General features: G+C 42.0%; 4 protein-coding genes across 5 annotated transcripts; 1 reads left to right on the top strand and 3 right to left on the bottom strand.

Moving 5' to 3' along the window:
* The first annotated feature begins 30000 nt into the window (after positions 1 to 30000).
* LOC122014682 (protein ROH1-like) lies at positions 30001 to 31467 on the top strand. The gene has a single exon (XM_042571039.1). The coding sequence runs from the start codon at positions 30050 to 30052 to the stop codon at positions 31241 to 31243; it is 1194 nt and encodes a 397-aa protein (XP_042426973.1). The 5' UTR covers positions 30001 to 30049; the 3' UTR covers positions 31244 to 31467.
* Positions 31468 to 31538: 71 nt separating this feature from the next.
* Positions 31539 to 33495, bottom strand: LOC122014683 (bZIP transcription factor 12-like). Its single transcript, XM_042571040.1, has 4 exons — positions 32848 to 33495; positions 32690 to 32761; positions 32579 to 32608; positions 31539 to 31886 (listed from the first exon to the last, which is right to left on the bottom strand). Exons 1-4 carry the CDS (start codon positions 33334 to 33336, stop codon positions 31806 to 31808), a joined length of 672 nt encoding a protein of 223 aa, XP_042426974.1. The 5' UTR covers positions 33337 to 33495; the 3' UTR covers positions 31539 to 31805.
* Positions 33496 to 33727: 232 nt separating this feature from the next.
* LOC122014684 (COP9 signalosome complex subunit 8-like) lies at positions 33728 to 37890 on the bottom strand. The gene is made up of 5 exons (XM_042571041.1): positions 37669 to 37890; positions 37478 to 37557; positions 37203 to 37384; positions 34427 to 34534; positions 33728 to 34105 (listed from the first exon to the last, which is right to left on the bottom strand). The coding sequence occupies exons 1-5, from the start codon at positions 37750 to 37752 to the stop codon at positions 33963 to 33965; spliced, it is 597 nt and encodes a 198-aa protein (XP_042426975.1). The 5' UTR covers positions 37753 to 37890; the 3' UTR covers positions 33728 to 33962.
* Positions 37891 to 38591: 701 nt separating this feature from the next.
* On the bottom strand, positions 38592 to 41780 carry LOC122017824 (thioredoxin 1-like). 2 transcript variants are annotated; one of them, XM_042575529.1, is made up of 2 exons: positions 41356 to 41780; positions 38592 to 39174 (listed from the first exon to the last, which is right to left on the bottom strand). In XM_042575529.1, exons 1-2 carry the CDS (start codon positions 41597 to 41599, stop codon positions 38855 to 38857), a joined length of 564 nt encoding a protein of 187 aa, XP_042431463.1. In that variant the 5' UTR covers positions 41600 to 41780; the 3' UTR covers positions 38592 to 38854. The 2 variants fall into 2 exon arrangements, with proteins under 2 accessions (XP_042431463.1, XP_042431464.1); XM_042575530.1 differs by having other exon boundaries at positions 38592 to 39168; positions 41356 to 41651.
* Between the last annotated feature and the right edge of the window lie 30090 nt (positions 41781 to 71870).

Here is a 71870-nt window from a genome sequence, read left to right as displayed (position 1 = left end):
CTACTCAAGTTAATATAACCTAGCCTTAGATGCCAAAGATATTAATGGTTCATTTCCGAAGGTTGCTTTCTCTTAAAATTAGAAGATGTGTTACTAATTTCCATTTGTTGCATCGTGGGAGTTATTGGATTATAAATTGTCAACCAACATACCAGAATAGATAACTTGCCTATTTTTCTTGATAACAACTTTGTTATCAAAATAGACACAATATCTATTTTATAATAGTTTAGAAACTGAAATCAGGTTCTTTCTAAACTTAGTATGTAAAGACAATTCCTAATAATCCAAATTTTATTCCTATCAAAAAAAATAAACATCTCCCACTGCAACAGCTACCATTTTTACAGTAGTGCCCATGTAGACGGTGTTTTAATTTTCATTTAGTTGCCAGGTTTCCTGGAACCCTGCAATGAATTGCGGACATGATTAATGGCATCTGTATCTACACTTCAGGTTCTGGTAGATAACACCACTAAACATGTTTCAACTAATACACCTATATTGTTCTTAGTTCTAAGAAGACAGTCTACCTTAATGTCCAAGTCCTATTTCCAATCATTACAATTAGGATTACTAAGTCTTTCTTATAGTATGACTACTAGGGGATTGACAAACATTCTAAGAATCACAAAAATATTTGGTTAAGACCAACTCCTTAAAAATCCCATGAATTTTGTATGCCACGTTAGTGTGGACGTATACAAATTCAAAGAGGAAATTTTATCATTTAATTTTATTATCTCGTCAACCTTACTTTATGACGAATAAAATTAATAGTTGATCTATCTTTAATCAAATATTTGGTCAAGACTCTAAATTTAAAATAATATTGATTCCTCTAACAATACTATTTAAATTTACCAACACCTCAAAACACCGTGAATTTTGCATGCCACGTTAGTGTGGACGTATACAAAATCAACATTTGTAAGAGGAGGGTTTTACCCATTAACTATCTTGTCAACGTAACTTTATGACAAATAAAATTATCTCAAACACCGTTAATTTTGTATGCCACGTTAGTGTGGACGTATACAAAATCAATCATTTGTAAGAGGGGTTTTAACCCTTTAATTTTATTATCTTGTCAACCTAGTTTTATAACAAATTAATAGTTGGTTTCATTTGGTCACACAAATAATAGCAGTGACTCCGATGTGGAGGATACTATTAGATGTGTCTAAGTGTATACCATTACTTGGCACTAAGTCCATTAATAAGATTATGCCCCTTCCGTTGGGGAAGATCACACGCTCTTAATTAACTTCCTATAGTCATCTAAAAATGGAAGTCTGTTCTAGTGATATGCAAACAAGCTCATCCGTTATGGAGGAAGGCACTCAGAGCCAACGCGCAAGCTTGTTTGCATCACTTACAAACCAGTAATGGAGACCATGGGATTTACTTAAAAATCCCTCTCCCACTTAGTTATTTATAAATGAGGAATTTTTAACTATGCTAGCCTACTAAACTTGTAAACTAACATGCACACACAGCACAATATAAAAGCAATAAATAGAAAATCTAATTTTCAACTATTATGGCTTTTATCTCTAGTTGTCCTCCGTGTGTTGTCATCCCAAGCTGCTGCCATATTTGGCCACCGCCACCGGGTCTAGCCGTCGCCTCCATCTTGCTCCTAGTTCCGCTGCGCCTCTGGTCCTTAGAAAGTTCCACGCTTTGCAAGATTCGATCCGCGACATAAATAGAATTTTACATTTTGATCCTATATTCCATAAAAGAAATGTACATATATCTAGATCAAAAATAAAATCCTAATAAAACTAAATACAGCTCCTGCTGTATTTTAATACAATCATGCACACACATATAAATGCCCTTGACATGTCCAAGGGTCCAATCACACACATAATAATTAAAAGTCATAATAGTTGGATTCTGCATCCACAAAGTTAGCACATCCTACTATTAACCTGCCTAAATTATGTATGACATGTGCATAATTAACCTAATACCAAATACACAGAGGCAAAACACTAGCTCTGATACCAATTGTTGGTTGCTACTCGGAAAACCTAGAGGTTCCACTGTACAAAAATTTTGTACAAAGGTCTGAACCTTTTCCTAGCTACCATGTGTTCTTTTAAATTAAATTTTGGATCGCCTGCGGAACTTAACACGTTTGATCCAAAACTTAATCTATTTATTCTTTTAGGTTTTGACTTGGATCTCCTGCGGAACTTAACACGTTCGACCCAAACCACCTTAAGTTATTAATTCCATTAAATATTAATTTCCATAATTGGTTCCCAGTACTGACGTGGCGAGGCACACGGCCTTCTTGGATATGGGAGCAACCACCACCGACTAGACAAAACCTTTTATAGAAATCTAATATTTAATTTCCTAAAATAACTTTAGGTTAACCGAAGAGAACAATCAAATCACAAGGAAAAGAAAAAACAAAAGAACACAACATCGAAAATCATATTCGAAATTCTAGAACGTAAGCCTCTTGTATTTGGTATTATTTTCTAAAATAACTAGTATGATGCGGAAAGGAAAAATTACTAGTTATACCTTTTAGAAAGACCTCTTGATCTTCTATCGTATTCCTCTTCTAACCTCGGACGTTGTGTGGGCAACGATCTTCCGAGATGAGAAACCACCAACCACCTTCTTCTCCTCCTAGCTAAGTTCGGCCACAAAGAAAGAAGCTTCACCAAGGAAGAAAATCAAAACACTAACCAAGCTCCAAGAGATGCTCGCTTCCTCTCCTTCTTCTTCTTCTTCTCCAAGTAGTATCCGGCCACCACAAGAGCTCCAAGGAAAGAGAAGGGTTCGGCCACCACAAGAGGAAGAGAGGGAAAGGATGGCCGGCCACACCAAGGAACAAAAGAGGGAGAGAAAATAATAGAGGTTGTATCTCATGAAGGCACCCTCACCCCTTCTTTTATATTCCTTGGCCTAGGCAAATTAAGAAATTTAATTACAATAAAATTTCCTCAATTTCCTTGACATGATTTAATTGAGAAAAATAAAATAAAATTTCCCCAATTGAAATCTTATGGCCGGCCACATCAATGAAATTAAATTGGACAAGTTTTAATCAATAATTAAAACTTCCTAATTTGTTTCTGGAAATTTTAAAAAATAAAATTTCTCTTCAAAATCTCTTCATGGTTGATAAAAGGAAATTTCTATAATTTTTATTTTTCAACATGTGAATAATTTTTAAAGAGAAAATAAAATATCTCACCAATCTACAAATAAGGAAAGAGATCTAATCTCTTTCTTTAATCTTTTGTAGATCTTTTACAAGAGAGATATTTTAATTTTAATTCTCCTTAATAAATTATTTCTTCCACATAATAAAAAATAAAATTAAAAACCTTTTTTAATTTAATTTGGCCGGCCCCCACTAGCTTGGGTTCAAGCTAGGGCCGGCCACCCAATTTTATACCTAGGCCGGCCCTAGCTTGGTTCCCAAGCTAGCTTGGCCGGCCCCCAATTTGTGGGTATAAAAGGTGGGTATAGGTGGGTATAGAACTCTATAAATAAGAGGCTATGATAGGGACCGAGAGGAGGAATTGGTTTTGGTCTCCCGATAAAATTAAGCATCCCGTGTTCGTCCCGAACACACAACTTAATTTTATCAATAATAATTCATTCCACTAGAGAACTATTATTGAATTACCGCACCAATCCCAAATTACATTTTTGGGCTCCTTCTTATTATGAGCGTGTTAGTCTCCCTGTGTTTAAGATATCGAATGCCCACTAATTAAGTGAGTTACTGATAACTCATTTAATTAATATCTAGCTCCAAGAGTAGTACCACTCAACTTCATCGTCATGTCGGACTAAGTCCACCTGCAGGGTTTAACATGACAATCCTTATGAGCTCCTCTTGGGGACATTCTCAACCTAGATCACTAGGACACAGTTTCCTTCTATAATCAACAACACACACTATAAGTGATATCACTTCCCAACTTATCGGGCTTATTGATTCATCGAACTAAATCTCACCCATTGATAAATTAAAGAAATAAATATCAAATATATGTGCTTGTTATTATATTAGGATTAAGAGTACACACTTCCATAATAACTGATGTCTTTGTTTCTTTATAAAGTCAGTATAAAAGAAACGACCTCTAATGGTCCTACTCAATACACTCTAAGTGTACTAGTGTAATTATATAGTTAAGATAAACTAATACATAATTACACTACGACCTTCCAATGGTTTGTTCCTTTCCATTATGGTCGTGAGCTACTGTTTATAATTTATAAGGTACTGATAACATGATCCTCTGTGTGTGACACCACACACCATGTTATCTATAATATAAATTAATTGAACAACTACATTTATCATAAATGTAAACATTTGACCAATGTGATTCTTATTTCTAGATAAATGTTTATGCCAAAAGCTAGGCTTTTAGTATACACTCTAACACATACCTAGCATCTGGTCACTCCCTTGACCTGCCAGAACTCCCCACCAAGTGTCCGGTCAATCCCTTTGACCCACTTGGACTTTTCTCTTCGTGCCAAGTATCCAGTCAATCCTTTGACCTACTTGGACTTCCCAACACCAGATGTCTGATCATCCTTGATCCATCTGGATTTTCCCTTGCCTGGCTTCACTCACCAGGGCTTTCACCTAACTTCACTCACTAGGGTTTTCCATCTGCCTAGCTTCACTCACTAGGACTTTCACCTGGCTTCACTCACCAGGATTTCCTTCTGCCTAGCTTCACTCACTAGGACTTTCAACTGGCTTCACTCACCAGGGTTTTCCATTCTGCCTAGCTTCACTCACTAGGACTTTCACCTGGCTTCACTCACCAGGATTTCCTTCTGCCTAGCTTCACTCACCAGGACTTTCACCTGGCTTCACTCACCAGGGTTTTCCATTCTGCCTAGCTTCACTCACTAGGACTTTCACCTGGCTTCACTCACCAGGATTTCCTTCCAGTCAGGTATCCGGTCACTTTTGACCTACTTGACTCTTCTTCATTCACACTGATCAGTCCCTGATCAGAATCTCCCCATATGAACAACTGCACCTGCATTGTCCATGTGTCTACATGTATTGTCAAACATCAAAACTATGACCAAGACTCAAGCTTGGTCAAACCAGTCAACCTTGACCTAAGGGATATTGCACCAATAATCTCCTCCTTTTTGATGTTTGACAATACCTTTAAGTTTGGACCATTCTGAGTTAAGCTAATCACATAGCCTTAACTCCATTCATGCCAAAGTATGAATATTGGTTCCCTTCATTCTCCCCCTATGACCTCCCCCATAGCTAATGAAGGCCTAACTTAAACCACACATTCTCCCCCTATTGGCACACATCAACCCATCTTTGAGCACACATCAACCCGTGCCTCAATTTTGGGCACACTTCAACAAATGCCCCATTGTTGAAAACTCTCCCCCTGAAGAGTTGCTCATCGTTGTTCACAACTTCACTCGTTGTGACCAACACGATAATGAAGGACCCATTCCCTTCATTTTCAAACAATGCTCGCCCTGGAGCATTAACATGGTCTAATGACCCAAATGAAGGTCTCATACCCTTCATTTATCCTTAACCCTACATTCTTCCTCAATGTAGGCAAATGCCCATCCTTGAGCATTATCCACTTAACAGAAGGTTAACCACCTTCCAAGGTTCATGAAAAATAATTTTTATGCCTTTAAAGAGTCCCTCCCCCTAAAGACATGGTGGTAACTTCTGTCATTGCACCAACAATGACTTGGAATCCCTAATCCTTTAGGAAACCCAAATTTAGAAGCTTTGAGGTTCAAATATTCAAAATTTGAAACAAACCTCACCCTAGACTTCAATATAGTCTTCCTTAACCAATCAATCCTTGTTTTCAACACGAAAACACCCTTTTTATGTATACAAATGTATTTTGAGGGGTTTAGAATGGTTACGTAGACTAAAACATGTTCAAAATGCTGAAATCTGGCCTTCCCAGCCAAAATCAGCACCTTGGATCGATTGGAGTTGGGTTCCAATCGATTGAACCTTGCTGAATCGATCCACTGATCGATTCAGGCCTTGTGGATCGATCGGATGATCGATCCAGCAAGCTTCTGTTCGTGAGAAGCTTGCTCCCAATCGATCCACTGATCGATTGAGACCCTCAATCGATCGGTGGATCGATTGAGGTCTGATAGTTGCTGAAAAATGATTTCAGTCACCTTCAGAGGCCCCTAGAAAAATTCTACAAAAATTCAAAAATCATGAAATTTCGTGTAGACATTGTTTAGGGTATACTTTATCATGGAAAAATAGTTTTCTATGAAAATACATCATATTTTCAAAGATTGACATAAGCTTGAAAACTTGCTAAAACTTTAGCGTATGCTTCAAGTTTGTGTCTAACTATTCAATGGTGATTACTATCAAAAGATAGCCTTCACCAAGGTTTTCCAAAAGCATTTTAAAAACATCTTTCAAAACCAATATCCCACCATTTTCCTTGGGCTAAATGCACATGACTTGTACATTAGCTTTCCCAATGATGGGAAAACACATAACTATGTGTTTTGATGGCTCTAAAACTCAAAAGAATGCACTAAATCAGCATCTTGAGTTTTATTCATCTTCCTAACATCTCACTTGTATCTAATGTGCACTAAAACACATACAAGTCACCTTATAGTCCTTGTGAGATGTGAGATTTTGATTTTGCCCTATTCTAGGGATCATGCATATCTATCTAGGCATTTTAGAGATATTAGACATCCACCTAGGATGTCACTTGTTAATAAGTGTTGTTAAATGCCATTTGTCCTTAATTACAAGGAATTAAACTTAATGCATGATTATGTTATGGCATACATCAAAAGGAAATAATTTTTCAAAAGAAAATATCCTATAACTACATGATGTATGAATGTCATGACATGGTATTTTTGGATTTTTCATAATAAAACATGAATGCAAAAATAGACATGATGTCATGGCATATGATGGGCAAACAATCATGGCAAGGTTTAGCATAAATAAAATATACCTATATTTCCTATCTAAGTATCCTTAACCACTTAGCTATTTCCACTAGTTTTAACTTAAAACGTTAAACCTAGATTGCCCTAAATGCTTCAAAGAAGTACCAAAGCCTAAACTGACATTTCTATTTCTCTTGATTTGTTTATGCCACTTAAAAATTAAGCATATCCTCAAATGTTGGCATATTCCATTTTTCCTCAAGAGTAAACACGTAAATCAAGGCCCGGATTGCCTTAAATTTCTAAGAGAATACCAAAATCTCAACTTGGTATTTCTCTAGGTTTTCTCAATTTATGTCATTTAAGATAAAATCAATTTTTCCACCATTAGGCACATTTTACTCTTTCAAAGAGTAAATAATAATTCCATTTCATTTTCAAAGGTTAACAAAAACCTTGAAAATGCTCCTTGAGTGTCAATTTCTTCAAAGTTAGGTTAACTACCCTTCTTCTTAGAGTTGACACTCTCTAACCCATCTATGGGGTAGAGAAGATGCTCCTAGGAACCCAACACCTATTGGTGCTCCTTGGATGCTCTAGGTACTCACTAGGGATAACTTCCCTAGATACCTTCCTAGTGACCTTGTTGGGCTTCTTAGAAGCCTTGGTCACATTTTCTAGGTCAACTCTAGGGATAGCCTCCCTTGTGACCTTGTTAGTGACTTTCTTAGACTTCTTAGAAGTCTTAGTCACTTTGGTTGCAAAGATACCTCTAGGGATATCTTCCCTTGTATTTTTGGCTTGCCCACTAGACTTAGGGCTTGTTCCATAACTATATGGAACCCTATGATAACTAGGCACATCCTTTTTGGCTTTGGGTTTGTATCCCAAACCTCTATGGCCATTGGATGGCTTTTGTACCCTTAAACCTAGGTTATGCTCATTTTGCCCTAATAAGATATTTTTCATCCTTTTTAGGGTCTTTTCAATTTTATCAAGCCTTGACCTTAAGGCTTGATTTTCTACCATTAAATCCTTAGATTTTGGTTTTTCATTAAACCCATGAACATTTTTATTTCTAGGCTTATAACTAAAATCCTTAGTTTTCTTACCTAGATTTTCATCTACCTTCCTAACCCTAGGTGTGGTAGCTTTAGCATGAAAAGCTATATGTTTTTCCTTAACACTATCATGCTTCCTATTTTCATGGTAAATAGCATTAAAATGATAGAAATAAGAACTATCATTCTTTTTACCATAACGTAAAGGGGTAGGCTCAATAAACGTTACCTTCTTCTTTACCTTGGAGGCTCCCCCTTAACTAGTGCCTCCTTGAGCCTTGACCATCTTCTTCCCCTTGGGGCATTGACTTCGGTAATGCCCTTTTTGTTGACACAAGAAGCACACAATGTGCTCCTTGCTCTTCCTTGTCCCGTGGGTGGTCTCCTTGGGCTTCTCCTTGCCCTTTTGTGTCACTTGACCATTCTTCTTGGCCAAGTTGGGACACTTGCTCTTGTAGTGCCCACTTTCCCTACACTCAAAACATATTATATGATTTTTATTTTTAATTGAAACATTTATACCTTCTTGTGTAGGGATGGCATTTTCTCCTCTTCATCCGAAGATATTCCTCCATTCGATTTTGCTTGACTTGCGGAGGTGGAAGCTTCTTCATCCTCATCTTCTCTTGACCCGGATGTGGAGGATTCTTCTTGCTCTTGCTCCGGTGTCAATGAAGATTGCTCCCCCTCAATCCTAGAGGTGGAGGCTTCACCTTCTTCTTCATCCTCTTGTACATGAAACAAGGAATATGCTCCTTCCTTGCTCTTTTGATTACACTCCTTTGAGGATGAAGCTTCTTGGACTTCCTCTTCTTCGGAAGTTGAGCATCTCTAAACTTCGGAGTCCTCCTCTTAGTCTTGCTCCAAAGAGTCACCCTCTCTGGATTCTTCTTGCTCTTGTACAGTGGAGGGGATCTCTTCATGAAGCTTGGCCAATTTACTCCATAATTCCTTTGCATCTTCAAATTCTCCAATTTTGCAAAGGATGGTGCTTGGCAATAAATTGACCAAAAGCTTGGTCACTTTGTCATTTGCCTCGCACCTTTTGACTTGCTCTTGGCTCCACTTGCTCCTCTTGAGAACTTTGCCCTTTGAGTTTGTTGGAGTCTTGAAGCCTTCCATAAGAGCAAACCATTGCTCTATCTCCATCATAAGAAAATTTTCGATTCTTGATTTCCAAGAATCGAAGCTCGTGGAAGTGTATGGTGGAGCCACCCTCGTGTCGAATCCGAGCCCATCTCGAAATTCTATTGTAGAAGTTGAGCTTTTGAATTTCTTTGACTTTGACAATTTTGCTTCAACTTCTTCACCCTCTAGCTCTTCTTGTTAAGTTTGACCCTTCCGGCGATGATTCCGGTGAAGAGCGACCTCGCTCTGATACCACTTGTTGGGACCGAAAAGTAGCTAGAGGGAGGGTGAATAGCTCGTCGCGTGCTAGATGCTCGTCGTTGCTTGTTTCTTCAAGATGTGCAGCGGAAAATACAGAAACAAACCACACAACGCTAACAAGGTTGGTTTACTTGGTATCCACCTCACAAGAGGTGACTAGTCCAAGGATCCACACCTACACACACACCCTCCACTAATAAAACTCTCCTTTATGGTAACTACCAAGGGCGGAGAAGCCCTACAAGACTCAATACAAGAAGAAATGGAAAGGTAATGAAATACAAGCTTACAAGCTTACAATGAGAGCAAAAACCCTAACCCTAGTTTCTTCTCCTTGCTTTGATCCGCCTCTTGACTTGGAAGAACCTCCAAGAACCTTCAAGAACTGGCGATCTCGGGCTTGAGAAGAGCTGTGGAGGAGCTGGTGAAGATCTGAAATGAATCGGTGAAGTGATGTTGAAGGAGACGCCCGCCTGCAGCTCAAATACGACGCAACGGTCGGATCCCGATCGATTCGAAAACTCCCAATCAATCGGGGAAGCTTTGGATCGATTCACGGATCGATCCAGAGCGCCTCTGTGCTCTGGAAAAATGCCTAGATCGATCCACGGACCGATCCAGCGCTTATCGCGCGAAGTAGCAGCGTCCCAATCAATCGGCTGATCGATTGGGACCTCTGGATCGATCCACTGATCAATTCAGAGGCTCTCTGTTCGCTAGGAAAGGCCTGGATCGATCCACTGATCGATCCAGCTCTTGGTTTTTGCCCAAAACCAAGTCCCAAGCCTCTCAAACCAACACCCGGTCAACCTTGACCTGTTGGTACATCATACCTAGCATCTGGTCACTCCCTTGACCTGCCAGAACTCCCCACCAAGTGTCCGGTCAATCCCTTTGACCCACTTGGACTTTTCTCTTCGTGCCAAGTATCCAGTCAATCCTTTGACCTACTTGGACTTCCCAACACCAGATGTCTGATCATCCTTGATCCATCTGGATTTTCCCTTGCCTGGCTTCACTCACCAGGGCTTTCACCTAGCTTCACTCACTAGGGTTTTCCATCTGCCTAGCTTCACTCACTAGGACTTTCACCTGGCTTCACTCACCAGGATTTCCTTCTGCCTAGCTTCACTCACTAGGACTTTCACCTGGCTTCACTCACCAGGGTTTTCCATTCTTCCTAGCTTCACTCACTAGGACTTTCACCTGGCTTCACTCACCAGGATTTCCTTCTGCCTAGCTTCACTCACCAGGACTTTCACCTGGCTTCACTCACCAGGGTTTTCCATTCTGCCTAGCTTCACTCACTAGGACTTTCACCTGACTTCACTCACCAGGATTTCCTTCCAGTCAGGTATCCGGTCACTTTTGACCTACTTGACTCTTCTTCATTCACACTGATCAGTCCCTGATCAGAATCTACCCATATGAACAACTGCACCTGCATTGTCCATGTGTCTACATGTATTGTCAAACATCGAAACTATGACCAAGACTCAAGCTTGGTCAAACCAGTCAACCTTGACCTAAGGGATATTGCACCAACAGTCAACCCCAAGTTCGCGCCGAACGGAAGCATGCCGGGCCGAACGGAAGCATGCCGGGCCGAACGGAAGGATGCTGGGCCGAACGGAAGGATGTCGCGCCGAACAGAAGCATGTCGGGATGAACGGAAGGATGTCGGGCCGAACGGAAGGGTGCTGGGCCGAACGGAAGCATGTCGGGCTGAACGGAAGCATGCCGGGCCGAACGGAAGCATGCTGGGCCGAACAGAAGGGTGCTGGGCCGAACGGAAGCATGCCGGGCCGAACGGAAGCATGGCGGGCCGAACGGAAGGATGCTGGGCCAAACGGAAGGTAGCCGCGCCGAACGGAAGCATGCCGGGCCGAACGGAAGGATGCTGGGCCAAACGGAAGGTAGCCGCGCCGAACGGAAGCATGCCGGGCCGAACGGAAGCATGCCGGGCCGAACGGAAGGATGCCGGGCCGACCTGGCATTCGGCCAGGAGCTTCCCGGGCCGGACAGAAGGCAACCCGACCATGGGCGGGTTTCCGACGCTCATAGTGAAAAGGGTCACCGGGCCAAGCGGATAGCCCGATCGGCTGAAGCATAAAGCATCGTTGCTGTGGAACACTCTCAGCTGAGCACCCGGGCGGACCGATACTTACGCCCGGTCGGACCTATGCCTGCCGAGCGGATGAATGCTTGGCGTCAGGAAAAAGGAGACAAGGGCAAGGGGACATTAGGGAACATCATTTTCTGACAGCAGGCATGTTCGACGACCAGGCCATACATAGAATCGTACGACGGAAGGACCTGCTGTCCCATCAAAGAGGTGATCAGACTGTATAGTATGGTGTCAGGCATGTTCCTCTGACAAGCCAATGCTAAGATATGGTACCAGGACACGTGTACACCTCGGTAGGTGTGCCCGAGCCTCCCCACAGCTCTATATAAGAGCCTTCATACTTCGCCGGAGGTACGCATTCTTAGATATTCGAAGCCACCTCTTTGTTGCCCACTAGCCTGACTTGAGCGTCAGAGGGTCGTCGCCGGGAACCCCTTCCCGGCCCGACTTCTTTGCAGGTTCGCCGGAGCGCCGTACGACTGATCGGAGATCTACGTCAGTAACTAGGAGAGCGCCACGTGCCCAGCGTCCGTTGATTCATCGATTCGGATAGGATCAACTCTTTTGGGTGGTGTTCATCTTGGAGGATCGTCGCCCACACGATGTCCAAGGTGAGGCGAGGAATACGGCAGAAGATCTTGAGGTCATTAGCTTACAAAGAGAAGGTATAACTAGTATTTTTCTTCCGCATCATACTAGTTATTTTTCTTTGTATGAATTCTAAATACAAGAGGCAATTAGATCTAGTTTAATCGAATTTATTTTTCGATTTTGTGTTTTCTTATTTTTCAAATTTGTGATTCGATTGTTCTTTTTGGTTAACCTAGAGTTATTTAAGGAAATAAATATTAACTTTCCTTAAAAGACTTTGCCTAGGCGGTGGTGGTTGCTCCCATATCCAAGAAGGTCATGTGCCTCGCCATGCAGTCCTGGAAGCCAATTTTGGAAATTAATATCTATGGAATTAATAACTTAGGTAGATTTGAATTAATAGTGTTAACTTCCGCTTGCGATTCAAATCTAAACCATTAAGAACAGATTAAGTTAAATTTGGAATCAATGATGTTAAGTTCCGTCTGCGATTCCTTATTTAACTTCTAAAGAACACAATAGGTTATTTAAGAAAAGATTCGACACTTGTAAAAAAAATTTTGTACAGTGGAACCGATACGTTTTCCTAGGATTAACCAATAGTTGTGTCCACCTTCTGCCAAAAAATCAAGTTCCCAGTGGACAATAAGGTGGGCGAGATTAAAGGCGACCAACTGACCACTCGAAAGTGCTACATTGAGATGGTCAAGTCCGAGACAAAGGCCGCTCGAAAGACACAGCGATTAGAGGTAAACGTTATTATTGAAGAGCCTCCTGCGCTGGTCTACGATGAAAAAGAGGTGGTCCATATCCACCCCAGTAAACTGAAAGCAACAACTTTCGCTGCGGCAAATCTCACTGAATGGTAGCTGCTCATGAGTTGTTAGCTTGCCTTAGGAAAAAAACACGATGTGTTTGTTTGGTCGACTCATGAGCTCCCAGGCATCTCATTGAGTGTGGCGTAGCATGAACTGCATGTTCGACCAGATGCCAGACCGATGAAATAGAGGAAGAGGGACTTCAATTCAGAGTAGAACTAAATCATCCGAGTGGAAATAGAAAAATTACTAGAAGTCGGCCATATTCGCGAAGTCCAATTCCTGAGTTGGCTGACCAACATGGTGCTGCTCTCCAAGCTAGGCAACAAGTGACGGTTCTTCATCGACTTCCGTGACCTGAACAAAGTATGCCCGAAGGATTTCTATCCCTTGTCGTGCATCGATCAAATGATGGACTCCACGGCAGGCTGCGAGTTGATATACATGCTTGATGCGTACCAGGGCTACCATCAAGTTCCACTCGCCAAGGAGGATCAAGATAATGTCGGCTTCATCACAGCTGATGGGACCTACGCTACACCATTATGTCGTTCGGATTGAAGAACGTCGGTGCCACTTAACAAAGGCTAATGAACAAGGTGTTCTAGCGGTAGATCAGTCGTAATATGAAGGTATATGTAGATGACATATTAATAAAATCCCTCCGAGCAATTAACCTTTATGTAGACGTCGAAGAGACCTGTGGACCTTGCGAGCGTACGGGATCAAGCTTAACCCGGGTAAGTGTCTATTTGTGGCTAAGAGTGGATGCTTCCTCGGCTACAATGTGACTGAAAGGGGGATAGAAGCAAATCTAAGCAAGGTGAAGGCACTGCAGGATATGCCCTCGCCGCATAACTTGAAGGAGGCCCAGCAATTGACTGGACGGATCACTGCACTATCGAGATTTATATCGAAATCGTTTGATCAGAGCCACCTGTTCTTCAAGATTCTGTGCCGAGCACAAAGTTCTACTGGGACGCGAAATGCCATAAGACGCTAGAAGAGCTTAAGAAATACCTAACCTCCTTACCTGAACTGGCTAAGCCCATCGCCGGCAAGTCGCTCTGGATATACTTGATGTCCACAAAGTGAGTGGTCGACTCGGCATTAGTGCGACAAAACGACGCTAAACAACAACCAGTGTATTTTTTTAAGTCATATATTGAAAGATACAGAATCCCGCTACACTTGTCTCAAAAAATTGACGTACGGGCTAGTCCTCTCCATTTAAAGGCTTCGTCCATACTTTCTCTCACATCCCATAGTGGTGTTGACTAACAACGTGCTGGGAAAATCCTCCTTAACTTGGAAGCATCTGGATGGCTGATCAAATGGACTACCGAGCTAAGCGAGTTTGACATACAGTATCAAGCCTGAACGACGATCAAGGCTCAAGCCTTGGCAAATTTCATCACTGAGGTATGGAAGACCGAGTCGGACACGACTTAAAGGATATATGTGGATGACTCTTCCACCCGCAAGACAATGGAATATGTATCCTATTAATATCATCGCACAAGGATAGAATGGAACTGTCTGTGCGACTGGACTATAGGGCCACGAACAACAAGGCAGAATATGATGCCTTGATAGTTGGCCTGCAAACAGCCTGACATGTGGCATCCACAAAATTTCTCATCCACTCGGATTCTTAGTTAGCGGCTCGGCAACTATCGGGAGTGTTTGAAATAAATAACGACCGACATAAGTTGTATATTGAAGCTTTCGAGAAACTGAAAGCAGCTTTCCAAGAGGTGATCATACAGAAAGTACCCAGGACGAACAACCAATATGCTGACGAGCTGACCAAGTTAGCAAGTTTTTTATATCCGGTCATCGTAAATAATCCAGATGAGTAGGTTTTGTTGGTGGCACATATCAATAGGACCGTTGGAATGGGCCTACCAAGTGATTGGAGGATGCCACTAGTCGAGTTCCTCCGATCAGGTGTCACACCAAATAACGAGGAGGAAGCTCGGTTATTAAAAAGTAGGGTTAGTCGGTTTACCCTAATTGGAGATCACTTATACAAGAGGGTTTTCTCAAGGCCGCTGCTCAAGTGCATCGGATCAGATGATAGTCATCTGGGCGATCGATCATTGGCACGCAAGATCCTGTTGGCCGGGTATTTTGGCCAACATTGTAGGCCGACGCCGCTTAGATGGTGGCCATACGCATATCTTGTCAAAAGTATCAGAACATATCACCCCAACCTACTGAAAAGCTGAAGGCATACACCGTGTCCTATCCGTTCAACCAGTGGGGCATGGTCATCGTTGGACCATTTCCCATGATGACTGGGCAAAGAAGATTTTTATCGATGGTAGTCGATTATTTCTCAAAATGGATGGAGGTCGAACCGCTCGCCAAGATAACCGAGCACATGGTTATCAAATTTATATGATAAAATATTTTTTGTCGATTCAGCATCCCTCATAAGTTCGTCTCAGACAACGGTAGACAGTTTGCAGGGTGGAGACTCAGGGAGTAGTGTGCGAGCTATGACATTTTGCAGGTCTTCACGTTAGTGGCCTACCCATAGAGTAACGACCAGGTGGAGGTCACCAACAAAGAGATCCTCAGAGGGCTCCGGGCTCAGCTCGACCACACTAGAGGCAGCTAGGTTGATGAACTCGCAAGTGTCGAAGTAGAGGCAGCTCGACCACACTGTGGGCCTATTGCACCATGGCCAGAGAAACAACCAACATAACCTTGTTTCACTTGGTGTATGGAGGTGAGGCAGTGGTACGGGTCGAAGTAGAGGTAGAGTCCGACCAGTTGCAGCTCTTTGACAAGGAAAATAATGATCAGTGGCTTATGGAGCTTGACTTGATAGATGAAGTTAGAGATAAGGTCATTGTCCGGCTAACAGCCTACCGACATAAAATGAAGCAAAGCTACAATCGGATGGTGATCCGCAATCGTTCTAGGTCGGCGACCTAGTGTGGAAGAGAGTGAAGTCGGTCGACAATGTCACCAAATTAGATGCGCCATGGGGAGGCCCATGCAAGGTTATTCAGAAGCTCAGCTCGGGATCCTACTATTTGCAAGACAAGAACGGGTGAAATCTTGAGCAGCCTTGGAGCGCGAACCACCTCTAGCCCTATCGGATTAGATGGGAGGTGAGTGGTTAAAGTCATATAAAAATGTAGAAACTCCTATTCTATGAATACAAAGGAATGATGAATAAAAAAACCAAGGTGTCCCAGACTCTTGCGCCGATCAACCAAGTTAAAAGTCAAGCAGCGACTATAAACCTGAGTTTAGTGCAAATGTGGCAGTCGAGAGTCGACTATAAAACCTTGAGCCGAAAAATATAACAGCTAAGCTATGGCTCTAAGCCCTGGCGTTCGAGAATAACAGCTGAGCGACGACTTTAAACTCCTGCATAATGTAAATCAAAAATCGAGTGACGACTATAAACCCTTGAGCAGTGATGATTAAAGTCGAGCGACGACTATAAACTCTCATTACAAAAATTCTGAAAGTCGAGCGGCGATTATAAACTCTAGCCTCATAGAAATTAATAGTCGAGCGACGACTATAAACCCTAGGTCAACATGAAATCAATAGCCGAGCGACGGCTATAAAATCGGGAGGCGACGAAAAGCAAAAGTTGAGTGGTGGCTATAAACCCTTGTTCTGGATCTTAAAGTCGAGCGGTGGCTATAAACTCCTGCTATGGATTCCAAAGCCAAGCAACGTCTATAAATCCTAGCGTACGAGAATTACAACCGAGCAACGACTTTAAACCCGTGAACAATGGAATTTGACAGTCGAGCAGCGACTATAAACCCAGGGTTCAAGATTAAAGTATCGTAAGACGAGCGTTGGCTATAAACCCTGAAAATGGATAATTAGACAGTCGAGCAACAACTATAAATCCAAGCTTAAGCTAAGAGTAAACTGTCAACAACTGAACGACAGTTATAAACTCGAGCACGATGGCAATTCGACAGTCGAGCAGTGACTATAAACCCTTGGATTGTAAATTATAAACAGCTGAGTGGTGGCATTAAACTCGGGTATGGCTACGAATCAACAGTCAAACAGCGGCTTTAGAACTAAAAGTCTTCATAATCAACAACCGAACAACGGCTATAAACTTGAGAACGAGAGAAAATCAACAGTCGAACGACGACTATAAAACCTAGGACATCAAATAATCAATGGTCGAATGATGACTATAAACTCTGGCTCAAAAGTAGAACGGTGGCTATAAAATCTAGCGGTTGTGATTGAGAATTCAGAATAAAAAATACAAGTGTCAAAAACTCCCAGCCCGACCGGCGAATCATAACTAAGCGAAGAGGATTCTTCACATGAAAAAGCCAAGTTTAGGAGATATTCGACTCGATTGAGCTGAGCGCTCATTCTTATTTTTTCTCAATGGATGCCTCTCGGTCGTGGTCGACGGAAGATCCAAATTATTGCACAAGGTGACTAAAGTATATAGAAAAAGCATTAACAGGATGTAAAGTAGGCAAGTTCTAAAGCACTGAATGGGGGCACATGGATTAGTACTTAGAAATATCTACAAAAGTTGTTCCCCGCTACAAAATGATGATAAAGAAAAACTACGCTAGATCGGCAATAACATCCTCAGGTAGCGAGGCCACAAGCTCATCCTTCCGAATGGATGTAATGGAGACATCAGCAGACAGGTGGTCGCTATCCTTCAACTACTGGATGGTGTCGTCTATGCCGAGATCAAAGAGCCATAGGATCCAATCGGGGAAGATCTGGTTGAAGCCTTCCGAGCGGAAGTATTTCACATAGAAGTCCTCTAGCCAAGCGGGCTCGTCCTCTTCAAACATAGCCACTTGGGCTTGGACGCCTCCAACTTGGCCTTCAAAGACTTCAGTTCGGCGTCTTGATCGTCAATTTTCTATTACTCCGCCGATTTGCTCGATTGTTCTTGCACCAAAGTTGTCTCAGTCTCCTTGAGCTTCTTATCCAAGGCCTGAGCCTCCAGCTTTTACTTCTCCAGGTCCTCTATGGCGCGAAGTTTCCAAGTGTTCACCAATTTAACCTTGGACTCAAAGCCCCGGGCATGCTTGTTGAACCGCTCGAGTTGCTCGACCTGCTCCTGGGTCTTATTCTTCTCTACTGACAGCACCCGCTCGAAGCCCACTAACCATTTGGAAGACTTTTCAAAATCCTCCTTCAGTTGATCGACCTTAGCAGTGAGTGCTTCAACAGCAACTCGGGATGCACCCGCCGATTCGATCGAGGCCTGCAGTAGCTTATTTTCATGCTTGAGGAAGGCCAACCTCTGGTATAGCGTCAAACTCTTCACCCAGTACTACAAAAAAGGAGAATCAGAATGGTGAAATGAAAGTGAACAAGAACTTTTTAGGAAATTAACTTATCGTAGTGGATTTATGGCTGAAGTTGTCAGCAAGCTCCCAAACCTGAATGGTCATCGCCATGTCCTTGGCATCTGCCCAGGTCTTAGCCAAAGGACCTTGGATGCGGATCATGTGTTCGGACACTCGGTGTGTATCGTCATCCGGAGAGCACCAGGCATCAGTCGGTAGGTGGATTAGTGTCGATACATGCCTACGGCCGATCGGATCAGTGGGCTCTGAAGTCGCCTGGCCCTTGGATTGGGACTTCGAGAAGCGGATGGTGGAAAGTGAGGCTGCTAGATCCGCAAAGGTGGAGGAAGGAAATTGGTTGCTCTAGAATCTGGCCGACCAGTAACTCGAGCACTGATGGAGTCTGGTCAGATGAAGGTGGTGTTGGCAAAGCAACCGTCCTCTCGAGGACGACAGAAGATGAATTCTCACCCTACTTAAATGGGGGTCGGGAGATAGGCACTTCCTTAGGCGCCAGCGTTGAGGTTCCCAAGCGGGAGGTACCCTTCGAGCGGAATATCTTTCTTCGCTGGTGCTGGAGCAATGGTTCGCTAGAGCCGACCGATTCAGTTGAGGCCGATTCTGATGGGATAGCCACTGGAACCATCATGGGCCGCTCTGAAGGAAGTTCCCAGTGGTGGCGGCAGCGCTACTTCCGGCCACTCGGCTCGCATCATCAGTCCAGTCGGCCGAACTGCCGACCGGCAAGAGACCGCAGCCTTCCAGTTCAGCTACACCGCGAGCATTGATCTCGACATCAGAGAGCTTGCTCTTGCCTCTCAGCAAGGACTTCAACATTACTTCGGCTGCAAAAACCAAAGTGAAATCAATTATAGTCTAAGGTGATATAGGAAGAAAAAGTTTACCTAATGAGCCGGACAACCGTGAGCGAAGGAGACTTAGTCCAAAAATATTCAGAACGCCTTCGTGTAGCAGCTTGTGTATATGATACTTCTGACCAGCTAGGTGAGCGGCCGCCTCGAGGTAGGTCGGCTCCCAATGATACTTGCATAAGGAGGGAGGCTTTATCAGCTTCATTTGCCAGCTGGTCGAGAATGATGACCGCTCGGGAAGGTGAACAAAAAAGTAATAGTCCTTCCAATGCTTGTTAGAAAAAAGTATTTTATCAAAAAATACAGATCCCGATCGACCATGTAAAGAAAAGTACCCGTCTCAAAGAGCTTGGGATAGTAAAAGTAATGAAATATACGGGGGGTGAGCAAGATGTCGTACAGGCGGAAAAGGATTACTACCCCGTACAGAAGCCTAAAGGAGTTCGGCATTAATTGGGGCAAAGGGATGTGAAAGTATCTACAAACTGCGGAGAACAATGGGTGAATCGGGAAGCGCAAGCCAACCAAGAATTGGGTTTTGAAAAAAGTAATGAAGTCATCCGACGACATATAGGGGCGTGCATATGCAATAGGGATGGCTATTTGGTAGTCATCGGTGTTGGGACCGAAAAGTAGCTAGAGGGGGGGGTGAATAGCTCGTCGCGTGCTAGATGCTCGTCGTTGCTTGTTTCTTCGAAGATGTGCAGCGGAAAATACAGAAACAAATCACACAACGCTAACAAGGTTGGTTTACTTGTTATGCACCTCACAAGAGGTGACTAGTCCAAGGATCCACACCTACTCACGCACCCTCCACTAATAAAAACCTCCTTTTCGATAACTACCGAAGGCGGAGAAGCCCTACAAGACTCTCAGTACAAAAGAAAGGGAAGGGATACAAGAATACAAGCACAAGCTTACAATAAGCGTAGAAAACCCTAACCCTAACTTTTCTCCTTGCCTTAGATCCGCCTCTTAACTTGGAAAGCTTCTAAGATCCTTCAAGAACTGGCGATCTGAGCTTTGAGAGCGCTGTGGAGGAGCTGGCGAGAGAGCTAAGATGAATTGGTTAAGCAGTGCCGAAGGAGACGCTCGCCTTCAGCTCAAATACGACGCAACGGTCGGATCCCGATCGATTCGAAAACTCCCAATCGATCGGGGAGGCTTTGGATCGATTCACGGATCGATCCAGAGCGCCTCTGTGCTCTGGAAAAACGCTTGGATCGATCCACGGATCGATCCAGCGCTTATCGTGCGAAGCAGCAGCGTCCCAATCGATCGGCTGATCGATTGGGACCTCTAGATCGATCCACTGATCGATTCAGAGGCTCTCTGTTCGCTAGGAAAGGCCTGGATCGATCCACTAATCGATCCAGCTCCTGGATCGATCCACTAATCGATCCAGCTCCTGGATCGATCCAGCTCTTGGTTTTTGCCCAAAACCAAGTCTCAAACTTCTCAAACCAACATCCGGTCAACCTTGACCTGTTGGTACATCATACCTAGCATCTGGTCACTCCCTTGACCTGCCAGAACTCCCCACCAAGTGTCCGGTCAATCCCTTTGACCCACTTAGACTTTTTCTCTTTGTACCAAGTATCCGGTCACTCCCTTGATCTACTTGGACTTCCACCAGATGTCTGGTCAACCTTGACCCATCTGGATTTCCTCGTGCCAAGTATCCAGTCAATCATTTGACCTACTTGGACTTCCCAATACCAGATGTCCGATCATCCTTGATCCATCTGGATTTTCCCTTGCCTGGCTTCACTCACCAGGGCTTTCACCTAGCTTCACTCACTAGGGTTTTCCATCTGCCTAGCTTCACTCACTAGGACTTTCACCTGGCTTCACTCACCAGGATTTTCTTCTGCCTAGCTTCACTCACTAGGACTTTCAAGTCAGGTATCCGGTCACTTTTGACCTACTTGACTCTTCTTCATTCACCCTGATCAGTCCCTGATCAGAATCTCCTCATATAAACAACTGCACCTGCATTGTCCATGTGTCTACATGTATTGTCAAACATCGAAACTATGACCAAGACTCAAGCTTGGTCAAACCAGTCAACCTTGACCTAAGGGATATTGCACCAACAATCTCCCCCTTTTTGATGTATGACAATACCTTTAAGTTAGGACTACTCTGAGTTAAGCTAATCCCACAGCCTTAACTCTCTTCATGCCAAAGTATGAATGTTGGTTCCCTTCATTCTCCCCCTATGACCTCCCCCATAGGTAATGAAGGTCTAACTTAAACCACACATTCTCCCCCTATTGGCACACATCAAACAACCACTATCTCTCCCCCTGAAGAGATACTCATCATTGGTTACAACTTCACTCGTTGAACCTTTATCCCTTTTTAAACTCTCCCCCTGAAGAGTTTCTCAAGGTCGTGATCAACATCATAATGAAGGTCCCATACCCTTCATTTTCCCTACATTCTCCCTCAAAGTAGACAAATGCCCAACCTTGAGCATTTTTCAACCATTTGAAATACCACTTGAAATAATGAGGATATCCACTCTCCATTTCAAGTTCAAACGCTCATTCATGAGCATTTTCTCTAAAGAAGGTTAACCACCCTCCAAGGTTTATGAAAATAATTTTCATGTCTTTTAAAGAGTCCCTCCCCCTAAAGACATGGTGATAACTTCTGTCATTGCACCAACAATGACTTGAAGTCCCTAAACCTTTAGGAAACCCAATTTTAGAAGTTTTGAGGTTCAAATATTCAAAATTTGAAACAAACATCAACCTAAACTTCAACTTAGCCTTCCTTAACCAATCCATCCTTGTTTTCAACATGAAAACACCCTTTATATGTATACAAATGTATTTTCAGGGGTTTGGAATGGTTACATTGACTAAACAAGGTTCAAAATGCTGAAATCAGGCCTTCCCAGCCAAAATCAGCAACTTGGATCGATTGGAGTTGGGTTCCAATCGATTGAACCTTGCTGAATCGATCCACTGATCGATTCAGGAGGGCTGGATCGATTGGTGGATCGATCCAGAAAGCTTCTGTTCGTGAGAAGCTTTCTCTCAATCGATCGCCCGATCGATTGAGACCCTTCAATCTATCGGGTGATCGATTGAGGTCTGATAGTTGCTGAACTTCACTTTCTGTGAATTTCAGAAGCCCCTAGAAAAATCTACAAAATTCCAAAAATCGTAAAAATTTGTGTAGACATTATTTAGGGCATACTTTATCATGGAAAAATAGTTTTCTATGAAAATACATTATATTTTCAAAGATTGACACAAGCTTGAAAACTTGCTAAAACTTTAGCATTTTCTTCAAGTTTGTGTCTAACTATTCAATGATGATTACTATCAAAAGATAGCCTTCACCAAGGTTTTCCAAAAGCAATTTAAATTAATTTTCAAAACCAATATCCCATCACATTTCTTGGGCTTAATGCACATGACTTGTACATTAGATTTCCCAATGATGGGAAAACACATAACTATGTGTTTTGATGAATTTAAAACTCAAAGAAATGCACTAAATCAACATCTTGAGTTTTGTTCATCATCCTAACATCTCACTTGTATCCAGTGTGCACTAAAACACATACAAGTCATCTTATTGGTCTTTGTGAGATGTAAAGTTTGGTTTTGCCCTAATCTAGGGATCATGCATATCTATCTAGGCATTTTGTGGATATTGAACATCCACTTAGGATGTTACTTGTAAATACCACTTGTTGAAAACACTTGTTGATAAATGCCATTTGTCCTTGCTTTTAAGGAATTAAACATAATGCATGATAATGTTATGGCATACATCAAAATGAAATAATTTTCAAAAGAAAATATCCTATAACTACATGATGTATGAATGTCATGACATGGTATTTTTATATTTTTCATAATAAGTCATGAATGTAAAATACAAAACTAAAACATGATGTCATGACATATAATGGGCAAACAATCATGGCAAGGTTTAGCATGAATAAAATATACCTAGATTACTTATCTAAGTATCCTTAACCATTTAGCTAACTCAAAATACACCACTTGTTTTAACTTAACACGTTAAACCTAGATTGCCCTAAATGCTTCAAAGAAATGCCAAAACCTAAATTGACATTTATATTTCTCTTAATTTGTTTATGCCACTTAAAAATTAAGCATATCCTCAAATGTTGGCACATTCCATTTTTCCTCAAGAGTAATCACATAAATCAAGGCCCGGATTGCCTTAAATTTCTAAGAGAATACCAAAATCCCAACTTGGTATTTCTCTAGGTTTTCCCAATTTATGTCATTTTAAGATAAAATTAATTTTTCCGCCATTAAGCACATTTTACTCTTTCAAGGAGTAAATAATAATTCCATTTCATATTAAGGTTAACAAAAACCTTGAAAATGCTCCTTGAGTGTCAATTTCTTCAAAGTTGAGTTAACTACCCTTCTAATCGGAGTTGACACTCTCTAACTCATTTATGGGGTAGAGAAGATGCTCCTAGGAACCCAGCACCTATTGGTGCTCCTTGGATGCTCTAGGTACTCACTAGGGATAACTTCCCTAGATACCTTCCTAGTGACCTTGTTGGGCTTCTTAGAAGTCTTGGTCATATTTTCTAGGTCAACTCTAGGGATAGCCTCCCTTGTGACCTTGTTAGTGACTTTCTTAGACTTCTTAGAAGTCTTAGTCACTTTGGTGACAAAGATACTTCTAGGGATATCTTCCCTTGTATCCTTGACTTGACCTCTAGACTTAGAATTTGTTCCATAACTATATGGAACCCTATGATAACTAGGCACATCCTTTTTAGCTTTGGGTTTGTATCCCAAACCTCTATGGCCATTGGATGACTTTTGTACTCCTAAACCTAGGTTATGCTCATTTTGTCCTAATAGGATGTTTTCCAATCTTTTTAGGGTCTTTTCTAACTTATCAAGTCTTGACCTCAAGACTTGATTTTCCCTCACTAAGTCCTTAGTATTTGATTTTTCATTTGATCCATGAGCATTTTTATTCTTGGGCTTATATCTATTATCCTTAGTGTTCTTGCCCAAAATTTTATCTACCTTCCTAACCTTAGGTTGGGTAGTCTTGGCATGTAGGGCCACATGCTTTTCCTTAATGCCCTCATGCTTTCTATTCTTATGGTAAATTACATTAAGATGATAAAAATTAGAACTATCATGCTTTTTACCATAATGTAAAGGGGTAGGCTCAATAAATGTTACCTTCTTCTTTACCTTGGAGGCTCCCCCTTGACTAGTGCCTCCTTGAGCCTTGACCATCTTCTTCCCCTTGGAGCATTGACTTCGGTAATGCCCTTTTTGTTGACACAAGAAGCACACAATATGCTCCTTGCTCTTCTTTGTCCCGGGGGTGGTCTCCTTGGGCTTCTCCTTGCCCTTTTGTGTCACTTGACCCTTCTTCTTGGCCAAGTTAGGACACTTGCTCTTGTAGTGCCCACTTTCCCTACACTCAAAACATATTATATGATTTTTATTTTTAATTGAAACATTTATACCTTCTTGTGTAGGGATGGCACTTACTCCTCCATTTGATATTTCTTGAATTTTGGAGGTGGCACCATCTTCTTCTTCTTCACTTGACCCGGATGTGGAGGCCTCTTCTTGCTCCGGGTTCATTACACTCCCCTCAATCCTAGAGGTGGAGGCTTCATCATCTTGTACATGGAACAAGGAGTATGCTCCCTCCTTGTTCTCTTCATTGCACTCCCTTGAAGATGAAGCTTCTTCTTAGACTTCTTCTTCGGAGGTTGAGCATCTCTCAACCTCGGAGTCCTCCTCTTGGTCTTGCTCCAAAGAGTCACCCTCTCTGGATTCTTCTTGCTCTTGTACAGTGGAGGGGATCTCTTCATGAAGCTTGGCCAATTTACTCCATAATTCCTTTGCATCTTCAAATTCTCCAATTTTGCAAAGGATGGTGCTTGGCAACAAATTGACAAAAAGCTTGGTCACTTTGTCATTGGCCTCGCACCTTTGGACTTGCTCTTGGCTCCACTTGCTCCTCTTGAGAACTTTGCCCTTTGAGTTTGTTGGAGTCTTGAAGCCTTCCATAAGAGCAAACCATTGCTCTATCTCCATCATAAGAAAATTTTCGATTCTTGATTTCCAAGAATCGAAGCTCGTGGAAGTGTATGGTGGAGCCACCCTCGTGTCGAATCCGAGCCCATCTTGGAATTCCATTGTAGAAGTTGAGCTTTTGAATTTCTTTGACTTTGACAATTTTGCTTCAACTTCTTGACCCTCTAGCTCTTCTTGTTATGCTTGACCCTTCCGGCGATGATTTCGGTGAAGAGCAACCTTGCTCTGATACCACTTGTTGGGACCGAAAAGTAGCTAGAGGGGGGGTGAATAGCTCGTCGCGTGCTAGATGCTCGTCGTTGCTTGTTTCTTCGAAGATGTGAAGCGGAAAATACAGAAACAAATCACACAACGCTAACAAAGTTGGTTTACTTGGTATCCACCTCACAAGAGGTGACTAGTCCAAGGATCCACACCTACTCACGCACCCTCCACTAATAAAAACCTCCTTTTCGGTAACTACCGAAGGCGGAGAAGCCCTACAAGACTCTCAGTACAAAAGAAAGGGAAGGGATACAAGAATACAAGCACAAGCTTACAATAAGCGTAGAAAACCCTAACCCTAACTTTTCTCCTTGCTTTTGATCCGCCTCTTAACTTGGAAAGCTTCCAAGATCCTTTAAGAACTGGCGATCTGAGCTTTGAGAACGCTGTGGAGGAGCTGGCGAGAGAGATGAGATGAATTGGTTAAGCAGTGCCGAAGGAGACGCTCGCCTTCAGCTCAAATACGACGCAACGGTCGGATCCCGATCGATTCGAAAACTCTCAATCGATCGGGGAGGCTTTGGATCGATTCACGGATCGATCCAGAGCGCCTCTGTGCTCTGGAAAAATGCCTGGATCGATCCACGGATCGATCCAGTGCTTATCGTGCGAAGCAGCAGCGTCCCAATCGATCGCCTGATCGATTGGGACCTCTGGATCGATCCACTGATCGATTCAGAGGCTCTCTGTTCGCTAGGAAAGGCCTGGATCGATCCACTGATCGATCCAGCTCTTGGTTTTTACCCAAAACCAAGTCCCAAACCTCTCAAACCAACATCCGGTCAACCTTGACCTGTTGGTACATCATACCTAGCATCTGGTCACTCCCTTGACTTGCCAGAACTCCCCACCAAGTGTCCGGTCAATCCCTTTGACCCACTTAGACTTTTTCTCTTTGTGCCAAGTATCCGGTCACTCCCTTGATCTACTTGGACTTCCACCAGATGTCTGGTCAACCTTGACCCATCTGGATTTCCTCGTGCCAAGTATCCAGTCAATCCTTTGACCTACTTGGACTTCCCAACACCAGATGTCCGATCATCCTTGATCCATCTGAATTTTTCCTTTCCTGGCTTCACTCACCAGGGCTTTCACCTAGCTTCACTCACTAGGGTTTTCCATCTGCCTAGCTTCACTCACTAGGACTTTCACCTGGCTTCACTCACCAGGATTTCCTTCTGCCTAGCTTCACTCACTAGGACTTTCAAGTCAGGTATCCGGTCACTTTTGACCTACTTGACTCTTCTTCATTCACCCTGATCAGTCCCTGATCAGAATCTCCCCATATGAACAACTGCACCTGTATTGTCCATGTGTCTACATGTATTGTTAAACATCGAAACTATGACCAAGACTCAAGCTTGGTCAAACCAGTCAACCTTGACCTAAGGGATATTGCACCAACAATCGGGAATACCATAAGTCATCTGCATCTGAAGGACTTCATTACTATTGAAATCAGATTCCTTGGAAGTGTACCACAATCCGGCAATGGGTGGAGGAGGAGGAGGAGAATAGGCAATGGAAAACTGAGGAAAAGCAGAGACAAAAATAGGAAGAGGAAGAAAATCTTACTAAGGAAGAGGATCGCCGACGAGGAGCAAAGGAGACGGAAATCGACGGGAGACAGGCGCGAGGATGAAGATGTTGCATAATATCGAAAATGAAGAGGAGTAAGAGTTTGAAAACCTTGGTGATGGCCGCTCTGGACTATCCGATCAAGGGCTTCGGAAAATGAAGCCTCCATCTGACCGTTGAATTTAAAAAGGCGACATCACATCAATCGCAGATATCCGCCTATCACATCAAACGTGCGGCGACAAAAAGTGGGACACGTAGCGCTCTGTAACAGGGAGCATTAATGAGGCTTAATTAAAGGGCATGGGCGGCATACTCGGCATTAATGATCGGAGATTTGCACAGTCTTCAAGAAATTAGAATGACGTCAACAACCATTATGAGGCACTCACCCGCCACAGGGAGCTGCCAGAAGTTGAAAAATCACTAAGTATTGCCCACGAGCATCCCGAGTGGACTATAAAGATTGAAAAGAGGTCGAACAGAGACATAGTTATAGAGTGGCTCACTGAAGATTAACCATCCTGTCTCATAGCCAAGCGCGGTTCTAAACCCATGATAGAAATCAGCTACAGACTACATTATTTACCACAGTCGAGTGGCAACTCTAAATTCGAGTAAAGTCGAGAGACAACTATAAACCCTTGATTAGTGAATGTGTGAGCTAAGTGGCGGGTCTAAAACTAATGATGTCCAATCGGGCAGAAAGGCCGCTGAAGACACTACTTGTCCAGTCAATCGGACTTACAGTCTCTTTCAACTAGACTTGAGGGGAAGACTTGTGATGCGATGATAAAAGAAGTCCACCAAAGAAGAGTCAAAAGTGGGAAAAGTAGCCGATGTGGAGGTCAAAGTCAAGGCGGTCAAAGACATAGAATCGTCGGGTCACCAAAGTTGGCCGAGCAGGTGGCAATGGGTCGATCGGGCCTGAAGGGTATGATCGGGTATTGCGGCCCACTCAGCAAAAGGAGGGCTCAGTATCATAGTGTCGTCTGGAGGCTCGTCTGACCAAATCGCTCATCTGGTCGAGCGATAAGCAGCGACCCGATAATCGAACGACTAAAGAGAGGAGAACAGATGTTCCCAACTGTGACGACCCTATAGGGGCTAGTCTAACCTGGCCGCCTATACGGCCATACGAGGAACAACCTACCAAGTCGAGCGATCGTGGAGAAGAATAACCTAGACTGACCGGGTAGGGAATCTCGGTCGAGCGGCTCCCCCACTCGGCCAAATATTGGGACCCCTTGCTTAGCTCATTGTATCCTTCTGGGAGTTAGTACCGCTGACAGTAGGGCATGGTCAACAGATAAATCATACGATGGAAGCTTCTACTGTCATCTCAAGGATTTGCACGCTCTGTTAAAGAATAGTGTCAGAGACACTTTTCTAACCTGTCTTTTTATAGGAAAGATAGAAAAGTGTGCTCACGCTTTGCACATACGCTACAAGGCACTATACAAAAGGGGGTCCATGCACTGGAGGAGGTATGCGTTATTCTGCGATCACACTCTTGTTGCTACAGTTTCTACTATTCTTCTACTATTCCGGCGACTGACTTGAACATCAGAGTGCTAACGTCGGGGACCCCTTCCCTGATCCGACACTGACGTTTTTGGTTTTACAGAGCGGAGCAGAGTTTTCACACGGTCAACCGCAGAGTCACATCCCGAGCTAGCTGTCTTCACCATTTTCGGACAAGATCACCAGATATTCAATTCTTTGAACTGACTAATCCTGAAGGCGAATGATCTGGCCATATGAAAGTTTTCGACTAACTATTAAGATAAATTGTAAAATATTCATATAGATTTATTCAATCGACTAACATCCTTAGATTTATCTTCTCAATGGAAAATAAAATTCATACAGTATATCGTAGATAGAATTTGAATTTTAAATGTCTAATTAATCGTTCAAAGTGTCAAACCACTGCATCATATTCTTGAGGACAGGAATCTCATGTTGTTGAAATAATATGTTATGGATGAAATCGTTGCTTTTCTGATCAATAAGTGCCATATTGGCCAATTATACACCATTAGAACAGGTAAGATCTAAGACTTTGACTTGAATTGTTCGAAGGAATCGCTTTGACTTATTTTTCTTTTGTTTTTGTGTCCTCCTGTCAAACCATTTGACTGCCGAAGGATTCTTCCACATGTTGACCTTTTCAATTATATATTCATTCCATTATAACTACAAATGAAGGAAAAATAATTAAAATGGCTTTGACCGAATAAAAAAAAAAAGCAAAATAAAATTCTTGGCTTACCTTCCGGTCGCCAATTACAATGTCAAATCGACAGCTGTCATCCATCTCGTTTTTAACGTCACGCCGACGTAGGTACAATTTAGACATAAAATGGAAACTCAGATAACGGAGAGAAAAATCACAAATTAAAAATAGGAAATTAATTCGATGAGAAGAATAATCATAATAACAGAAGCGATTTAATTTGAAGACGTTGGCTGCTTCATTGCGCTTGCCCTCGGTAACGGGCAACGTCCCTTTCCGAGGCGTTTAAACTCGTCCGTGTCACTGGCTCGCTGGCAACCCACCACCGGGTCGTCTGCTGTCTGTTGCCGGTTGCAACTCCCCTCCTCGCCCCCAATGGGCCGCTGCACCAAATCTCCCGGCGCATCTTCTACCCCCGAACGGAATCCAGGACGCGGTCAACATTCGCCTCAACTGCCCGAATGCCGAAAAGGCCCTCGTTGGTTGGTTGGTCCGTCCGACGGTGGCTACGGATCGAGAGATTTTTTCGTCAATAAGAAGAAAAACACCGCAGTGGCTGCTTTAAGATTCGGGGAGAAAGTTACGCGGAGCCGTGTCGCGCGTCCGTGGTCCGCGTACTCGAACGCGGCGGCGACGAGTGCAGACGTGGACAGCCCATTCTCGATGTATAAAAAAGGCGGATCTTCCTTATCGCGTCTTGTCTCCTTCGTCTCTTCTTCCTTTGGAGCAATCGAATGGTATAATTGGCGCGACGATGTACGCCAAGGACTTGTCGGCTTCCTCCTCCTTCGGCCGCTCCATCCTCAGCTTCCGCCGGGACCAGGCCATGGACACTGGCGCCGGAGGCGAGCAGCAGGACGCGCTGATGCTGGGCTTCCAATCTTGCGTCGAGTACGTGTTAGTGGATCTCTCCGCGGCCGCAGCAGCCGACGGCGACGGGCTACTCTCGATCGCCTGGATCCGCCGGCTCCTCCACGCCTTCCTGCTGTGCCACGAGGAGTTCCGGGCTCTCCTCCTCGACCGCGGCGCCGACATCGCTCGGCCTCCCGTGGATCGCCTCCTCGCGGAGTACTACGATCGCGCCATCAAGGCACTCGACATCTGCAACGCCGTGCGCGACGGCATCGAGCAGATCCGCCGATGGCGGGCGCACCTCGAGATCGCGGTGGCGGCCCTGCGGCCAGCCGGCAGCGGCGGGGGGATCAGCGAGGGGCAGGTGCGACGCGCCCGCAAAGCGCTCACGGACCTCGCCGTCCTGATGCTGGAAGACAGGGACGCCGGCTCCACCGCCATCTCCCACCGCAACCGCTCCTTCGGCCGCAGCAGCGGCTCCGGCTCCTCCTATGCCTCCTCCCCCAAAACCACCGGGCGCCAAGTCTCCAAATTCCGCTCCCTCTCCTGGAGCGTGTCCCGCTCCTGGTCCGCCGCGCGGCAGCTTCAAGCCATCGGGAGCAACCTGGCGGCCCCGCGAGGTCACGAGGTGGTCGCCACGGCGGGGCTGGCCGTGCCCGTGTACACAGCGAGCGCGGTGCTCCTCTTCACAATGTGGTGCGTCGTGGCGGCGATCCCCTGCCAGGACCGCGGCCTCCAGGTCCACTTCACTGTCCCCAGGACCTTTCCATGGGCGTCGGCCGTCACGTCCCTGCACGAGCGGATCGTGGAGGAGTCGAAGAAGAGAGACAGGAAGAGCTCGGCGGGGCTGCTGAAGGAGATCCGACAGATCGAGAGGTGCACGCAGCAGCTGACGGAGCTGATGCAGGCCATCAAGTTCCCCATGGCAGAAGGCGAGGAGAAGGAGCTGAGCCATAGGGCCGATGAGTTGGCGCAGATCTGCGACGCATTGACGGAGGGGCTCGAGCCTTTGGAGCGACAGGTGCGAGAGATCTTCCTCCGGATCGTGCGCAGCCGCACCGAGAGCCTCAATTCCCCTGCTCGTGCTGCAAATTAAGAACCGAGAGGCAAACAACAATACAATAGAGAGTGGAATGTATATAGAAATATAGCTGCAAATGATTGAGTGAATCAGCCTTTTGGTACTCTGAAATCTACAAGATCCTCTTGTAGTGAGGAAATCTGTCAGGGCCATTTTCCGAATCCAGTGTGGTTTTTTCCACCTTGTATAGATTTGGTTATGCTCTAATTTTTCATACTAATATGCATTCAAGTGAAACATGAATCCATGCATCGACCAAGGATATTGACTGCAAACATATATATGGAAGCATCAAATCATGACAAGATTATTCAACCTACAAACGATCCAGGGATTCATTCTCACTCATAATTTAAGCAATGATAACATGGGCAATAGTAGCAAGGAAGATACATAACACACAATTATCTACAACAACAAAAGGCTAGTAAATAATTAGGCAACACCTCATCTCTAGTTCGCGCTAAGCCATGAGACCGTAAATAAGTAAGCAGCATCTCATCTCTAGTTCGTGCTAAGCCATGAGACCGGAGTCCACACTTCATTGCGAGTGATTTTGTCCTTGCTTGGTTGATCCCTACCACAACATTGAGTGAATTTTCCGGAGTATGTGTGGTGGCTTTCTCTTCTCAGTAATAGGGATAATATTCTCCATAAGCTGCAAAGATCCAAGAAGTTAGTGTCGCAGACTTCAGAGGCATTATCCTACTGGTGTTCTAGAATCATGCCTCAATTTATCTTTAAATAACTTGTATACCAAAAATGAAATTGGGTGTTCTATGTACAACATATACTTTCCTAAGTGTCCTCATGGATGCCTAAAAAAAAAATCAGCTGGTACTTAAAGAGTCACATACATAAATGACACAACAAAAATTCACTGAACTCTGTATGTTCCCAGCTGATGATCAATATCTTTAATGGCAAGGCAAGAAAGGAATGTTATATCTAAAATCTTGTGAATGAGTGCTATCAGCTTGCCTCTATGTCACATGTCTTCAAATGGAAGCATATTTAGGATCATATAATGGCGTTTGGTAAATGGATTACATCTCTCTACAAGACACAGTGGCAGTCAATTAGATCTACACCTCATTCAAAGTATCATAGTTTGTTCACAACTACCAGATCAGTAATGTTGTCTGTGGCAAAGGTGATAATATCTTCCAAACATAGAGCCGAAAAACATATATTTAAGCCATTCAAGATTAATAATGTTTCAGTGTTTCGATGCATGCATCAACTTTAGATGTTGCTATTTGTTTTCATACTTAAACATGATAAACGTACGTCTAATGGAAAGGCAAAATAGCATTGCGAAAGGACACAGAAAAAGAGAAGTATATCCACCTGGTGAATCCTCATCTCGTATTGCTCTTCCTGCAATCAAATGAGACTTAAACATGTTATTTAATGATAAAGAAATTGAATCTAACTACATAAAAAAATGAAAATCAATACTTGTTCGCTTAAAAGGATAGCGTTTTCCTCTTCCAACCGTGACACCAGAGACTCGAGCTCCACGGTATAAGCCTGAAAGGGAAGTATTAGACTACACTACAGCATCGAATCCACCAGAGCTGGAAGTGAAGGGAAGAACTAGGAAGGAGATGAGACACCTGTTTCCTCTCCCTCGATCTGGCAGCCGACTCCCTGTTTTTGATCATCCTCTTCTGCCTCCGGATATCAGCCTTGTCCGCAAGATTATCCAGTGCAGACCTCTTCCTCGCTCGCCTTCTTCCACCACCTACCACCCCATTCCTAAACCCTAGCACCGCGGTGTCTAACAGAGCATGTTGCTCCTGCCGACGAAGCCGGTCGCTGATCGCCGGATCGACCGAAACCCCAGCTTTCTCCTGCTCCTCCAATGGTGCGACAACGTCCGCCGCCGTCATCGCTCCGTTCCTCGCCAGGAAGTCCTCCAGAGTGACTTCTCCGCACGCAGCAGCGCCCTCGTACCCCAATCCACCCCCGCTGGGGACCTCCTTCCACTCTTCGTTCGCATTTTTCTCCTTTGTTAAAGGCAAGCGCGGGGGATCTCCTCTGGATAACGAGGGGACCGGCGGAGGCCTGCCATGGAAGCTGAGGAAAAAGTCGTCCATGCTCATCGACCCTACTTCCAGATCGAGGAGGACGGCATCACCAGAGGCATCATGGGCCAGGGTTTCTTCTGCTCCCGACGTGGGTCTCCCCGACTCCGGCGTGTCTGGAAACGGGGAGTTTTTTTAGCAATTGGGTTAGGGGAAGAGGGACTCTCCGAGTGCATTACCAAATATATACATTGTAATTTCGTTGATTTTCAACTTGACCGTACGATCCCTCACGCGATTAAGATCTCGACCTCTGTCGACGGCACATGTGAAAGGGAGAGAGTACACTAGCAAGTGCGACATCGATAGGCGAGCCTTATGGAAAGGGACAAGTCACGGTAATACGGTAATTGCCAGAGCACATAAAAAGAAGAAGAAAAACAAAACAGACCAGATAAAAAGAAGACACTAAACAGATAAAAAGAAGCTATAAACGAAACAGAGGTTCACAGCAGACAAAAGAAGACAGTGAATCAGGTAAAAGAAAAGAAAAAAAAAATCTTTTAGTCTATCTACAGAGGATCGCTGGGGGTACATGCGGAGATCATTGAGCTATTCTGTACATTAAAATCCTGAAAATTGCCTAGGCTACCTAAAAAGCAATGGTAGATCTTATCCCTCAAAATGTAAAAGAACAGAGGATTTTAGTGCTCCAGATGGAAAACGTATTCTGTCAACCTTTGTAATTTGCTTGAACCAAGCAACCTCTGCGAGGTGACAGTGATGGGCTTCAGCACAGTCAGCATCTTACAAGATGTATCCAATTTCCAGCCATGCTGCAAAGAATCTGCAGCCAAAATAATGTTAAGAGAATTACCATTGACCAATGAAAGCTTCTGATCTTTTATGAATAAAAAAAATTGTAAACCCAGTCAAAACAAAGATACAGATTTAATTCACTATTACTAGGGTGGTGTGGATTTTGCCCCTTTGTAAAACATGTAGTGTGAATTAGCATGTTCGTTCTTGATTGACTACTATTCATTGTTTATCATATAAGATATGAATTAGCTTGTTCATTCTTGGTTGAGTGAAAGAAATAAAAAAGTTCGATCAAAAGGACATGAAAGCAAAAGGTTCAGATAGCCAGATAGATTTAAATACGTACAATTTGTCGCTTTGTCCTCGCTCATTCCCAGAAATTTAGCCACTTCTTCAACACTGATGGTAGAATATGCAGAGTTTAACATCTGAAACATCTTCTCGGTATACTTCTCTGAGACATAGTAAAAAGATGTTGAAGAAATTAGTTTGATAAACATAGATTTAGCTAGTATAGTTCTCATGAAAATTCCAAACATAAGTTCCGAAATCACATCTCCAACAAACAATACTATCACATTAAAAATTCACCATCGAGTTAGAAGATCAAGAACTTACGTCATTGAGGATCATAGTTGGCATGAAAAATTTTCTTGTTAACCAAATGGACTTATTTTCAAAGACCAAGCTACATGCATTGTGGCAGAATAATATGAACAAATCTGAAAGGAAGCTCAATAGAGAAAATTGTATCTGTGCTTTGTCATTAAATGGCTTATCGATCAATGTTAAGTTTTGGATATAATGGATCAGCAAATATGTAGACATAAAGCATCATATTTTTTTTGGTAATTCAGCCTCTTTTTGGCCACATGCATAAAAAGCATCATGTTTCAAGTTAACAAATGAAAACATAGAGGAGGTTAAAGATGCAAAGATAGATACCAACAAGACTGAAAAATGGATAATTATCTATCCAAGAAATGAAATACAGAAATATCCAGAATGGTACCATGACACAATCACCTTGAAACAACCTCAAGAACATTGCCTTGCAACATTAACTTCATGGGCTAACCTGCTAATCAGTTTACCATTTTTATTATTGTCTATTTCAGAAATTTTAAAATCAAACAAAATGTCAATCTGACTCTATGCTTGTTATGGCTTGTGAAATTTGTAGCTTCAACTTAAATTGTTGTCATCTCCAACTCCATAACAGAAAAAAAAAAATGTCTAAAAATCTTTCATAGGAGAGAGTTCCCTAAAGATAAAGTCTAACAAAGAAGACAATTACCACTTGCCAGATTATGTTCACTATTTTTCCTGGTTCCTAACCACAAGGGTGACAGTTTTTTAAAGTTTATTATAATTTTTAGAATAATTTAGACTTTTCTAAATGACGATGTTATTTTGAGTTTATTAAAGGGTTTAGGATCTCATATATTAGATCATCTTTTTAATATTTTTTTCCTCTTTTGGTGAGTTTGAGAGTTTAAGTTTTCTTCTGGTTTGATTTTTTGAGTGTATCAAAGGTCAAGAAAATAAAAAAGGTACCAGTAGTATAGGAAATCTTATGAAGTGAACTAGAAGGAACATTTTTTTTCCATTGCAATATAAAATAGAACAAACAATCAATCAAGTGGCAGATCAGCCTCTTTCCATCAATGTGTGCTCATGGGCCATTCTAATATGTATACAATTAACAGAAAAAAGTCACTAGCCAATTACAGAAGCTCTAGTCCACCTATAGAATTACAAAGAACATATCCAAGATAATCAAGCACATACAATTCAAGAAATTCTTCATTTCAAGGCTCTAAGTAAATTTTCCTAAGAAATTGACAAATTACAAGTATTGATTGAAAAACATTGTCCTTTCTACATATGATGCAATAGCTCCTGTTAAATGCCCCTGTTAAATCTTTACTTATCCTCAAACCATGTTTTGAAGAATTTCTACTCTGTGTTCTTAAGGTAGGACATTTGATCAACAAATGCTTTGCCAAGAGTAAACTTTAGTTCATATATGACTAGGTAACTTTCATAAGGATGAAGAGCTTTGTTGACAAAAGAATCATGTAACCAGCTACTCAACGTCTTGACTACAAGAAGTTAGCCAATACTAGTCGCATAGCAATTAAAACTCCATATCGCCATTAACATGTTAGACTAATATGGATAAGATTTCTTTTCTAGAAGGCAAAAGGTAGTAAAAGAGTATTCCTACGTATCTAAAATATCAAAACACATTTAGTAGTAAATTTAATGTAATAATCCATGTGCCTTATGCTAAGTAGTTAGCATATATATAGTCTATTGTTTTTTTTTTTGTGGTAGTAGTAGTAGTAGCAGCGGCAATGATATATAAAATGTAAAAAGACAAATATATACATGTCAATTTATATAGAAGAAAAAAAAACTTTTCTTAGTGGCTAATAGTAGAGAAACAATGAGTGAAAAAACTAATCTACTAAAACTGGACTACAAGTTGTGTGTCTCAACTTTTTGGCGCTTGCTACATGGATCTAATTGATTTTTATAAAAGGTAATATCATTAGGTATACTCACTTAGATAAACTTTAATTATGCACAACAGAATTTTCTTTGATCTCCCTTAAGCCTTCATAGCTTCAACTCTCACCCTAATTGATTCCACATGTTTGACTATGAAGGCTATCAATAGTCTTTAGACAAGTCCATAAGATATTAATACATGTTTTTCTCATTTTATTGTCTGTTAAGGCTACATGCAACTTCATGTATATATCAACATCCGTGTTATCTTACCACTTAATAATCCTGAACGCATGTTCATGTTAGCAGTGTCTGCTTTTCTGTGTTGAATTATTGTATACAATGCCAAGAAGAAACTATAAAATGAAAAGGAGAAGAGTTTGAAGAATAGTACTAATATTCAACAAATGTGCTAGAATAAGTATTATGCATGTTCATACAACTGATCACCTTCACGGCAGACATTGCTAAAGACAATTGTAATCAATTCTGTAATATAGCTTCAGTGATACATAAAGAACAATGACCCCTTTTCCAGGAACTTTCAAAGACTCCTTGAAATATAGCAACATAAGGGGAAAAACAATCAAATGAGAGACAGTCACCTGAGAAAGCAGCGACCATGCCAGCAAGTTCAGCGCTCCATTCGAACTCACGAATAGCTTCATAAACTCTAGAATAATCCCGATTCCAGAGGTTTTTTCCAATCTTCCATACAGCAACAACCTCCGGCGAGCTCTCCTTATTCTCCATGGGCATGGACTTCCACAAAAACCTCGCGCTATTACTGGAAAAATAAACAACAACCTCAAAATTCTAAACCCAAACCAATCGACTCACGAGGATACATGCTTCCAGGAGAAGAAAGATGATGGCTCACAGATCATTGACAAAGATATATCCAAGAAGATGTACGGCGTAGGGCCAGTCGTCCTGATGGCGGACTCCCCGAGAAGCAAGCTGAAATTAGACGGGACAGACAGTGGATAAGAACGAAAGTTCAGTATTAAAAAAAAGGGAAGTAGTCGATCTCGAAAACCCAAAAGAAACCCTAAAAGGAGGAGATCTTGCCTGAAGCATGAGCTCGTCGCAGGTGTCAGCGATGGTGGCGTATGATCCAGAAGAAAGAGCGTTTTGGATTGGGGAGAGATCCATGGCGACAATGGCAGCAACGGACCTTCCCGATCTCTCACTTCGCCGGTGGAAGCACGGCTTGCAGATCAGGCCACCGCCGTAATAAAGTTATTCCTCGAGCTTGATTTTGCTCCTGGTGTTAATCCGCTCTTCCGTCTATTTATAGGGCCGTCGGGTCGAATACCAATTCAATATAAAATTCATAAATGTTTAATGGACTATTTCTTTTTTCAATAATGTTTTAAAATGCAGTTGCAATAAAATATTAATTCTTGTGAAATTATTATCCATTGAAGATAAAATACATCAATCAGAATCTTAAATTATTATTATTAAATAATAAGATAAATTTATTTATTTTTATTTTAGTTAGAGACGTCGGTATTTTCATTGTTATAACAAATATCATTTAATTGTGACAAGTATTGTAAAATGTGGTATTAAATACTATTTTAGTTATTATAAGTATAAAATAATTAACTAATAAAGTATACTTGTCTACTTATAGGCAGTATGTTTTTATATTTTGATGAAAAAATTATGATACATGTAAAATTTTATTTAGTTATAATAGACCGTTCAATTAAATTATATAGTAAATACTTTTATGTTTTTAAAATAATAAAAAAATATACTTCTACTTGGATATCATAAATATGTATTTTATCCTTTTAATGAGTTCTTATTTTAAGCTATAAAACCATGAGTAAGTTTTCTTTATTGGATAATATGAAGAAGTAATTATATACCAACTCAAATAAAAATATTTAATTCTTCCCTGCATTATATTAATTAAGTGACTGTAATCATTTTTTTACTACAATGACATCATATATGGTCATGAGAACTGCACCAACCACTAAAGAATGCACGAGTCTGAAGATAATATTGACAGTAGTTCAATCTTCATACCAATTCAATTGATATAAAAACTGTATTTCCAAAAAAAAATCCATCGGTATCATTTTAGGCTCAAACTAATTTGAGAGTTACATTTGTTAGGTAAGTATAAGAATGATATATGCAAACACATGATTCAGGGCTCCTGTTTCACCTCGAGCAGAAAGCGAGACAAAGATAGCTCCAGGAACATTGTTTGGTGTATCAGTAGCATCTTCACTCTTCAGTGATACAACAATTGATCGATTGCTTCAACGTAGGAAGACTTGGGCAGAGTGCCAGTGATACTCTTGATCTTCTTGCCGTTCTTAAACAAGAGGACAGTGGGGATGCGATCTACTCCGTGAACAGATGCAACTGTCGGATAGTAATCTGTGTTGAGCTTGTAGAGTTTGATCCTTCCTTCATACTCCGGTGCGATTTCATCCAGTATGCGAGCGACTACCCTGCACGGTCCACACCAAGAAGCCCAAAACTCAACAAGAACAGGCAAATCACTTTGAAGAACAGAGACATTCCAGGCAGTTGCAGTGATTGCTTCAGCTATGCCAAAACCAAGCAAACAAATTGATATAAACCCATCAGTTATTAGACTATATAAATGGCCTTCGAGATTTAAATATCAAAAGTTAGTAGATCTTCTTTTTAATACCATAGAACCAAAAATTAAAAGGACTTCTTCAAGAAGATATAATACTCAGACAAAAACTAGTAGAATAAGCAGCAACATATCCTAATTGCTTATATCGTATCTCACCATTACCTCGTTGACAATAAATGCTGGTTAAAGATTCATTTTCAGGAGTTTTCTGACAGTTTTATGCTGGCTTTTCAAGTCATTTTACAAATCCCATGTCTTTTTTGAAATTTGTGACATCATTTTCACTTCAACTCTTATCTATGAATTCATAATTCATACCGACCAAATATGAGATTTTTGGAATATCTACACTTGTCTAAACAATTCACTGTCACCTAAACAATATTGAATTGAGAATCAGATTGCCAGCTGATTTTAATATCAGTTTGTGATCATCAGATCGAAGGAAAACTTGAATTGGATGGATAAAATAAGGAAAGAATACCAGGTGTGTTTTTGTAAAAAAAACTCATGTTTTTGTAAATCCAAAAATGAGAGTTTTTTTTTTTTTTTGGGTAATTGTCTTATCTTGTGCAGTTATCATAGGACTGAAACTGGCAGTATACATCAAAAACTGGTAATCCAAGTAACTAGTTGCATAGGCATAGCTTCATTGAAAAAAAGGTTTTTAGTAGGTGGGTTCGAAACTCAAACCATGCAATTGGACAACCAAAGGAAAGTCCTTTTTGCAGACTTATTTTCAAGTTATCATTACGTAACTTGCCATAATCTTTTTCAACTTAAGCATAAGGCTTTGCCTCATCAAATACAGATTACAATAGTTCGAGCATGAATCTGTATACCCATTGAAGGGCAGACTTATCACACACTGAAGTGGATTTGTATTTTTGTTCTCTCTCGATATGGTTAGGGATCTATAATTATGAATGTGTGCAATTACACTGCCTTTCAGACAAATCACATGCCAAAAATTGATGGGCACATAGAGTGCATAACTGTTAAAGAAGATGAAGCCCTTAAAATTTCCTGACAAAATCTTTAAAAAAAATGCTAAGCACATTTGTTTGGGGGAGGGCCACAAAGCTGACAGATAATCAGTTGATGTTGCCAAGGGGAAAAAATTTCTTCTTGCAGTTTAGCTTTACCTAATCTCATGACAGTTAATCTGGTAACAAAAATGATATAAGGATAGCAGAATCAAGAAATATGATAAATATACTGAACTATTTATCACATTCAAACTTACAAAGAAGAATATATCTAATTTGACAGGAAAAAATGATCCAAAAAATCTTCATGTGAAATATGCCACAATGTGTTAAACTTGTATTTTAACAGAGGACCAAACTAGTCACCAAATTGGGAATAAAATAATTTAAGTGGTGATATCTGGCACGACTGCACAATTAAAACAAACAAATACAGAAAGGAAGGAGACAAACTGAAATGAAGTACCTGAACTATGGGAAGATTCCACAAAAAAGCAAATAGAAACAGATAATATAAGAGACGGATGAGAAAAAACACACATCTTAAGTTATCAACATTACTATCAATACTTGGAGAATTATCACTACTATCAGTCAGTTGTCCCATCTCATTGCATCTACCATGACGGCGCAATCCATTCAGCCAATAAAGGAAAGCTAGGTATTCCATTTCAATCTATTTAAATTGAAATAAATTTTTCAATGAGAAATGATAAGTAAAAAGTAAGAACATAAACTTTGATTGCATATTTTGGATGAAGAGGAGCATTTTTTTTCACCCTTATGCATCAACAATCATGAGATAAGCTGAAGATAGAAACGCTGTCTGTAAATTCAAATTAATATTCTTTGCAATTTCCAAAGAATCAAATTTCCTAATGCACATTACAGTTCCAGTTGCAATTACCCGTTTTTTCACCAATTAGCCTTAGCCTAAACTATAGCAAAGGACTCGATTAGAGTCAGGATAAATGTTACGAAACCCAATAAGACCAGAAATTGAGTAAGGTAACTAAATTGACAAAAGAAAGCAAATTTTCTATTGTTGCCATTCCACAAACATAAACTTGAAAGACATCGAAATCAGGAAGTCGGCAGGCATAAGTAATTTTTCAAACAAGGAGTGAGTCTTACGAGTATTGGAAGACGCAGAAACGACCAACTTCCCTCCGCGCGAGCTCTGCGACCTCCGCCTCAGCCTCCTCGGCGCGGCGATCGTCGAAAACCTCGAGGATTCACTATAACCGACGAGACATCGCGGAGCAGAACTGCCGAGCTTAGGGGCGTCGACGAACGCCGAACCGGCTGCTCCCGGAACCCTCGCAGGGGATGCGGCGCACCAGAAGGAGGCCTTTGGCGCGAGAGAAGCGGCGGACATGATGGCATGCGAATTGGGGTGGAGATGCAACCGGCGAGAAGAGAGGAAATAAAACGGGGCGAAAGAAGCCAACAGAATCGTGGCGCGTGTGCTTTAAGAGTAGCGCGCCGTGTTCTGGCGGAGCACTCAACTTGGCGTGGTCCAATGGAATTTGAAAGAAGTCCAAGAAAAGTGGGGTCCATGTGCGCACAGGTGGACGGGTATTGGTGTGCCAAAGATTCTTTGAAAAAAAAATCTAAATATTTTAAATATATTTAAATATATCTCATAATTAAATTAGTCTTTTATTGAGAATGCCAATTTATGATTTATAAAATTGTAAATTTTATAATAAAAATAATAAATTATTTTTTTTATTATTATTTGAGACGATTACCAGGCAAGTCAGTGGAGAGCAATTGTTATGAAGAAAATTGTAAGTGACACGATCATAAAAAAGTTACAAGCAAATTTATGGATATTCAGTGAAATTAAAATCAACGTCGAGACCCGATACTTAAGTTAGCACAAGAGTTAAGAAAAGATGAAAATGGTATAATAGTAGAGGAGTTCAAATGATTGTATGAGTGTACCTATATCTGTTGGAGCGGATGATCTTTTATAGAATTGTAATAATACATTTTTATCCCCGCATGTTTCGAGATGGATACTTATATTATATACGTCCTCCGAGATAAAGAGTTGATTTATCCATGTTTTGGGGATAAACATCCATGATATATTTAATTTAAGTTATCATATATAATCTTAGTTATATGATTATTTGGTAATCATATAATTAAGATTATGAGAATAAAACATAATCTAATGTTTGATTCAATCTAAATAATATAATAAAAATTTATTTGTTAAATAATATAATACAAATTTATTTATCAAAAGATTTTAATATATAACTTAATTTAATATTTTTTTATTAAAAAAATTAACTATTATTATTATTATTTTCTTTTTAAATTTTATATTATTTTATAAGTTTACGTTTTTTTTTTAACTGTACGTGTGTTTTTTTTTTACTTTACGTTTTTTTAAGTAGGCTTTTTTTCCTATCTATAATATTTTCAAAAATTGAATTTTTTTTTAAATAAAATATCTCATATTTTTGTTTTTATTTTTATTTAGGTTTTATAATTTAAAATGAAATGTTCGTTATAAAAATTTTAAGGATATTTTTAATAAAAACAATTTCATTAACTCTTAAGTAGGAGCATTACTTAAAAATTACTGATTACTTAAATTAAAAAAGTTTTTTTGATAATTTTAAATGAATAATTAAAATTATCAATAACTCTTAATCGAATGCATCATGTCAGGAGTCCCAATAATTTTGGAGCTCATTATTATTAAAAAAATTTAAATAGATTTAATGATCACTTATGTCAGATACAAACTGGCAGGGATTCGCACACTTGGACGAGCCGAGTTTTGATTCCAGAAATTTATATAGTAACATCTTATGTTTTAATCATCGCACCACTCCAAAAAACTATAAATTTTGTAACATATGATAAAAAATAATTCGTTTACTTCCAGCGCATCCATAAATTCATCCCTAGACCAATATAAAAAAGATAAGTCACGAATAACTATTAATCATTAGTATAAATGATCAAGATATAAAAAAAAACTTGTTCAAATATACTATCTCAAAATCTTATATAATAATACTTTATATTTTAACAACTACAGATTTTACGATGATAATACTTCATAACTGTCTTTACAACATGCATCGTGCCGTGTAGCAAGTAACGCTTCGATTTTGTCGCAGATGGAGCTATGTACGTCGTTTAAAAGTCATTTATTTTAGTTCCACGTTTAGATTTTGCTCCCCGCTTTAATTAACCAACTTTATTCCCATGTCATTTATTTCGATTTCCGCTCCAATACTCGTCAATTAATTTAACGACAACTATCAATTAATTACACATTAATTATAATTATTACATTCACTAGTCCTAAAATTCTATCGAGAACTGAATATAAGATAGAATTTTATTTTTTTCATCCCATGTTATATTTATTGATGATCGCATATTCTGATGACCCATGCTCTCTCATTCACTTTTCATTGTTTTCCCTCTGTCGATGATACTTTAGGGCATCTTCAATAAATAAATCAAGATTTATGAGAGGTTTGTAAAATTAAAAAAGTTAATAAAAAATTTTGAACTATTATAGAGGTGAGATTTGAGATTTGTAATTTAAGAATAATAGTAAAAATATAAACATATTTTTTTATGTCAAATTTGATGCAATATACATGAAGCCATGTAACTTATGTTATGAATTGAATCATAAGAAAATTTATTTAGAACTTTAACCATTGAAAATATTTTAATGATCTTTCATATTGTTGATGTGAGATATTAGAATCAGGAAAAAAAACTCATTTAAAATTTTAACTATTGATATCCTTATTCTCTCATAAGACGCCTTCCTCATTCTATTTTTTTTCTTCCTTAAAATGTTCTTTACAATTCTCTATAAATGATAAATTATGGATGAAATAAATTATGGATCCAAACATCATTAGAAAAAATAAATTATTAGCAATGTGATATTTTTCCCATTTTTTTCTTTTTTTTTAAGCAAATTACTATCATGGCAACGATGATTTACGCACTAAAAACATTATAAAATATGATTCAATTTTTTTTAATATTTTTAAATGTACTTATTTGATTTATTTTATATAATTCTCTATAAATGACAAATTATGAATGAAATAAATTATGGATCCAAACATCATTAGAAAAAATAAATTATTAGCAATGTGATATTTTTCCCATTTTTTTCTTTTTTTTTAAAGCAAATTACTATCATGGCAACGATGATTTACGCACTAAAAACATTATAAAATATGATTCAATTTTTTTTAATTTTTTTAATTTTTTAAATATTTTTAAATGTACTTATTTGATTTATTATATATATATATATATATATATATACGATTTTGATATACTGCACGATACGTACAGTGCGCGACTGTACGCGTCGCGCAGTATATTGTGATTTTTTTGTTTTTTTTTAATTTTGATTTAAAAAAATAAATAAAATATATTAATTTTGATTAAAAAAATAATAAAATATATTTTTTAAGATTTTATTAGTAGGATTCAGATATCCTAATTGGGATATAAATTTTCAATTAATTTTTTTTTTAAGATTTTACCTTGGGGTTTAGATTTTCCAATTGAATTATAATATTTAGTTAAAAATAAATAAAATAAAAAAATTAAATTTAAGTATTTATGGAGTATTGTAATATGTTAAGGGGATATCTTAACGTATTAGCGGTTATATAAAGAAATATTATTTTTCAATTCAAAATGTATGTGTTTTGTTATTTTTTTATAATTAATTTTTGAATTAAAAAAATAATTAAAATATTTTTTTAAAATTTTATTTTTATGGTTCAAATTTTGGGTTATAGTATCAAAGTTATTTTTTTTAATATTTTACCTCTAGGGTTCAGGCTTTGAGTTATAGTATCAAAGCTATTTAGGATTCAAGTTTTGGGTTATAGTATTAAAGCTGTTTTTTTTAGATTTTACCTCTAGGGTTCAGGCTTTGGGTTATAGTATTAAAGTTATTTTTTTTAGATTTTACTTCTAGGATTCAGGCTTTGGGTTATAGTATCAAAGTTTTTTTTTTTTTTAGATTTTACCTATGGGGTTCAGGCTTCCCAATTAGGTTATAATGTTTGGTTTTTAAAAAAATTAAAATAAAATCAATTTAAGTATTTATTGAGTATTGTAATATGTTGAGGAGATATATTAATGTATTAGAAATTTATATAAGGAAATGTTTATTTTTTTAATTGATTTTCTTAATTTAAAATATAAAAAAACTCAAAAAATTAAAATAAAACGATTGATATCCTCTGTGCGCGCACAGTTGTATACTGTGCGGACGCGCAGATATCAACCCTCTATATATATATATTTTTTTTTTTTTTTGAAGTGTTGGTTTATTATATGCTGATGGATTCAAATCAAAATTAATATTTATTTATTTATTATATTTGTATAAGTAATAGTCAAATTAAATTTAATAATAATTTTACATCTCAAAAAGCTTAAAAAAATAAATTTTATATAAAAATCTATTTTAATTAATATTTTTTATTAAAAAAAATTAAACATGTAGTTGTCGATCCCAAGTCCAAATGAAAAATAACGAGGAAAAATTTTATTTTATTTTTTAAAATTATTAAAGGTCTAAAAAAATTTTGGCCAGGGCCTCATGAAACCTTGAGGTAACCCTGCCCATGTCCTTCTAGAGGTAACAGTTATGTTGCTCATGTTTGCCGAAGGCAGCGGTGCAACAAGCTATGTAGGATGCAAATCTCACATGGGAAAGTCACGAGATTGAGCTGAGGGGGGATCGGGTGACTAAGCTGATGGAATCGAATGTCGAGCTAAGGGAGTCAGATGCTGAGCTGAGGGGAAATCAATGACCGAGCTATTGGAATCATGACCCTGAGCTGAAGTAGTCGATCCCCTGAGATGTTGGGGTCAGGCCCCTGAGCTAGAGGACTTGGTGACCACTTTGACCTCCACCTCTACATGACTACTGACCAAGACCTTTGATATGGGACACATCATATATGAGATGGTGGGCACATGACAGCTTTAGCGTAATGGTCAGGGGTCGATTCTCAGGAATTGACGATATGTGGTCACCCCACCATGTGCCTAACACTTGTGTGTTGGACAAAACAATCTATTGTCAGAGATTTTTTTTTTGGAGACTTAGCTGAATTTAAAATTTAAAATTTTAAATTCAACTTACAATCGAGATGACCTGAGCGGATAATCTCAGGCTGCCAACAGGGGCTCGTTTTTGCTACGTGCCGAAGAGCGGCTGCTCGGACTCAGTCGACGAGGGAACCAGAGTGACCGAACAGTATGGTCAGGTGGTCAGAAAGGCCTGGCGAGAGACAGGTCGGGCAAGCTGACAGGCAAACAAGCTGGTCCGGCGAAGCAGTCAGGCCAAGCGTGAACAGACTGATCTAAGCAGACAGGTCAGGAAGATGCAGGCCGGGCGAAGCAGTCAGGCCGACCGAGCGAGTAGACAGGCAGGTCGGCCGAGAGAGATGCAGACCGGGCGGATGAAAAGACCGACCGGGAAAACTGATCGAGGCATGCGACTAATGCAGTTTCCTTAAAACAGATTTGTCTCCACCTCCGACTGTGCTTCGAGGCTTACTCGGGTCGTCTATTTCTCATGATACAATGGTTTGATCGTGATTCTCACCAAGTACTGGTGGTTACGGTGAACTAAGTGGCACCCGATGACTATCACGGGCACTCTGTCGAGCAGGAGTTGCACGACAGAGGAGGGGAATGAGGTGGAGAGCTTCTGCTTGCTTCGCTGCATTCGTATACTCTGCCTGTGATCGCAAAACGTTGGTTGTTCCACTTGGGCGAATTTTGCCCCGATCAGTCTGGCATTCGACACGCGTAGGTCGTGCCCGCACACGAGTCAACATGATTAAGTGCAATCCGGGCCTTAGATTTACACCCCCCCTGCGCACCCACACGTGAGAGAGAGTCTCTCCCCATGCATTTGTTCACATCCTCAATGCATGTGAATCAATATAAACCAACCATCATGCCATGAAACTCCCAATATGGGACTAAAGTCTCATTCACAATGGAGCCTCTTTTATCTTCCACCTCTTCTCCATTCACTTATATTCAACATTGTGTACCTATATTTACCTCCCTTTATATTTGTGGGACTGACACTGGGGGTCGCTAAGGTAACAGATCTACTTTTTTTTTCATATCTCTATCACAAGTCTCCCCCGAGTCTAGTCGAAAGAGACTCAAGGCTGACTGACTTGGATTGTGCATTTTAGGCTGAACTTCTCACTCGAGAGTTAGGGCTAACATGGACTAGTAACCTTAACACCATACCGTTGTATGTTTATACGTGTGATGGCGTATCCAAGTAATGATTAGCATGTCTTGTCTTGCTATAAATGTTGTAAAGTTGAGGGTCGTCCCGTGTCAGAGCCATGTTGAGATATTAGACTCTGTTGATATTTCATGAATTCAAACCCAAGATCTAACGAGATCAACATTATAACTTGTTGTTTCATTGCTATGATCCAATGATTGAGGTTTCAAGCCCGAAGTATATTAGGGTTAGTGAGGGGAGAATACCACTGCGTTCTTCATCATCATCTTCAAGTTCTAGTAACGACAATCTTATGTGATATCGCAATTTTCACTCTTGTTGTAAGTTTCTCTACCTTCATTGCAATCAAGCTCTCATTGTTCCTTCCTTCTCCATGCTCCCAAGTTTTCCAACTCATCTATAGCGATTGAAATCATTTCCACTCTTTGATACACCCCGATGGTGTCTAATTTTAATGGAGGCTTGGATCAGCTATGATTGCAATTTAAAATTCCTGTTGACTATTGAATAATAATCCCGAATACTTTTCACTGATCTCCTCCCCCCCCCCAACCGATTTCATCACATTTTTTAAGGGGCAATTGTTAGGCGGTCTCCAATTTCCCATCCCGAGGTTCTTTATCGAAGTTTCTCAATATTTCCACATCCCACTTCAACAATTGACATCCAACTACTATGCAAGGTAGTCATCATTTTTTAATATAAAGATAGAGTCGGAGACTCGACTAGCCGAGTTGGAGGCTATAAATGCTATACTAGAGATCGGGAGGGTCTTATCTGAGACCTAGTGGTCCAAAATAAAGGGCCTGCAGGATGACCTAGCAACTCTAAAGGGAAATTTGGAGGGCATGGAGGCACAAATCGAAGACTATATCTAGTTGGAGAAGAGAAGCATTGGGCCACCAAGAAGGAAGAGTTCCTGCGATTGGAGGAATTCTATGATTTGTCAGGCACTCACATCCTCAACATGATTCGATATGGGGTTGATGGCCTGAACCATCAAACAACTTCGATAGGCCGAATACTTGTCTGTTGAATTACTCAAGAACATTATAAGCCTACGAAGGATTTGTAACAACATCCATGAGGAGGAGTTTGTTGACTAGCATAGTCCAATTATACTTTGCTTATTGTAATTGTGTTATGATGTTTCTAGCCAACTTTTAAAATAAAAGGGAAAAAACTCTTACTTTTGAATGTTCTTTTAAATTGTATGGGCGATGATGAGTTTGAGAGTCAAAGGGATTCGAGTCTATAATGGTACTAGTGTAAGATCCAATCGTTTTCGATTACGTGGAAGCATGCTTAAACTTGGTGTAGGAGCTCAAGTGTTTTCGATTATGTGAACGCATGGTTGGACTCGGTGTAGGGGCCCGAGTGTCTTCGATTACACGGGAGCACTCTTGGACTCGATGTAAGGGCTCGAGTGTCTTTTATTGTGTAAAAGCTTGCTTAGTTTAGTGTAGGGGCTCGAGTGTCTTCATGTGGTAAAGGGCGATTCGCTCGCCCCTAGTACCCTTGTCAACCCGTCCCTAGGCCAACACAGAGGAGGTAAATCACAGATGACTACTAGCCATTAGTGTAGGTGACCAAGACATAGGTGAAGGCATGCTCGAATGCGTAGATTTTTAACCTAAAGACCTCATATGACAACACCTCATGCTTCAATCACCGTACTACCCCGAGGGGACAAAGACTCAAGTGTCTTTGATTGCATGGGAGTGAGAGAGAGAGAGAGAGAGAGAGTTGAGAGAGCAAAAGAGAGAGCCTAGAGAAGAGCAGGTTAAGAGAAAGTAAGTGGTCGAAGGAAGAAGTTTGGAATTGGTGGGAACTATTCTAGAACTTTAGTTTCACTATGATGCTTGTAAATACCCTATTTATGTTTGGTTTCCTATCCTCAATAGTTATGTATATAGATAGATTATCCTGGGTATCCAATGTGGATTTTTGGAACTACAATGGTGTATCCATTCTAATTATTCGTCTAATTTCATAACAACATAGTTGAGGGATTGTTTTTTTAAGGAGATGTCTGTCACATGATCCCACAACCCCCTAGTTGGCCTCTCCTACTGTGTGGCGATGAATTGGAATCAATCCATTAAAATCTATGGCAGTCTATTGTTCCTCATGGTATACCAATCTACTTTCGTAGTCAACTCTCCACGTCTCAAGTTTCTACCGGACGGAGGATTGTGTTCTCGTTTCAGTTCATCCCTAAATTCTAATGGGATACGAATCTTATAATTTTGGCATCAATATCATGTGTATATACACTACAAAAAATATAACTTTCCTTAGTGTGTCATCAACATCGCATATTTATAGCGGGTTGTTAATAATAGTTTTCGTAGGGTGCCAAATAAAGCGAGTTGTGGATACTATTATATTTTAATAAATAATAGTATGTAAAAATAATATGTTGTTAAATATAATTTTAACAGCACTCAATACACACTATTAATATTAATTAAAAATTGAGCATTTGTAGTGCGTAAGATACACTATAAAAAATACTTTTAACAATACATTTGCAGCTTACTATCGCTATTAAAAATCTGATTTCATTCCTATGTTGTGTACAAATTCCCTCGATTTTTCACTTCTAGAAAAACCTTTTTCTCTCCCTCTTCGCACAAGTCGCCGTCTCTTCTACTTCGTATGAGTGAATTTGTGTTCTTCGCCAAGTCCCACAACCCTATCAATGTCACCCCCATCTCTATCCCCCTTTCCCTCCATCTTCGAGCTCTCGACACCCCATCCCCCCTTCAGCTTTTTAAACCCCTCCCTCTTCTGTTTATGCCGCCTCCTGACCCTTCCTCTTCACGCAAGCGAATTCGTGCTCCTTTCGCAAGCTCCACAACTGTATCATCGCTGCCCCCATTCCCCATTCCCTTCCTCTTCGAGCTCTCGACATCCCCCTCTGGCTCTTCGAACCCCTCCCTCTTCTATCGGCGCAACCCCAGACCCTTCCTCTTCATACAAGACCCGCAACCCTATTAGCATGCCCCCCCCTTTCTCTTCAAGTTCTTGGCACCCCCACCCCCTCTCTTCGAGCTCTGTCAACGGTAGAGGCATACCATGTTGAGTTTTAATTCACATTATTCCCTTTGCTTTTGGTAATGCATAAGTGTAAGCTTTTAGTCCCACATTGCTAAGAAAAGAAAGGTTGGAAGACTTTATATATGGAGTCCTTCCATCCATGCTTAGAAAAATTAAGGGGACTTACACGCATGCGCGGGCTGAGCCCAAATCAGGTGGTTTCGGGGGGTTTGAACCGGAAATCCATAAACCGGGCGCGACGCACGCTAACATCGCGCGCAGGGGGGGTGCAAATCCCCAGCTCGTGGGCCTCGCGCTTACGAGCGGCCCGATTTATTTTTGCCAGTCTGATTTGGCTACCTGAGTCCGGTTTGGTTCGCACCTGATGGTATCTGTCCGCGTGATTTGGTTCGCATCTGAGAAAGCGAAGTGAAGAGACGCACCTGGCTGGTCTCCGCGTGAGAAAGCAGAAGCAACGCACTTCTTTGAACCGACGTACACTTTGGTTCCTGTGCACTGCTTCAGGTGTATAAATACACTGCCTCACTTCCTTCCCAACTCACTCCAAAGCAAAGCATTCCTCTGCTCTCTGCTTTCTCCTTTCTTCTTCCCGAGTTCGAGTTCTGAGGCTTGATTTCTGCGATCTGAGGTTGAGTCCGAGTGCGGCGTTCGTCTTGGAGTGCACCTACGAAAGGCGCGAGCGGCTGTCAGATCTTGGGAGGATTTTGCCGGAGAGCCTCTGCACTGTAGGCGGCAATAAATTCTCTAAAGACAGTCGGCAAGCCCAACGCTTCAACCGGAGATGCACAATTTCTTAACCTTACTCTTATTACCGTTTATTGCATGCTCGTCATTTATTGGTGTAATTATAGATTAGATTACTGTGTTAGCGTAATCAAATCACAACAATTTTAGAGAATTTATTGTAGCATCAATAGACATGATGAATGATAGAGTAACGGGATCTGATGAGGTTAGTGCCAGACCCGAGAGATTTTTCGGGCAAAACTTCAGACGTTAGCAACAACGGATGAAATTTTAGCTTACTACGCTAGGGCTATTCTCTGTTATAGAAACAGATCCTCCTTCACCTAATGAAGAGGAATCTGCCCGTAGTGCTACCTTAGAGAGGTTTAAGCAAAGGGATTATCTCTGCCATGGGAGGATCCTGTCTGCCCTCTCAGACGCACTATTTGATGTGTACTGCTCAACCTCTTCAGCTAAAGAGCTGTAGAAATCTTTGGATAAAAAATACAACTCCGAAGATTCTGGTTTAGAAAAGTACACTGTGGCAAAATTCCTAAACTTCAAAATGGTTGAAGGTAAATTTGTAATTGAGCAGACACATGAATTTCAAGTTCAAATTCATGGTCTTGCCGAAGGAGATATGCCCTTACCCAAAAAATTTCAGGTCTTATCAATCATCGAAAAATTGCCTCCGAGTTGGGAAGATTTTGGCATGACTCTTAAACATCGGAGAGGTAAAATCTTTCTAGAAGATTTGATGATTGCCTTAAATATCGAAAAAGAACATCGGAAGCAACATAAAAATGATAATACAAGAATGCCTATGGATTTTATTCCAAAGGCAAATGTAGTAGTCTCATCTGACAAGAAGAAATTCAAAAATCAGAAAATGAAGAACAAGATGAAACCCAAACCAAAGGTTCAAAAGAAAAATGTAACCAAGCCGTGCTGGGCATGTGGACAAATTGGGCATTATGCCAAATTCTGCCCTAAGCGAAAAGACAAGGAGAAAAACTAAAGCAACATCAAGGCACAAGCAAATGTCGTGACTGCTAGTGATGACACCAGCAATAGGTTTGTTACCTTCAAACCCGAACTAAACTTGATCTATCAACCTAATGAATGGTTAGTTGATACAGGTGCTAATGTGCACTGTTGTGTTGATCGCTCTGCCTTCCTTACTTATCAGGTAATTGAAGGCACTTCCGTGACCATGGGGAACCATTCTGCAGCCAGGGTGTTTGGGATAGGACAAGTTGACCTGAGGTTCACCTCTGGAAAAGTCCTGTCACTGCATGAGGTGCATCATGTTCCAGCGGTCCGTCAAAATTTAATTAGCGGGTCAAAGTTAGTCCGTGCTGGTTATGAGTTGAACTTTAAATGTAATAAAGTTGTAATATTACATTTAGGAACCTTTATTGGAAAAGGTTACCTTAATGAAGGTTTATTTAAACTCAATGTAGAAAAAGCTACTTTAAATAAATCTACCGATATTGATTGTTCATATAACATTGAGTCTTATGATATATGGCATGACAGATTAGGACATGTCAATTTTAATACCGTGAAAAGGATGATGAACCTAGACATGATTCCTAAGCATGCTATAAATGATAAGAAAAAATGTGAAGTTTGTGTGCAATATAAACAAACCCGAAAACTCTTCAAATCAGTTGAGAGAAATTCTGATATTTTATAATTGATCCATACTGACTGTTGTGAGTTTAACGGTGTAATAACGAGAGATCATAAAAGGTATTTCATCACCTTCATTGATGATCACTCTCGTTATTGTTATGTTTATTTGCTGAAAACTAAGGATGAAGCTTTAGATAAATTTATGATTTTTAAATCTGAAGCTGAGAATCAAACAAATAAATCCGTTAAGAGGTTAAGGTCCGATAGGGGTGGAGAGTTTACCTCAAACCTGTTTCAAAAATTTTGTCAAGATACAGGTATAATTCACGAGGTAACTGCTCCATATAGTCCTCAATCCAACGGTATAACAGAACGAAAAAATTGAACCCTTGAAGATATGATTAATTCCATGTTAGGCAGTTCTGGGTTACCCAACTTCATGTGGGGGGAAGCTCTATACACTGCATGCCATGTGTTAAATAGAATCCCCATGAGGTCTAGGGATAAAAACCCATATGAGTTTTAGAAAGGTCGGAGGATAAGTTTGAAATACCTTAAAGTGTGGGGGTGCCTTGCAAAGGTACTAGTACCTGAACACAGAAGGAAAAAACTTGATCCAAAGACCGTAGATGGTATCTTCTTAGGTTATGCTCAAAATAGTATTGCATATAGATTTCTGATTATTAAATCAGAAATTTCTGGAATAGATGCAAATACTATTGTCGAACTTCGCGATGCTACATTTTTTGAGGATATATTTCCTATAAAGACAAGAACACCTCAGTCTATATCTAGTATTCCTACTAGAGATGAGTCTGCTTCCGAAGAGGCTCCATTATCCGTAGAAGGTATACCTTCCTCAAATCACTCTAGACTAGATGAATCTAGTGAGTGTACAGAACTGAGAAGAAGCAAAAGGCAACGTGTGTCTACGGATTTAGGCCAGGACTTTATCACCTATAATATAGAAGGTGACCCTGTGACATATAGAGATGCTATGGCTTCTCTTGAAGCTAAGCACTAGAAAGAGGCCATTAAAAATGAAATGGACTCTATTATCTCTAATGCCACTTTGGAGTTGGTAGATTTACCTCCTGGGTGTAACACTATAGGATGTAAATGAGTGTTTAAAAGAAAACTAAAACCTGATGGGTCAGTAGATAAATTCAAAGCCCGCCTAGTTGCTAAGGGATTTAAACAGAAAGAAGGGATTGACTATTTTGACACTTATTCTCCTGTTACTAGAATTACTACAATCCGAGTGTTGATAGCATTGTCATCCATATATCATCTTGAGGTTCATCAAATGGATGTCAAAACGGCATTCCTTAATGGAGATCTTGAAGAAGAGATATATATGGATCAGCCTGAGGGACATGTAGTTTCTGGAAATGAGAATAAAGTCTGTAGGTTAGTTAAATCTCTTTATGGTTTGAAGCAAGCCCCAAAGTAGTGGCACGAAAAATTTGATAGAGCTATGCTATCATTTGGCTTTGAAATGAATGGCTCTGATAAATGTGTGTATGCTAAAATGAAAGGTGATAATTGTATTATCTTATGCTTATATGTAGATGATATTCTACTTTTTGGTTCTAACCTTTCTATTATTAATGAGACTAAGGCCCTCTTAAGTGATAAGTTTGATATGAAGGATATGGGTTGTGCTGACATGATTTTAGGGCTAAAGTTGACTCGTTCAACTGATGGAATAGCAATTTCTCAATCACTCTATGTTGAGAGAGTATTAGAGAAATATGGCTATAGCCAAGTTAAATCTGTAGTCACACCCTATGATCCTTCAAAAACTCTCCACAAGAATAAGAGTGGTGTGACAGTGTCTCAATTAAGATACTCGCAAATAATAGGTAGTCTAATGTATTTAGCAAATTGTTCTAGACCTGATATTTCTTTTGCTATATCGAAATTGAGCAGGTTTACCAGCTGTCCGGACAGAACGCATTGGGATGCATTAGACAGAGTACTCAGATACCTAAAAGGCACTATATCCTTGGGCTTGTGGTATGGGAGATTCCCTGCAGTCCTGGAGGGATATAGTGATGCTAGTTGGATAGCGGACACTGCTGAGTGTAAAGACGTTATTGGTTATGTCTTTACACTTGGAGGCGGTGTAGTTGTTTGGAGGTCTGTTAAACAGACGATTATAACCCGTTCTACATCTGAGGCAGAATTGTGTGCTTTGGATACCACAGTAACTGAAGTTGATTGGCTGAAGGGTCTTCTTTCTGAAATTCCCTTGATGATGAAGCCAATACCTTCTATTTCAATACATTGTGATAATTAAACAACAATAGCTCAGATTAGAAGCTCCAAGTATAACCAGAAATAGAAGAGACATGTACGAATATGATTAAAGTCTATTCATGAGTTAGTGTCTCTTGGAGTGGTGTCATTGGACTTTGTAAGTTCAAAGGACAATATTGCTGATCCACTCACTAAAGGACTTGATTCTGAGAAAATCAAGAGATCCAGTAAGGGAATGGGACTGAGGCCTGTCCTGGATTCATCTATAGCAGCAACCCAACCTATCTGATTAGAGATCCCAAGAAGTAGGTTCAATGTGGTATAAACAAGCTATAAGGATGAATCGTAAGCATCAAATTGATTGAGATGTAATCTCATAGTCTCTTCCCTGGATAGATGCTTGACTGCTAGTAAGGATGAGCTTAGGAGCTCTTAATGAGTTCAAGGTCTTAATGACAGGATGCTTGCAGTACATCCTTGGAGAACTCACCTATGTAAGTGTAACTGTGGGGCCGCAGTGTGGGGGGTCTAGGCAACTCTCCTTAGCACTTATGAAACAAGATTCGGTGGCATGACCGTAATGCACCAACCCAGAAGGATTCAACCGTTGACAGTGATGAGTTGTTACCAATTGATCTTCACATATAAAAGGTTTAAGATCAAGACTCAGTTCTCTTCAAACCTATGTGAATAAGATTGGTGTACTTAGGTGAAAATTCAAACCGGAAGGTATTTTCACTGAAAGCTCATTGCAACCAAGCCTCAGAACATATCTTTGTTTTCGACTAAAATAATTTGAATTAGTGGGAGATTGTTGAGTTTTAATTCACATTATTCCCTTTGCTTTTGGTAATGCATAAGTGTAAGCTTTTAGTCCCACATTGCTAAGAAAAGAAATGTTGGAAGACTTTATATATGGAGTCCTTCCATCCATGCTTAGCAAAATTAAGGGGACTTACACGCATGCGCTGGCTGAGCCCAAATCAGGTGGTTTTGGGGGGTTCGAACCGGAAATCCATAAACCGGGAGCGACGCACGCGAACATCGCGCGCAGGGGGGGGGGTGCAAATCCCCAGCTCGTGGGCCTCGCGCTTACGGGCGGCCCAGTTTGTTTTTGCCAGTCTGATTTGGCTACCTGAGTCCGGTTTGGTTCGCACCTGATGGTATCTGTCCGCGTGATTTGGTCCGCATCTGAGAAAGCGAAGCGAAGAGACACACTTGGCTGGTCTCCGCATGAGAAAGCAGAAGCAACGTACTTCTTCGAACCGACGTACACTTTGGTTCCTGTGCATTGCTTCAGGTGTATAAATACACTGCCTCACTTCCTTCTCAACTCACTCCAAAGCAAAGCATTCCTCTGCTCTCTGCTTTCTCCTTTCTTCTTCCCGAGTTCGAGTTCTGAGGCTTGGTTTCTGCGATCTAAGGTTGAGTCCGAGTGCGGCGTTCGTCTTGGAGTGCACCTACGAACGGCGCGAGCGGTTGTCGGATCTTGGGAGGATTTTGCTGGAGAGCCTCTGCACCGTGGGCGGTAATAAATTCTCTAAAGACAGTCGGCAAGCCCGACGCTTCAACCGGAGATACACAATTTCTTAACCTTACTCTTATTACCGTTTATTGCATGCTCGTCATTTATTGGTGCAATTATAGATTAGATTACTGTGTTAGCGTAATCAAATCACAACATACCACCCTCGTCCCTCTTCAAGCTCCATCAACGGTAGAGGCGCAACACCCCATCCCTCTTCGAGCTCCTTCAACGATAGAGGTGCAACCCTAAAGCACTATCAGTGGCAGAGGCGCCCCACCCCGGTAAGATTTGTAATAGTATATTTCAACTTCTCACTTACTAATCTTGAAAGTTGTAGAAGTTAATCTACCATGTCATAAGGTTGATGCTTCAAAAGACTCCATGTGTTTGTTCTGATTAAGCTTGATCTGGATATAGAACTTGATAGTTTGGGAAAAATAAAAAGTTAGACCTTGTTGTATAACATCAAAATAAAATGTAAGTATGATGTATACATGTGCTGAAATTTAACCTAGCCACTTAATAGAATTTTAAATGATGAATCAAGAATACTATATAAGTTACAACACTGTCCATTTATTCCCTTAAAAAATGTAACATTACACTGCACCTTGATCATGTTATAGAAGAACAGAGATTCTAGGTTTGTGCCTAAAAAATATCATCCATTATTTTGTTATCCATGATGCTTTCTTATCCAACTCACTTTTGGCACATTAAATCACAATCAAACAATAAGATGTTAGCTTATGAAAGTATTGATTCTAATTTGGCACCTCCTTTCAAACATGGGGTGCAATTCTTGATATACTTAAAGCACCTCTTAATACACGATGTCATTTATAAATACACATCATTCACCTTTAGTGCATTGGTTTTGATGATTGTAACTTCTATATATGTATGTTAGCAATGGATTATAACTTATATTTTAGGATTTTGATCATTTACGAAACAGATAAGGAGTGGATGTATTTGCCTTCAAGGCTTGTACCAGAGTACGTAGAAGGGGTTCAAAAATTTCTTACACAAGTTAGAAACTATGACAAAACATGTGAAGTAATCTTATGTCCTTATAAACTTTGTCAAAATAAGAAGTATAAGAAATTTGACAAAATGTATGAGCACTTGATTATAAAAGGGATTAATCCTTCTTACACTATTTGGGTCTTCCATAGTAAAATTATACCTCACAATTTCAAAGTGAAGATAGTTCAAGAAGAGTTCTTGAAGAGGAAGATAACCGTAGAGAGACATATCACTTATATAGAGATAACTTTGTGGAGAAAGAAGAGGTCGGACACACTATAACTGAGATAAGAGACTATGAGTTTGTTGATTTATTAGAAAATACAGAAACTCCTCTCTTCCCTAGTTGTATAACTTATACAAATTTGTTAGCAGTCATCACATTGTACAATTATAAGTTTATTAATGGTCACACCGACACTATTTTCAATGAGCTTATGATGATCTTATGTAACATGCTTCTAGATAAAAAGCACAGTTCTAAAAAAAAATGTTTACTCAATGAGGATGCTATTGAAATTGTTTGATTTAGGATATGACAAGATCCATACTTGCCGAAACGATTGTTGTCCATTTAGAAAAAGGATTAAAGATTTGGACTCATGCTTAAAGTGTGGTTCCTCAAGATGGAAGGTGAAAAAAAACACTACTAAAGTTTGTAAAGGGGTCCCAAAAAAGGTGTTACGGTATTTTCCTATGATACCTAGATTGAAAAGAATATTTAAGTTAGAAGAAAATGTCAAAGATTTGATTTGACACTCCAACCACAAAAGTCAAGATCATATGATGCATCATCCAGTTGATTCAATAGCTTAGAATACAATAAATCATAAATAACCAAATTTTGAATTGGATCCTAGAAATCTATGGCTTGGTCTTACAACAGATAGATTTAATCTTTTTGATGACCTTAGTTTTAGATATAGTTGTTGGTCAGTTATTTTGGTTAATTATAACCTTTCTCCATTGATGTGCATGGCGAAGGAAAATATTATACCGACATTATTGATTCCAGGCCCAAAGCAACCAAGAAATGATATAGATGTATACTTGAAACCCCTTATGGAGGAATTAAAAGAGTTGTGGCACACAAGTGTGGGGGTATATGATGCATTTAGTAAGTCAATGGTCAATCTCAAGGCTATTTTGATGTGGACAATCAATAATTTTCTAGCTTACGGAAACCTATCTAGATGTGTCACAAAAGGTAAATTGGTTGCCCGATATTTGGTGAAGGCATATGTTCCATGCGACTTAAATATAGTAGAAAGTTTGCATATTTAAGCCACAGGAGATTCCTTGCTCCTGATCATCCATATCGTTAGAAAAAGAAATGGTTTAATGATAAAAAAAAGAAAATGGAAACTTGATCCTTTGAATGGGTTAGAAATTTTCAATGTAGTTAAAGACATTGAAAATGACTGAGGTAAAAAATAAAAGTGAGACTATCAAGACTACAAAGAAAAGAGGAAGGAGCAAGATAGTTCAAAAAATGTACAACAACCAGTTAAAATGTGAAAGAAAAAGTCAATCTTTTTCGAATTGCCATAATGGAGTGTAAGTTTTTTGGCTATATATTATTTATCTTTTAATGAATTTGTTATATTAATGAACTAATACTTTGAAATGTATTGATGGTTACTTGTAAGTGTTGGATAGTTATGCACGTGAGAAGGGGGGGATCACATGATTTTAGAAAAATTTTCTTTTTCTTCCATTAAAAACAAAGTGTGTCCAGCGAAACAAAGAATAGAAATGAAAAAACACAAAAACTCAAGTAGTTTTACTTAATTCGGAGCCTTCGACGACTCCTACTTCAAGACATAGGTCCCTCGGATCTATCGATGCGTAATCCTCTAAAGATCTCTTCCAGAACTACTAGAAGAGGGGATCGAGTATAATATAAAGAAAAGGAAAAGTGTAACAAGCTACACTTTCCTTTAAATAGTAATTAAGTATACAAGGAAACTTCGTTACTCAACACTTGTAGTTTTAATGGATCAAGCTTGGCGTTGGATGACTTTTTAGTAGCAGTCGGGCATAATAGTGTCATAGCATAATAGCTGCATGAAGTCAGAGTAGTCAGAACGACAATGAACACGTACAAGCTTGTAGAAGAGTTGTGTAAAGCCTTGGTCGGATATCCCTTTTAAAGGGGATGAAAGACGTCTTCAACACCGCTGAAGGTGCCTTCAATACCAACTCTTATCCCCCAAAAAATGGCTCTTATCATCGCCAAGGTCTTCTGCGTTATCTCATTGAGGGTGTCATCTATAGCACTGCTCTAGGCACCTTCCTTCGCATGGAAGGTGTCTCGGGTACTGTTCACCCGAAATATTTTGTGCTCCTTTCGCCTTGCAAAATATATTAGTCCAACAAAACATAGTATACTCTGCAAGACGAAGTTAGCATAATAAAAATAAGTAATTTAGTAATTAGATCATATCTCTTCAAGACCAAGATCTAGTTAGTGAAATGACCCTAAGTTTTTTTTTGTTTACATTCCATGCACCATATAACATTTCAATAAGTAAGAAAACTGATTGTAATTAATAAACCAGTCAAATATCCTGGGGATCTAAATTGAGTACTACTTTATTCTGTCTAAATCATAAATGTTATTTATTTATTCTTTATGCGGAATCGAAAGGTCCTCGGGAGTGTACTGTCCATCCCAGTCTGGTCAAGGGTCTAAGCCTCCAACGTCGTCCGTTCCTTCACCTGCCATAAACCAAACCTAGTGAGTTTAACTCAACACCTCCAAACCATAGCAGCAAAATTCCCTAACCAGTCGCATGCATAATTAAATCTACCTTTACCTGGAATTTATTGTCAAACATACAAGTAGCCAGGCATATAGGCATTTTACCATAAAATATTAAACTATGAATATCACACAACATTATTACGAGTATCCTTCAATCATTACATTATGGATCATTTTCCTTTAGCATTTATCGTATATCATTCTTAGGTGGAGATTCATAAGTCATCCTTTATCCTTTGTTCAATTGATCAATCTGTTTAACCATGGTACCAGGTGGCGGGGCGTCAGTAATTCTCATCACTGGGCCATGGCCAAATATGAAAATCTGATGTTGGGGTCCCTGGTAGTCGCCATTTTGCTTGTCACAAGGCGCTTCAAATTAATAAAGATAGGGAACCAAAGTAAACTAAATATAAGTGATGTAGTAACGAGTCCCAAGTCTTATTTTTCTGAGGATAACTAGTAAATGTGTGTAAATTCTAAATTTAAAGTTATTTTTGGATTTTCTAACATCAATAGGTGCCTAAGTCCTAATCTAGCTAAAAGAAAATGTCCAAAAGTTAAACTAACAATGTGTATCTAATCATGCTAGCTCAACAACATAATAGTATCTTCAATTCGAATTAAAGTAAAACTTTGATTTCTTTCAACAGATCAAATAGATTGTCAAAGGAATTCAAACTTGATCTCGACCTGATACATTTATTTGAATTAACAATCTAACTGCAATTGCTTATTTTATTCAAATTGCAAAGAGCTAAAAATACGATCAAGGATTTCTGATACAGCAAGTAACAAATGAAAAGCAACAATCTAAATTCAAAGATTCTTGGCTAAAATGGAAACTGCATAAATAAGTATCAGATCATCAGATCTGAGCAAAAGGTAGAAAGATTCAAAAGTAACACAAAATATAAGAGCATTCCACAACCAAACCCTAGTTCAAACTCCTTCGCTCTGCTGTAACACAGAGTTGCTATTGGGAACACCCTTCAAGCAATCGGCGGTGAAGTTCTGAACTCCGAGCTCATCCAACGTTGTTCATAGCTTGTGGAGAACACCCTCTTCAAGCTCACAATGCCCGAATTCACCAGCATCCAAAGATCGTCTTCAACAGAATGGAGAACACTCTCAAATCTGTCGAGGATGAACTTCGCGAAGTAACGATCATGAAACGGAGAACACCCTCAAATCATGCCTTGCTCCTTGATTATTGGTTCCCGGCTTGTTCAAGACTCTTTGTCGACGATGGAATTTGATCTTGGATCTGGAGTGCGGAATGGAAGCTTCGGGCGTCGCTGAAGAAGAAGACGGATGAACGGTGCAGAAATCGCAAAAACGCCCGAGCTCACAAGTCACTATAGCTTCTCAGGTTTTAAACCTCTCCCAATATGATCCAACGATCCAAAATGCTTCGATCTTGATCAACGGTGTAAAGTTGCTTTAAATATGATCCAATGGTGCTAATCTTGATCAACGGTGTAAAGTTGCTTTAAATATGATTCAATGGTGATCTACTCTTCATTAAGTTGGATGGACCGGATCTTCACGGATGGCTCAGATTTACTTCGATCTTAAATGAACTATCCATATTGCTTCAAGGCTTGATCATCTTGTTTAGCCCTAGATTTGAGCCCAAATGTGGTCTGATCTGATCGAGTCTATGACCCTTTTGATGCCTACCAAGAATATATCAAATATTAGCATCTAATACCATGATTATAAGCTAATTTGCAATTAAGTCCATGATTAAATGCAATTAATGAAATATGATGTAAATATAAGTTCAATCTATGAGAAGATCATTAAAAACATGCATTATGAACCAAAGATTGTAGCAAAATCACGGTTATCAAATCCCCCACACTTACTCTTGGACGTCCCGTTCAAGTCAAGAAAAAAAACCTAAAAATCATCTCCACAATAATCCTCTAGCAATACCTAGAAGATGGTAAAAGGTAATTAACTAAGGTCATCTAAATATCACAAACAATCATGAATACAATCCAACAATAATCAGTAGGTATGGTAGTTTCAATCCAATTGAAAAATTAAGCAAGTTATAATCTCACAAGATATTTACCTATTCTAACTCTAACACTCAAGCATGCATATAAGTGGAGCTCACTCAATGTCACTCACAACATTTCACTAGCATAAGCTTGCTTATTTTCCACTTCTCCACCATTATAAAACATAACATACATGAATCAAAAAGATTTTATCATCAAGAATTAAGATGAAATCAAGAAGAACAATTAAAGTGAATTAAATAGGCAAAAAAAAAAAAATTAATGAAGCAAATGAGAAGATGAGAGTATTGGAGGAATATACTTGATGAGTTGACCCATTTTGTCGTGAAAAGAGATGAATACTGATGCGGATATATGGGGATGGCTCAAATGAAATTAGGGAGGGAAGAGAGGGTATTTTGGTCTTTTGGCATGTGAAGGTTAGGGTTGGGAGAGGGATGCAGTTCGTGTTTTAAGGGGGCTGCCAAGAGGAACAGACGGGTAGAGGTTGGATCCGCCGTCACCCTCCTTCCCTTGCTCTGATGATCGCCGCCAGGTGCGCATCGTCATTTCCTCTTCTCCGTGCTGGCACTAGCCACACCGTAGTGAGCAGCCACCTCTCTTCGTCTCGGCCTCGTCGCTTCCAGCGCGGCCACCTTTAGCGGGCACCTCTGCCTTCGCTTTCGGTGGGCGTCGAAGCCAGCGGGCGCCACCGCCCCTACCTCCTGCGGACGCCGGTTCCAGTAGACGCCACCGATGGGGAGCACTGCCGCCTCCGGCAGGCGCCATGGCAGCCTTCAGCAGGCGCTGCCGCCGGCGGGTCTCCGCCTCTAGTAGTCGCGGACAGCCGCCAACACCTCCTCCGCCGACAACAGACCTCTGTCGCCCGCGAGCCTCCGTTACTAGTGAGCCCAGTCGGCAGTGAGCCACTGCCGCGAGCGAGCTTCTGCTGGTTAGCGCCCTTCCACATCTCTAGCGGTCGCCGATAGCACCTCCAGCCGCCGACGATGCCTCTAGCCGTTGTGTAGCACCGCCACCTCTGGCAGCCATTGCCTCAGCCACCTCCGGCAGCCAACACCCCCGGTGGCCAACACCGTCTCCCGCTGCTGCTGATGTCCCCAGCGTCCGTCGGCACCCCTCACTACCGCCAAGTCCAGCGATCACCGTTGAGTCCAGTAGTCACCATCGTCGGGCCCAGCAGTCGCCGCTGCCGCCTATAGCGGTAACCAGCGCCTCCGGCGTCCCGCGCCGTCATCTCTGGTAGCGACCGCCGCAGCCGCCAACACCTCCAGGCAGCATCGTAACCCTCCGAGCAGTCGCCTTCTGAGGCCTCAGGTATCGTACTATGCCTTTATTCCGGCCTGCGAGCCAAGAGTGTGTTGGCCTGCGTGCCACTATTGTATCCCGACCTACGAGTCGATGGAGTGTTCGGCCTTCGTGCCGCTGTTGCATGCCGGCCTGCGAGCCGAGGTTGTAGTCGGACTATCCGTCACCTTGCGGATCCATATTGCGCCCGGCTTCGAGCCGCCAGAGCGTGGTGGACCTTTATCTACTCTTCAGGGCCACGACGACCCGATCAGCATCGCGATTAGTTCACCCATCCATCCGAGGGCGCCCCCCCGGGGTCGGGGTACGTCCCTGTATTCATATCTCATTTACGTCATTATTCTACTATTCATTTATTCGACTGCTAATGCATTATTGGGATCCAACTTTAGCATCGAGTGCCAGAGATCGGGACGACCCGGTCAATGGCTACAGGTGCTGTTGTCCAGAGGATTCCGGGCAACTTGGTCAACACAGGAGACAGCTCACCATCCGAGTCATGGAGATGCGGTCAACATTCTAGACACGTCATTCTGGCAGGTTCGTCTTCTCAGCTTCCCGACATGATTAAATTGGCGCCGTCTGTGGGAACACACCTGGTCTGGAACGTGAACACGGACGACCCAGAAAGTTCCGCTATCCGCATGGCCTTGATGGGTTTCGATGAGTATATCGTCCCTCCTCACTCCACGGGTATTCGGGAGTCGAGAAATTGAGTCAGATCCTCCACTGGTCGGCAGGTTAGTTTTTCAGCTATATTCTCTTGTGGTCATAGAATTTATCATAGTTTCTCGAGCGAGGACTCCCGTGCCGATCGACCGGGTTTCCACCATATCTGAGCCACAGTCTTGATGCCAAAGGCCCCCGAGCCGATCGACTGAGCGTGTATATTATCCGAGCCACCGGCTCGATGTTGAAGACCCCGTGTCGATCGGCCGGGTTTGAGTTATGCCAGAAGACCGTCAAGCGGCGACGTTAAACTCTAGAGTCGAACCGGCAACTATAAAAATCCCGGCTTGAAGACTGTCGAGCGGCAACGTTAAACTCTAGAGTCGAACCGGCGACTATAAAAACCCCGGCTTGAAGACCGTCAAGCGGCGACGTTAAACTCTAGAGTCGAACCGACAACTATAAACCCCCCGGCCTGAAGACCGTCGAGCGGCGACGTTAAACTCTAGAGTCGAACCGGTGACTATAAAAATCCCGGCTTGAAGACCGTCGAGCGACGACGTTAAACTCTAGAGTCGAACCGGCGACTATAAACCCCCCGGCCTGAAGACCGTCGAGTGGCGACGTTAAACTCTAGAGTCGAACTGGCTATTATAAGCCCCCCGGCTTGAAGACCGTCAAACGGCAATGTTAAACTCTAGAGTAGAACCGGCGACTATAAACCCCCCGACCTGAAGACCGTCGAGCGACGACGTTAAACTCTAGGGTCGAAGCGGCGACCATAAATATCCCGCTCGGAAGACCGTCGAGCGGCGACGTTAAACTCTAGGGTCGGAGCGGCGACCATAAATATCCTGCTTGAAAGACCGTCGAGCGGCGACGTTAAACTCTAGAGTCGAACCGGCGACTATAAACCCCCTGACCCGAAGACCGTCCCCTGGTCATAAAGTTCAGCCTTGTCACCGCGTAAACCTAATGAGAATTACGAAAGAGTGATGGTCTGGTATTCGACTGCCAAGCGGTAGCTCAAAGGGTAAGGGGTGAAGGCCCGCACAAATCAGACAACTCGCTCGGATATACACAACACGTAAAGCAAACAGTGAAAGGCCAAAAATTCATTAAGCAAAATAAGCCGAACGACGAATACATAAAATGAAAAAGACCGAACGGCCAGTACACAGCCACGACTTCACTCTAGATAATTGAAAAGCTCATCCGGAATCGTGGTTAGAAGATCAGCATGATCACAGACAGGAATAGTGAAATCCTCTGGAAGACGACCCTTTGTCTTCAGATAATCAGCCGTGGTGGTGATGGCGAGCTCGAACGCATGGACGAGCCGAGCGCAGGCTTTCTCAACAAATTTCTCTAAGCGGATGTAGTTCTACTGCATGACAGCAAACTGGCTCAGCTCGGCTCGACTTCTTGATATTCTTGGAGGGTGGCTCGGGAGGCCTCAAGTGCATCCTTGAAGGTCTTCAAATCGCCCTGGAGAGCAATCGCCTCCGCCGAGCGACCAACCTTCTCAGCGGTAAGAAGATCAATCAGCTCCTTGACCTTCAGCTCGAGCCATCGAGCCTCGACATTCTTCGCCTCCAGGTCGGTGATGGCTTGATTCTTCCTGTTGGTGGCCAAAGTGATCTTCTTGTCGTATGTTTTGACTTGGGTCTTGAGTCGGTCCACCATAGTTTGCAAGCCTGAGGATTTGTGCCGCTCGGCCTCTAGCAGTTTGTTGGTCTTGTCCAAGTCGGCCTTCAGCTCGACGTAAGAGGGGCCCTGAGGAGGGGCCCGATCAGAAACTTTGAGTTTTTTGAACTTTTCCTCCAAAGACGCTAGGCGTTCGCATACCGCTACGCTTTCCACCCAGTATTGCAACTAGGTCAGAAGGGAAAAGGTCATTACCGAATGGAGATGAAAAAAGGAAGGTTGCGGTCAAGGTTACCCCGGTAGCTTGTTGTAGATGGTTGTTGCTGAGCAACCCCGCAGGCATCAGGGCGATACGCGCCCGGGCATCCTCCCAGACCTTCGCCAGCGGTCCCCGGATGGTTATTTGGTGCTCGGGGTTCATTGGTCGGTCGGTCGCCTACACGTATTCCTCCATAGGTAGGTGGAGTATGGCCTTGATCGTCCTGCGCCCGCCCGGTGCAGACTGAGCAGACGCTGTAGGAGGAGAGGATTGGTCGATCGGCTCGGAGAGAATAAGAGATCGTCGACTCACCCGCGGAGTAGGAGGAAGTGAGCTGAGGGGCTGAGCCGCGAGGGGATCGGAAGGCCAATCGCCTTGAGACAGGGTCTGGTCGGAAGATAGCGCTTCCACAGTCGCTAGAGCCATTGGAGGGGGATCGTCCATCTGCTCGGACACATGTACGGATGAGGTGGCCGAGCGGGTGGGTGTGCCCGTTCGGCGTCTTTTGCGTCCAATCAATGGAAGTTCGTCACCTGAAGACCCGACTTCCTTGGGCTGAGTGGCCGGTTGAGCACTCGAAGGATCGGTCTCTCCTGGTGCCTCAATAGTGGCGGTCTGAGCTGCAGACGCATCGCCCGTCGGCTGCACCTCTTCGCTCTCTCCTTTATGAGAGCCGACTGGGGCGATGCCAAGCCTCTCCGCCTCCTGCGCGGCAACCGCCTCTATCTTGGCAGCCTTGTGTTTCAGCATGCCGAACACCACTGATTTCATCATAGTCTCGGCTGCAAGAAAAATAAAAGAAATCAGTTAGACTCAAGGAAGAGGAGGGAAAGTTATTTCTTACCCGGGCCATTCAGAAGCGGCGTTCGGATCGGGCTTAAGCCGAATAGATACATCATCCCTTCGGGCAGCAGCTTATGGATGTCCAGCTTCTGCCCGGCTAGCAGGCTAGCCGCGTGTAGGAAAGCGAACTCAGTCCTATACCTCTTCAGGTCGGGAGGAGGCGGTAGTGAAGTTTGCCATTGGGTTCGGAAGGGTGATGGCTCGGGAAAACTCAAAAAGAAGAAATGGTCCTTCCAATGCTTGTTCGAGGTAGACATTTTATCAAAGAAAACCAAGCCAATCCAAACTTGAAACAAGAAGGTGCCCAGCTCGGACTGCTTGGGATAGTAAAAATAATGAAAAATCTAAGGCCTAAGGGGGATATTGTGTACTCGGAAGAGCACAACTACGCTGCACAGCAGCCTGAAGGAGTTGGGCACGAGTTGTCCGAGCGGAATGCGAAAGTAGTTGCACACTTCTATGATAAACGGGTGGATGGGAAACCTAAGGTCACCTACGAATTGGTCACGGAAGAAGGTAACAGTATCGGCCGGTAGGTCATGAGGTCGGTCGAATGGCTCGGCCAAGGTGAGTTTGTGGTCAGCAGGGATGTCATATGCGTTGATCAGTTTGAAGGCATCACCCGAGTCGAACCAACTCTCCATGGCGTGATACCAGAGGCCAGGAGAAGGGGCGGAAGAACTGGCCATGGTCGGAAAATGAAAATGTAGAGGGTTCGCCGAAAAGATTGACGGAAAGAACGATGATAAAGGCAACACCGAGGAAAGCAGAGAGAAGCAAACGCGAAAACAAGAGAGGATCAGGGAGCTTACAAAAGGAAACCCAGAAGGGAGGTAGAAGATCGCCAGAACGCTGGAGGCCAAGGGAATCGAGGAAGCACGCGGGGGCAATAACGATATAACGATGGAGAAGAGTTTGGTGTCGATGCTTTATAACCATAGGGTTCGGTCAACCTCAGCCGTCCAATTCAGGTCACAGGGATCGAAGTTAACATCCGACCGTTGAATTCAAAACGTCGCTTGTCCCATCGGAGTTGACACCCTCGCCGTACGATGACGGCGCGGTGGCACCACGTGGCAACAAGTTAGGGGGCGACATTTAATGAACGCCATTACGCAGGCGTGAGCGCGTGCTCGGCCTCAATAGCAGGGATTTGCATGAATCCTGAGGAGATTCTGAAGACGTCAGCATTAATCGCCCTCGGACCGGCATGATAATCAACGGCGAGCAAAACTTTCCAAGGCCTAGCAGGTAGGCCACCGAGCGGTTGTCTGACCCCTTGGAGTGCCCGAGCGGCGAAGCATTCGCCTCAGAAGCTGACCAGCTGCTACACCACCCAACTGGTAGTCCAGTCAGTCAGACTTTCAGCCTCCTTCGACTAGACTTGAGGGGAAGGCACGTGATCCGGTGGTAAAGGAGGGAGCCCGGCCGTACAGTGGTCAATGACACGCGGAAGTCAAAGTCAAGATGGTCAGCCCAAGGGTCATGCCGAGCAGGCGTGTCACCTCGCCGATCGGCCGTGATAGCGCCCAGGCCAACGCAAAGACAGCCTGATTGCACATTGGGCTTCCGATGTTTAGGGGTTCTCGTGTAAAAGAACCGACGAGCCAAGCGACATGTTCGCTCAGCTAAGCTACCAAACAACTAAGGGCGTGTGCCCGTCCAATCATACAACCGAGTGGCTCTCCCGCTCGGTCTAGTAACGGGCAAGAGGAGAACAAAGGGGACAACTGGAGATATCCTTCTTGAGACAAGCGCCGCCGACCAACGGCATGGTCGGCGGACAGACTAGGTAGAGAATCGTACGGTGGAAGCTTCCACTGTCATATCAGAGATATGCTTGGATGGTTGCGGTATGGCGTCAAGCACACTTTCCTGACACGACCATTATGAGGTATGCTTTGAGGAGCATGCATGCCTCGGGAAGCGTACACGCACCCCCCGGGATCCTATATAAGGACCCCCAGACTTCGACGAAGATACGCGCGATCCTTCACTGTAGCTACAGTATCATTACTCTTCTTCTACTTTATCTCGCCGTTGCCTGACTTGAGCGTCGGAGGGCCGTCGCCGGGAACCCCTTCCCGGCCCGATTTTGTGCTTGCAGGTTTCCACCGGAGGCTCACACCAGTCGGAGGATCGTACGCCGTCAACGAGAGCGCCACGTCCCCAGCGTCGGTCGGCAGGTTAGTTTTTCAGCTATATTCTCTTGTGGTCATAGAATTTATCATAGTTTCTCGAGCGAGGACTCCCGTGCCGATCGGTCGGGTTTCCACCATATCCGAGCCACCGGGTCGATGCCAAAGGCCCCCTAGCCGATCGGCCGGGAGTGTATATTATCCGTGCCACCGGCTCGATGTTGAAGACCCCGTGCCGATCGGCCAGGTTTCAGTTATGCCAAAAGACTTTCGAGTGGCGACGTTAAACTCTAGAGTCGAACTGGCGATTATAAACCCCCCGGCCTGAAGACCGTCGAGCGGCGACGTTAAACTCTAGAGTCGAACCGGCGACTATAAGAACCCCGGCTTGAAGATCGTCGAGTGGCGACGTTAAACTCTAGAGTCGAACCGACGACTATAAATCCCCCGGCCTGAAGACCGTCGAGCGGCGATGTTAAACTCTAGAGTTGAACCGGCGACTATAAAAACCCCGGCTTGAAGACCACTTCATGGACCAATTCATCGGATGTCCTTTCTCCCCCGTTCGGGGTCGAGCTTATCAGAGCGTGTATCTCCCCCGTTCGGGGTTGAGTGACCGGCTTATCAAATATTCTATCTCCCCTGTTCGGGGTAGAGCGTCTTCACTGATCTCAGACCAGCTTATCGTATCTTCTATCTCCCCCGTTCGGGGTCGAGTGTCTTCACTGGTCTCGAACCAACTTATCGGCTCTTCTATCTCCCCCGTTCGGGGTCGAGCGGTCGTCACTGGTCTCGGACCAGCTTATCGGATCTTCTATCTCCCCCGTTCGGAGTCGAGTGTCTTCACTGGTCTTGAACCAGCTTATCGGCTCTTATATCTCCCCTGTTCGAGGTCGAGCGGTCGTCACTAGTCTCGGACCAGCTTATCGGATCTTCTATCTCCCCCGTTCGGGGTCGAGTGTCTTCACTGGTCTCGAACCAGCTTATCAGATCTTCTATCTCCCCTGTTCGGGGTTGAGTGTCTTCACTGGTCTCGAACCAGCTTATCGGCTCTTCTATCTCCCCCGTTCGGAGTCGAGCGGTCGTCACTGGTCTACGACCAGCTTATTGGATCTTCTATCTCCTCCGTTTGGGGTCGAATGTTTTCACTGGTCTCGAACTAGCTTATCGTCTCTTATATCTCCCCCGTTCGGGGTCGAGTGTCTTCATTGGTCTCGAACCAGCTTATCGGATCTTCTATCTCCCCCGTTCGGGGTCGAGGGTCTTCACTGGTCTCAGACCAGCTTATAAGCACATCAGATATTTTATCCCCCTCGTTCGGGGTCGAGCAGTATTCACGAGCATCAAACATTTTATCTTCCCCGTTCGGGGTCGAGCAGCCTATCAGAGCATCTATCTCCCCCGTGTGGGGTCGAGCTTATCATATCTCTTATCTCCCCCGAATCGTGGTCGAGCGATCGTCACTGGTCTCGGACCAGCCTAGCCAGATATTTCATCTCCCCCGTTCAGGGTCAAGAGGTCATCGTAGGTCGCGGACCGGCTTGTCGTATATCTTATCTCTCCTCATTCAGGGTCGAGCAGTCTCCACTGATCACGAACCAGTTTATCAAGTTATCGCCAATGGTCTCGGACTAAGGTATCTTCATTGTTCGTCGACCGGGGTATCCAGCGGGCTCCAGGCCCTTCGGCTGCATGAGCCTTGCATCCACTCGGGACGCCAACTTCGTACTTTTCATTCCCTCCCGGGCAGCATTATCTTGCTCGGTATTCACTTAGGCGCTCATCGAGCGTTCAGCCGAGAGGTTGTCTAGCAGCCGCTCGACACTATTGCTCGTCAATTTGGTAGACACTGTGGTGGCCACCTGATCCTTCGCTCGACGGTCCACTTAGCCACGTGCTTGCTTCGCTCGACATCCTGCCGATCGTCCGGTCGGCCCTTTCGTGGTCGCACGCTCGACATTGCTCGTCCGCTTGGCGTCTATCCACCCGAGCGGCATCCTTCCGATCGTCTGGTTTCCATCTTCGCGGTCGTGTGCTCGGCACCGCTCGTTCGCTCAGTCTACTCGGCACCCCATGTGTCGCGCGATCGACTATCATTTTACATGCTGCTCACTTAATGTTTTGCCGCTGGCTCGGCATCGGTCTGGTTGTCGACTTGGGCCATCTCGTACCTTGCTCAGCATCGCCACAGCCACTCGATTTCACGTTCGGTAGTGATTTCTGTTTTGGGTTTGGTTTAGTCAGTCGGACTTGTGCCTCCTTCGACTAGACTTGAAGGAGAGGCTTATGATGCGGATATATGGGGATGACTCAAATGAAATTAGGGAGGGAAGAGAGGGTATTTTGGTCTTTTGGCATGTGAAGGTTAGGGTTGGGAGAGGGATGCGGTTCGTGTTTTAAGGGGGATGCCAAGAGGATCAGACGGGTAGA

This window comes from Zingiber officinale, chromosome 8B (assembly GCF_018446385.1).
Source record: "Zingiber officinale cultivar Zhangliang chromosome 8B, Zo_v1.1, whole genome shotgun sequence".
NCBI lineage: Eukaryota > Viridiplantae > Streptophyta > Magnoliopsida > Zingiberales > Zingiberaceae > Zingiber > Zingiber officinale.
The sequence above is the reverse complement of the archived record's forward strand: the minus strand, read 5'-3'. Positions and strand labels throughout refer to the sequence as shown.

What these genes read in the sequence shown, in the direction of transcription:
- LOC122014682 (XM_042571039.1), top strand. Translation starts at nt 30,050, where the DNA reads ATGTACGCCAAGGACTTGTCGGCTTCCTCCTCCTTCGGCCGCTCCATC.
- LOC122014683 (XM_042571040.1), bottom strand. Translation starts at nt 33,336, where the DNA reads ATGAGCATGGACGACTTTTTCCTCAGCTTCCATGGCAGGCCTCCGCCG. An exon ending in CTATCCTTTTAAGCGAACAA is followed by an intron (nt 32,609 to 32,689) that starts GTATTGATTTTC and finishes ATTTGATTGCAG; the next exon opens with GAAGAGCAATACGAGATGAG. An exon ending in ACGAGATGAGGATTCACCAG is followed by an intron (nt 31,887 to 32,578) that starts GTGGATATACTT and finishes GGATCTTTGCAG; the next exon opens with CTTATGGAGAATATTATCCC.
- LOC122014684 (XM_042571041.1), bottom strand. Translation starts at nt 37,752, where the DNA reads ATGGATCTCTCCCCAATCCAAAACGCTCTTTCTTCTGGATCATACGCC. An exon ending in TATATCTTTGTCAATGATCT is followed by an intron (nt 37,385 to 37,477) that starts GTGAGCCATCAT and finishes TTATTTTTCCAG; the next exon opens with TAATAGCGCGAGGTTTTTGT. An exon ending in CATGGTCGCTGCTTTCTCAG is followed by an intron (nt 34,535 to 37,202) that starts GTGACTGTCTCT and finishes ACTATGTCTCAG; the next exon opens with AGAAGTATACCGAGAAGATG.
- LOC122017824 (XM_042575529.1), bottom strand. Translation starts at nt 41,599, where the DNA reads ATGTCCGCCGCTTCTCTCGCGCCAAAGGCCTCCTTCTGGTGCGCCGCA. An exon ending in TTCTGCGTCTTCCAATACTC is followed by an intron (nt 39,175 to 41,355) that starts GTAAGACTCACT and finishes GTTTTGGCATAG; the next exon opens with CTGAAGCAATCACTGCAACT.